Below are 72,089 nucleotides of genomic sequence, written 5' to 3'. Positions count from 1 at the left end.
GCACATGGCTCACGCAAACGGAACGCGCTTCGGCTTGGCTCTTCACTGACACATGGGACTGCACTTGGAGAAACCGACCATGAGCCAAACTCCCCCCGCCCACCACGCGAAAATCCTCCCCCCCCCCCACCCAAAAATTCCTCCCAAATCCTAGATTCAACCGCCCTTCGGCCAACTAGCCAATAATATTCCCCAAACCCCCCTCCCCCCGTCCCCCTCCACTCCATTCGATCCGCCAAAGCCGCCCTCCCAGCCGCGCTGATACGTCGGTGCCGCGGTTCGTCGAGGGGACGCACGGCGATCCTCTCGCTCCCACAGTACGCTCTCGTAGACTGCCGTCCTCTAGCCGCGCCGCCACCGCTGGCGATGTTCTTGTGGAGGCGCACGGCGGTCAGCGCCGCCACCGCTGGCATTGTTTGTGTGGAGACGCACGGTGGTCAGCTTCTCCCACAGTACGCGCATTCTAGACTGAGGCCCCATGCATGTCGGTGTAGCGCTGAATGTTAGCTGATAGACGCTGTTAATCTCACTATTTGCAGAAGTAGTTTACAGTCAATATGCTCTGCTTAAGAAGCTTCCTTGCCCTGTTCTGCACTCAATCTGCTTAGCTGAGATGGCATGCCAAGGCCGATTAGTTGCTAAAATATCCTGCCATATATTTATTGTGATGTAGATTGCCATGGTCTAGTGGCCAATCTGTTAGGTGAAATAGCTCTACACCATTTTGTACTCGATCTTTGTTGCTGCGATGGCCTTCGATAGTTCGTTGGCTGTGTGCTCGGCCTCATTGACTGCTGAAACAACCTGCCATAATTTAGCACTCAAATATGTTTGCTGAATTAGCTTTACATATATTTCGTTACTTAGATCTGCTCGTCAAAATATCTTGCCATAGCTTTAGACATCGACCTAGATATTTTTTCTGGACTTCATAAAAAAGCATATATGTTTTTCCTGTAATATCTAGTAGAAGAACTAATTTGTATGTCTAACAGATGGACAGGACTTGGATAACTTCTGCTCGAAGATTGTCCATTGCATATGTCGAGGGGTTGAAAACTTCATGAACTTTATCAGAGCAGAGTATGGTGGTCCAAAATCAGATGTGCTCTGCCCGTGTAGCAGTTGTATGAATTCAGTTACAAGACCCCAGTCAACTGTGCAAAATCAGCTACACTTGTATGGGATGTCGGTCACATATACTAGGCGGGTTCATCATTGTGAAGCTGTGAACGTCAATGTTATTGACTACGTGGAAGCAGCAGATCACCATCTTGATCTGCCTGATGCTCAGGTGGAAGAGGAGGAGGAGGAGGTGGTGGCGGAGCCAGTGAGTTTGACCAACATTGAAACAATGCTATGAAATGCTCGTGCATTCCGTGAACTTTCACCTGCAAAAGAAAAACGGTGGGCCCGCATGTTGGAACAATGCAACGTGGCTGTCACCCCAGGAAATAAGCTGTCAGTATTCTCAGCTATGGTCACCTTTCTTAAGGTGAAGACATCTGAGCGGATGACCAACAAATCATTCGATGCGATGTTGGCTGCTTTCCGCAATGCTTTCCCAGATGCGTCTGAGCTGCCACACACCTACAGTAAAATGAAGAATTTCCTTCGTGAAGTTGGAATTGGATATGATATGATCCATGTTTGTAAGAATAATTGTGTTCTGTTCCGGAAGGATTATGCCAACTTAAGTGAATGCCCGAAATGCAAATCATCAAGATGGAAAGATGGCGATGATGTGAAGAGGATTCCTCATAATGTTCTAAGACATTTTCCAGTTACACCAAGATTGCAGAGGTTGTTTCGTGATGCTGAAACAAGAGAGGATGTACTGTGGAATTCTAGGAACCAGGAGTACAGAGATCAGAATGTAATGAGCCATCCATCACATGGTAGTGAGTGGAAAAGCTTCAATCAGAAACACAAAAAGTTTGCTGCTGACCCGAGAAACATTAGATTTGTCTTAGCTTCAGATGGATTTAACCCATTTGGCCACCAGAGCGCCACATATAGCATGTGGCCAGTGCTTGTTATCCCTTACAACATGCCTCCAAATGTCTGCACCAAAGAATCAAACTACATGATGGCCTTGCTCATCCCAGTTCCAAAAAGTCCTGGAAAGGATTTTGATTTGTTCATGGAGCCTCTTGTGGAGCAACTTCAATAGCTATGGAGGGGTGTTCTCACTCGATACCTATATAGCAGCCCACCAGCTGATTTCTTTCTGCGTGCTGTTATAATTTGGTGCATCCATGATTATCCGGCTTTGGGCACTATGTTAGGGCGAACGACGCATGGTTACAATGCATGTGTTCGCTGTGACAGGAATCCGCTGTCATACGCAATACTTAGCAAGATCTGTTAAATTGGGCACCGACGTTTCCTTGCCAAGGACAAGCCGCATCCTAGAAAATACCGAAGACATGTGTTCAATGCAAAGCATGAAAACCGTGATGCGCCAAAGAGGCTCACCGCCGATGAGTTGCAAGTGGAATTAGAGAAGGTCAGGCATATTACACCAGGAAACCATCCTGGTAATGGTAGCGGGAAAAGGAAGCGTGGCAGGGTAGAAGAGAGATTATTGTTTACCCGCAGGTCCACTTTGTGGGACTTGGAGTATTGGAAAGATTTGGATCCGCGGCATAATCTTGATGTGATGCACATCGAGAAAAATATATGTGACAGCATTATCGGCACACTTCTTAATATTGAAGGCAAGACGAAAGATACCTTAAAATGTAGGATTGATTTGACACACCTGGGTAACAGACAGGATTTGCAGGTGCAAGATGAAGGTAAACCATGGGATATGGCATCAGCTGTGTACGTCTTGGACAAGGTAAAAAGAAAATAATTCTGCGAGGTCCTGTCACGTGTGAGATTCCCACATGGATTTGCTTCCAACCCTAAAAGGAGAGTCAGTGCAGATGGAAACAAGGTACAAGGGTTGAAAACTCATGACTGCCACGTCCTACTTCAAAGGGTTTTACCTGTTATCCTTAGAGGATTGGGCCGCCCTGACTTATACAGAGCAGTTGCAGAGTTGGGACAATTCTTCAGAGAACTCTGAAGTATAAATATTAGGATAGATGCTTTGGAGCATCTTAGAGACAAGATACCAACTATCCTATGCGACCTTGAGAAGATATATCCTCCAGCCTTCTTTGATGTGATGGTGCATTTGGCTGTTCATCTACCTGATGAGGCACTACTTAGAGGTCCAGTACAGTATGGCTGGATGTACCCTATTGAAAGGCGGCTGGGCACTTTCAAGGGCTATGTTAGGAACAGAGCTAGACCCGAGGGTTCCATTGAAGAGGCCTACATTGCTACAGAAGCGTTGACATTCTGCTCAAAATACATTGAAACAGCTGATCAGCTTAGCAAAGAGGTGGGTGAAGACAATCCTGGGCTCAATGTTTTCGATTATTCTGTTCGAGTTACAGGGAAGAGTCGACAAGAGGACAAACCTAAAGATTTGGACAAAATGGTTTGGTATGTGTTGAATAACTGTCCTGAGATACTACCTTATATCAAGTAAGTGCTAAGTACTGTAGCTTATACATCGTAATCTACTAAACTTGCAGCACATTCTTATATATTTAGATGTTTGACGTGATCACTATGTTGTGCATCATCTACAAAAAGGAGTTACTGCCGCAAAATCCAAGAAACATTGACAAACTGGTTATGGCAGGATTTGCGAAATGGTTCAAGAGCCATGTAAGCTTTTGAATTGCACTATCAGTTTTTTAATATATTGAGTACATAAGATGATCAGCTTGTCTATTTTCTAACCATAGGTTAAGAAGATAGGGGAGGATGGGCAGGCAGTTCATGATGCCCTTTACTCACTAGCAATGGGTCCTGATACTCGGGTAAGACATTATGAATCTTGCATTGTCGGAGATGTGCGCTACAACACCCTTGCACGAGACGAAGGCAGGAAGACACAAAATAGTGCCATCATGAGCACGGATACGTATGACAAAGAGACAACTGAAATGTATGCTAACGTAACAGACATTGTTCAGTTGCAGTATATCTCCAGTTTCGAGGATCATCGGTGGGTGGTCCTGTTGTGCTGTCGTTGGTATAACCTGTTTTCCAGGATCGCAAAACCCAGAGCTGATGATTATTTCAAATCCATCAATGTCAAGGCGGCGTACTAGACCAACGAGCCTTTTATTTTGGCAAATCAAGCATCACAGATATTTTTCTTGGAAGACACATTTGCACGTAGCGATGACCGGAGAGTATTGCAAAAGTTTGAGCAGAGGAATTCGTTTAATGAAGTTGCACAAGAAGATGATGCTTACACTTCTCCTGATGTACAAGATAACACAGATGTTCCTAATATCTTTGAGAACCATCACGTCAATGACGGTGGCAAAAAGATTGCCTGTCGTGCTGTGGACATACAAGAGTTGATCAAGAAGAAGCCAACGTTCGAGGACGTTGAGGACGAAGAAGATGATGACACCGTGGGGAATTATGATTCAGACTGATACACATGGCGAAGATGTTGACGCTGCTACTGCGGATGATGATTACATTGCTTTTGTCGTATTTGCCTGTCAGAAGACGTTTTTTTATCTACTATGTGAAATTGTGTTTGCTATGACAACTGAAACCTGATGAACATGTTGATTAGTATTTTCCTGTGAGAACATCACTTGTTATGTATGCAGATTTTTGTTTGGTGATTGTATGACGACTAAAACATGATGACGTTGTTGTTTAGTTGTACTCATATTTGGCTGTGAAACTTGAATTTGATGACATAGTTTGCTGTTGGACTGCAATTTGCTCGACGTCTTCGAATGAGAACAAAGCTGACCTGGCAGGGCCTCTGCTAATTTATTTATTTATTTATTACCAAAAGGGCCTCTGATATTTATTTATTTATGAGCAAAAGGGGATACCCCCTGATTTCCGTTAATAGAAATCATTAGATGTTCACAACGCTACGCCCAGCCTGCTACATAGGTTTCATTCATTACTAGTTTTAGCAAAGTGCTCATGTCATAGCCACTGAATACATCACGAGTGCTACATACACTGCAAATAAAGAGACAATCATCCTACAGAGCACATCGATTTTGCCCATTATCTTCACAAGCTCTTTCATATCCTCATTGCTGTCAAGGTCGTTCAGCAACTGTTGCTTGGCCATGATCAGAGGAACTACATCTTTAAGCTTCTACTCTGCATCTTCCTCTTCTACCGTTCCTTCAGTTACTTGTCAGACACCCCAACCTGCTGGTATTGGGATTCCTCAGCTAACCAAATAATCAGCGTAGTTGCACTCCCCCACATCAGCAACTTCCCAGAAATACAAATCACACGAATCTTCCGTTTTCTGCAAGAATCAAATTTGAAGATCATCAACCAAACTATTCAAAAATCAGCAACTGAAAGCAGCAGAACAACACTTAAACATATTATTACCCCAGGATTCGGGCATTTGTAGAAGACTCGGCCAGGGTTGAGGAGTGTGGTTGAGACGCGACGGATGACTCTGCGTGATTTGCAGCAGTGGCACCACACCAACAGCAGCGGGTTGCGATGAGCAACCGGCTGCGGTGCGCGTGTCGGCGGGGATGCGATGAGACCCACAGGCGATGGTATGGGTGGCGACTTGGCGCATATCTGGTTGTTTCCTGCTGAAGAGCAGGTGGACGAGCAGCCAGCGGACATGGTTGCTACGGCCAGAGCATCTGCTGCTAGGCAGAGTAAGTAGAGAAGAGGAGAAGCGAACGTTGGATATGTCAGTTGATAACCCACAAGTATAGGGGATCAATTGTAGCCTCTTTCGATAAGTAAGAGTGTTGAACCGAACGAGGAGCTAAAGGTAGAACAAATATTCCCTCAAGTTCTATCGACCACCGATACAACTCTACGCACGCCTAACGTTCGCTTTGCCTAGAACAAGTATGAAACTAGAAGTACTTTGTAGGTGTTTTTGGATAGGTTTGCAAGAATATAAAGAGCACGTAAATAAAATCTAGGGGCTGTTGTAAGTAAAGAAGCAATAAAGTAAATATAGCGAGTGTGGAAAAGTGGTGGTAGGAGTTGCGAATTTGTCCCTAAGCAATTGACTACTTTACTAGACCAATAGCAAGTATTATGTGGGAGAGGCCACTGCTAGCATGTCATCCCTGACTTGGAATTCTATGCACTAATGATTGGAACTATTAGAAAGCATCCGCAACTACTAACGTTCATTAAGGTAAAACCCAACCATAGCATTAAGATATATTGGTCCCCCTTCAATCCTGTACGCATCAATTTCTATGCTAGGTTGAAACTTCTGTCACTCTTGCCCTCCAATACATAGTCCTATCAACATACAACTACCCTATGGTGTGATCCACGCGCGCGCTCATATGATGGGCACCAAAGGACAGCAACATAACCACAAGCAAATTAAATCAATCATAGCAATTCATCAACCACCGATAGGACAACGAAAATCTACTCAGACATCATAGGATGGCAACACATCATTGAATAATAATAAGAAGCATAAAGCACCATGTTCAAGTAGAGGGTACAGCAGGTTGCGGGAGAGTGGACCGCTCTAGATAGAGGGGGGAAGGTGATGGAGATGTTGGTGAAGATGGCGGAGGTGTTGGTGAAGATCGCGGTGATGATGATGGGCCCCGGCGGCGTTCCGGCGCCACCGGAAGCGAGGGGGAGAGAGCCCCCCTCCTTCTTCTTCTTCTTCCTTGACCTTCTCCCTAGATGGGAGAAGGGTTTCCCCTCTGGTACATGGTCTCCATGGCGTGGGAGGGGCGAGAGCCCCTCCGAGATTGGATCTGTCTCTCCGTCTCTCTCTGTTTCTGCGTTCTCTTTTTGCTGCCGTTTCACCGTTTCGTATATATATGGAGATCCGTAACTCCGATTGGACTGAAACCTTCGCCGTGATTTTTTACCGAAAATTAGCTTTCTTGCGGCCGAAGAAGGGCACCAACGGCCTTACGGGTGGACCATAAGGGTCAGGGGCGCGCCCAGGGGGTGGGGCGTGCCCCCTACCTCGTGCCCACCTCGGACACCGTTTCACGTTGATCTTTCTGCCAGATTTTCCAAATATTCCAAAAATAAGCTCCGTCCGTTTTTATCCCGTTTGGACTCCGTTTGATATGGGGTTCTGTGAAACATAAAACATGCAACAAACAGGAACTGGCACTGGGCACTGGATCAATATGTTAGTCCCAAAAATAGTATAAAAAGTTGCCAAAAGTATATGAAAGTTGTAGAATATTGGCATGGAACAATCAAAAATTATAGATACGATGGAGACGTATCAGCATCCCCAAGCTTAATTCCTGCTCGTCCTCGAGTAGGTAAATGATAAAAAAGATAATTTTTGATGTGGAATGCTACCTAGCATAATCTTGATCATGTATCTAATCATGGCATGAATATTAAGACACGAGTGATTCAAAGCAATAGTCTATCATTTGACTAAAAAACAATAATACTTCAAGCATACCAACCAAGCAATTATGTCTTATTGAAATAACATAGCCAAAGAAAGCTCATCCCTACAAAATCATATAGTCTGGCTATGCTTCATCTTCACCACATAAAGCATTCAAATCATGCACAACCCCGATGACAAGCCGAGCAATTGGTTCATACTTTTTAACGCGCTTCAGCCTTTTCAACCCTCACGCAATACATGAGCGCAAGCCATGGATATAGAACTATAGGTGGAATAGCATATGATGATGGGGGTTATGTGGAGAAGACAAAAAAAGAGAAAGTCTCACATCGACGCGGCTAATCAACGGGCTATGGAGATGCCCATCAATTGATGTCAGTGTGAGGAGTAGGGATTGCCATGCAACGGATGCACTGAGAGCTATAAGTGTATGAAAGCTCAAACTGGAAACTAAGTGGGTGTGCATTCAACTTGCTTTCTCATGAAGACCTCGGGCATTTGAGGAAGCCCATCATCGGAATATACAAGCCAAGTTCTATAATGAAAATTCCCACTAGTATATGAAAGTGATAACTCAAGAGACTCTCTATATGAAGAACATGGTGCTACTTTGAAGCACAAGTGTGGTAAAAGGATAGTAACATTGCCCCTTCTCTCTTTTTCTCTCATTTTTTTTCTTTTTTTATTTTATTTTACTTTTTTTGGTGGGCTTCTTTGGCCTCTTTTTTATTTGGGCTTCTTTGGCCTCTTTTATTTTTTATAAAGTCCGGAGTCTCATCCCGACTTGTGGGGGAATCATAGTCTCCATCATCCTTTCCTCACTGGGGCAATTCTCTAAAAATGATGATCATCACACTTTTATTTACTTACAACTCAATATTACAACTCGATACTAGAACAAAGATATGACTATATGTGAACGCCTCCGGCGGTGTACCGGGATGTGCAATGATCTAGCGTAGCAATGACATCATGCTAGCTATCTTACGATCATGCAAAGCAATATGACAATAAATGCTCAAGACATGTATATGATGATGATGGAAGTTGCATGGCAATATATCTCGTAATGGCTATGGAAATGCCATGATAGGTAGGTATGGTGGTTGTTTTGAGGAAGATATAATGAGGCTTATGTGTGATAGAGCGTATCGTATCACGGGGTTTGGATGCATCGGCGAAGTTTGCACCAACTCTCGAGGTGAGAAAGGGCAATGCACGGTACCGAAGAGGCTAGCAATGATGGAAGGGTGAGAGTGCGTATAATCCATGGACTCACATTAGTCATAAAGAACTCATATACTTATTGCAAAAGTTTATTAGCCCTCGAAGCAAAGTACTACTACGCATGCCCCTAGGGGGATAGATTGCTAGGAAAAGACCATCGCTCGTCCCCGACCGCCACTCATAAGGAAAGCAATGAAAGAACACCTCATGCTCTGACTTCGTTACATAACGGTTCACCATACGTGCATGCTACGGGACTTGCAAACCCCAACACAAGTATTCCTCAATTTCACAATTACTCAAGTAGCACGACTCTAATATTACCACCTTTATATCGCAAAACTATTGCAAGGAATCAAACATATCATATTCAGTGATCTACAAGTTTTATGTAGGATTTTATGACTAACCATGTGAATGACCAGTTCCTGTCATCTCTCTAAATAGATATAAGTGAAGCAAGAGAGTTTAATTCTTTCTACAAAAGATATGCCCACGCTCTAACAAGTATAAGTGAAGCAAAAGAGCATTCTACAAATGGCGGTTGTCTATGTAAAGAGAAACAGGCAATCCAAACTTCAAATGATATAAGTGAAGCACATGAAGCATTCTATAAAGCCATACTCAAAAGATTTAAGTGAAGTGCAAAGAGCATTCTATAAATCAACCAAGGACCATCTCGTACCAGCATGGTGCATAAAATAAAAGTGAAAACTAAATGCAAAAGACGCTCCAAGATTGCACATATCGCCTGAACGAAACGAATCCGAAAACATACCGATACTTGTTGAAGAAAGAGGGGATGCCTTCCGAAGCATCCCCAAGCTTAGACGCTTGAGTCTCCTTGAATATTTTACTTGGGGTGCCTTGGGCATCCCCAAGCTTGAGCTCTTGCCTCTCTTCCTTCTTCTCAAATCGAGACCTTCTCGATCATCGAACACTTCATCCACACAAAACTTCAACAGAAAACTCGGTAAGATCCGTTAGTATAATAAAGCAAATCACTACTCTAAGTACTGTTGCAAACCAATTCATATTTTATATTTGCATTGTGTCTACTGTAGAATAACTTTTTCGTGGCTTAATCCACTGATATAAATCGATAGTTTCATCAATACAAGCAAACTATGCATCAAAAACAGAATTTGTCTAAAACAGAACAGTCTGTAACAATCTGAACATTCACCATACTTCTGATACTTGAAAACTTCTTCCAAAATTATGAAAAATAAAAAATTTGCATAGAAAGACAGTGCAAAAAGAATCAGAACCATTTGACTTTCCAGTAAAAAATGTGAAATCGCGCACTACAGCCAAAGTTTCTGTCCTGCACCGTACAAACCAACAAGCATTGTAAACATCCTAAAGGCAAACCTTGGCACATTATTTTTATTTCTAAACTTTATAAAAGCACATAATAGAAATAAATGACTCTCTAAAACTTCCGGGTTGTCTCCCTGGCAGCGCTTTCTTTAAAGCCATTAAGCTAGGCATATAGTGCTCAAGTAATGGATCCACCCGGATCCCAAGGTATATCAAAGCCAATTTTAATTAGCAATGATTTGTAATTTAGTACTGAGCACAAAGTAACATATATCATGCAATAACGAAGTCTAACTCTCTTCCTATGCATCGACATGTCATAAAAGAACAATTCATGCACACCTAGTAAAGGCCAATGCATAGTATAAGCAGTTTCATGCAATTTTATCATATTGGAAACATAGAGAGGTGGAGATATAGTTCCTCTCTCATAATAATTGCAAGTAGGAGCAGCAAGCACATACATATTATATTCATCAAAATCATCATGTGCAACGGTAAAAGGCAACCCATCAATATAATCCTTAATGAGTGCAAACTTCTCTGATATAGTGTAGTTGGGAGAATTCAAAAAGATAATAGGACTATCATGCGTGGGTGCAATAGCAACAATTTCATGTTTAACATAAGGAACTATAGCAAGTTCATCTCCATAAGCATAATTCGTATTGGCATCTTGGCCACAAGCATCATCAAAAAGGGATATTTCAAGAGAATCAACGGGATCATAACAATCATCATAGCAACCATCCTTCGGTAAGCACGAAGGGAAATTAAACGATGTATGGGTTGAAGATTTACTCTCATTAGAAGGTGGGAACGGGTGATCAATCTGCTCTTCCTCCTTTTGTTCTTCGCTCTCCTCCTCATCTTTTTCATCCAATGAGCTCACGGTTTCATCTATTTCTTCTTCCATAGACTCCTGCAAAATATTAGTATCTTCTTGGACAGCGGAGTAGTCCTCAATATATGGTTCAACATAGGCATTAGAAGCATAATTATCATAGCAATATTTAAGTATGGCAAAATTTTCAGATTTGTAAAGAGTAGCACCATACTTTTCAATCAAAGAAGCAATTTCGTAAGCACCCTTAAAAGCAACAAATTCTTCAATTTGTTGAACATCATAGTAACTATAAACACCTTTAGCATACGAAGATACGATTCCATTATCACTAAACTCACATTGATAGGGAAGGTGTTTCTTAGGGTTTTTAGAACAACAAGTAAAATCGTATATTTCACATAAATTCCAAGCATAGCATTGCAAACGATGAATTTGACCCAGTAAAAGTTTCCCTTTTTCGGATATACGGTATCGCACATAACAAGCATGCTCATCTAAAGATTTGCCCTCAACTAAGCTAGTTGGCGTTTCAGCACGAGCACATATCGATCAAAGATGATCCAAGTAATAGGCTTCAGCAGTGTGATAGATTTTGAGTGGTTCTTCAACCATTGGTTCAGTAGGTACAACTAATTTTTTTGGTATTTTGCGTTTCCTGCCCATAACTAAATATAGAAAACAACTAAGAACATCAAATAAAAATTACTTAGTGATAAAGCAAACAGGCACACACGAGAACATTCACCCCATGCTATTGCTCCCCGGCAACGGTGCCAGAAAAAGGTCTTGATAACCCACAAGTATAGGGGATCAATTGTAGCCTCTTTCGATAAGTAAGAGTGTCAAACCCAACGAGGAGCTAAAGGTAGAACAAATATTCCCTCAAGTTCCATCGACCACCGATACAACTCTACGCAGGCTTAACGTTCGCTTTGCCTAGAACGAGTATGAAACTAGAAGTACTTTGTAGGTGTTTTTGGATAGGTTTGCAAGAATATAAAGAGCACGTAAATAAAAGCTAGGGGCTGTTGTAAGTAAAGAAGCAATAAAGTAAATATAGCAAGTGTGGAAAAGTGGTGGTAGGAGTTGCGAAATTGTCCCTAAGCAATTGACTACTTTATTAGACCGATAGCAAGTATTATGTGGGAGAGGCCACTCCTAGCATGTCATCCCTGACATGGAATTCTATGCACTTATCATTGGAACTATTAGCAAGCATCCGCAACTACTACCGTTCATTAAGGTAAAACCCAACCATAGCATTAAGATATAATGGTCCCCCTTCAATCCCGTATGCATCAATTTCTATGCTAGGTTGAAGCTTCTGTCACTCTTGCCCTCCAATACATAGTCCTATCAACATACAACTAACCCTATGATGTGATCCACGCGCGCGCTCATATGATGGGCACCAAAGGACAGCAACATAACCACAAGCAAATTAAATCAATCATAGCAATTCATCAACCACCGATAGGACAACGAAAATCTACTCAGACATCATAGGATGGCAACACATCATTGAATAATAATATGAAGCATAAAGCACCATGTTCAAGTAGAGGGTACATCGGGTTGCGGGAGAGTAGACCGCTGTAGATAGAGGGGGGAAGGTGATGGAGATGTTGGTGAAGATGGCGGAGGTGTTGGTGAAGATCGCGGTGATGATGATGGCCCCCGGTGGCGATTTGGCGGCACCGGAAGCGAGGGGGAGAGAGCCCCCCTCCTTCTTCTTCTTCTTCTTCCTTGACCTTCTCCCTAGATGGGAGAAGGGTTTCCCCTCTGGTCCACGGTCTCCATGGCGAGGCAGGGGCGAGAGCCCCTCCGAGATTGGATCTGTCTCTCCGTCTCTCTCTGTTTCTGCGTTCTCTTTTTGCTGCCCTTTCACCGTTTCGTATATATATGGAGATCCGTAACTCCGATTGGACTGAAACCTTCGCCGTGATTTTTTACCGAAAATTAGCTTTCTTGCGGCCGAAGAAGGGCATCAACCGCCTTACGGGTGGACCACGAGGGTCAGGGGCGCGCCCAGGGGGGTGGGGCGCGCCCCCTGCCTCGTGCCCACCTCAGACACCATTTCGCGTTGATCTTTCTCCCAGATTTTCCAAATATTCCAAAAATAAGCTCCGTTCATTTTTATCCCGTTTGGACTCTGTTTGATATGGGGTTTCTGCGAAACATAAAACATGCAACAAACAGGAACTGGCACTGGACACTGGATCAATATGTTAGTCCCAAAAATAGTATAAAAAGTTGCCAAAAGTATATGAAAGTTGTCGAATATTGGCATGGAACAATCAAAATTATAGATACGACGGACACGTATCATCAGTTTCATTACTTGCAGAGTAGCATAGCACCATATATAGTCATAGTCTAGGTTTGGATTCGAACCAGCTACTGGAGCACGTCTCTCTTTTTTCTAAAACTCAGTAACGTCTCTTTACTGGTACACTAGCTTGTTTTGTACGCCTTCTCAAGTCTTTGATTCTCCAGCTGACATTTGGGACCCACCGGAAGGGCCTCTGTATTTCGCGAAAAAACGTGCCCCCCGCTGACAGGTCGGACCCACCAGCTATCTTCGCATGCAAGGAACTGCCTTCTTATTACGCACAAAAAAATGAATAATCCCCTTGCCAGCTGGAACCCAGCATAGTGGGAGGCTGACTTGTGGGCCTACCAAGTTGACGGGGACAGAGGGCTTTGTCAACTTAGTCAATATGAACGATTCTAGCTCCAGTTACCGTACGATGTTCATCCAATGGCTGTAGTGCTTCTTCAATCTCTGGTCTTCTTGCTCCAGCCGCCCAAACCAGCGTCGGTCATGCCTCGTGCTCCTGCCTCCCGTGGCCGGCTGCGATGCTGCGGAGGCCACACCACCCCCTACTACTCCCACCGCTGGCCAGGCCATCCCTCTACTCACCCACACCCCCTGTTATTCTGCGGCGACGGCAGCCTCACACCGCAGCCGAACCAGTGAACCCTCATACTCCTCTCCGCGTGGGCATCCACTGCCGTGTCTTCCCTGCTCCGCATCGTCCCCTTCCTAGGCCTCGCCGTCGTCCACCGCCTTGGTGCTCTCGGCGCGGCGTGGTCAATGTGGTCAACGACCGACTTCCATCGGAAGAGTACTGTACGTGGGGAGGCTGACAGCTGGGTCCACGGCCGCAACTGGGTCCACGGCCACAGCCCAGTTTTTTTGTGATTTGCCAAGTAAGTCGATTTATCAAGCCTGTTGGGCTGCAAATCTTTCAAGACGAGGAGAGCTTCATTCGGCTGGCCGAGAAAATGTCCTATCACTAATGAGAAATGGGCTGTACATTTGAAAACACATCAAACCGGCAATTAGTTTCAAATTTCTTTTTTTCATTTCGCGATTTTAAATTGCATTGATTTTTATGCGTGGACAATTTGTTGGATTTTATATTGATATACATTTATTTTTAAAATCGGTTTGAATGTGACTCGAAATTTCGGGATTAAAAACAGTTCGGACCGCACCAAAATATGCAAAATTTTGTATAATTTTTTAACTGTGCCCACAATATGGGCTGTAATGCTAACAAAAAGAATATGGGCTCCAAAAAAATCTTAAGAATTAGCAAATGGGCTGTAAATTATTAGAAATAATGGCAGATTGGCTGTATGCTGTTTTCCACAGATTTGAGGCCTTCCTAAAAAAGGTTGACGGACAAGCAGTCACTGTTGGATGTCCATCCAACGGTCGTCGTGCTTCTTCAATCTCTGGTCTTCCTGCTCCAGCCGCTCAAACAAGCGCCAGCGGGACTGCCTGCTCCCTCCTCCCCGCGGCCGGCTGTGCTGCCGTGCAGGCCTCGCCGCCCCACCGTACTCCCATCGCTGGCCTAGCCATCCCTCTACTCACTCACACCTGCTGTTATTCTCCGGCGACGGCACCAGTAAACCCTCGTACAATCGTACTCCCCTCCGCGTGGGAAACAACTGTCGAGTCTTACTGGCTCCGTGTCGTTCCCTTCCTAGGCCTCGTCGTCGTCCACCTCCCTGGTGCTCTCGGCGCAGCCTGGTCAACGTGGTCAACGACCGACATGCATCTGAAGTGGACTGTACGTGGAGAGGCTGACAACTGGGTCTACGGCCGCACGCAAGGAAATGCCTCCCTATTACGCGCAAAATAATGATTCCTCCACCTGACATCTGGGACCCACCGAAAGGGCCTCTGTATTTCGTGAAAAAACACGTTACCGCCACTGACAGCTCGGACCCACCAGCTATATCTTCGCACGCAAGGAGGTGCCTCCTTATTATGCACAAAAAATGTATACTCCCCCTGCTAGCTGGGACCCAGTATAGTGGGAGGCTGACTTGTGGGCCTACTAAGTTGACGGGGATGGAGGGCTTTGTCAACTTAGTCAATATGCACGATTCTAGCTCCAGTGACCGTACGATGTCCATCCAACGGCCGTAGTGCTTCTTCAACCTCTGGTCTTCTTGCTCCAGCCGCCCAAACCAGCGCCGGTCGTGCCTCGTGCTCCTGCCTCCCGTGACCGTTTGCGATGCCGTGGAGGCCTCACCGCCCCCTACTACTCCCACCGCTGGCCAGGCCATCCCTCTACTCACCCACACCCCCTGTTATTCTGCGGCGACGGCAGCCTCACACCGCAGCGAACCAGTGAACCCTCATACTCCTCTACGCGTGGGCATCCACTGTCGCGTCTTCCCCGGCTTCGCGTTGTCCCCCTCCTAGGCCTCGCCGTCGTCCACCGCCCTGGTGCTCTCGGCGCGGCGTGGTCAACGTGGTTAAGGAACGGCTTCTATCGGACATGGATTGTACGTGGAGAGGCTGACAACTGGGTCCATGGCCGCAGCAAGGAAGGGCCTCCTTATTACGCGAAAAATAATGATTCCTCCACCTGACAGCAGGGACCCACAGGACGGGCAACCGCATTTCGCAAAAAAAAACGTTTCCCCCTGATTGCTGGGACCTACCAGCTATATCTTCGCACACAAGAAAGTGTGTCCGAGCAAAGAAACGATTCGCCCCTGACTCCTGGGACCCACCAGCTACGTCTTCACATGCAAGGAAGTGCCTGACAGTCGGGGCCCACCTGGTCAAAGCGTACGTAGCATTGTCATTTAAGGTCGCGAACGTGTACGTACATATCGGTCGATGTAGAGGCGCGCACGTGTCGTAGTAGAGGCGCGCACGTAGCATGTACACGTACATACAGCGGCCAGGGTGCAAGAAAGTAAATACGGCCACGTATGTACATATGGGCGGGGTCTCGAACGCCTACTCGCGCGTACGTACGGCCAGTGCTCGTGTACATGGCTGGGTCGGAACAGAGAAACTACATCGTCGTCGTGTTCATGGGGAGGCAACGGAATGCGTCGTGTTCATCGGGAGGCAACGGAACGCGTGGGAGCCAACCGGCTTGGACGGAACAACCGATGGAAACGAGGCCTGGCGTACCGCACAACGGAGGAAACGGCCTTGTGTTCGACCGGCCACGTTCGAAACGGGATCCTGTTCATCGGGAGGGGTCTGGCATACCGCAAAACGGAGGAAACGGACCTCCTACGGTCGAAACAGGGTCCTGTTGATCGGGAGGGGTGTGGCGTACCGCAAAACGGAGGAAACGGACTTGTGTTGGAGCGCTACAATCGAAACAGGGGTCCTGTTCGTCGGGAGGGGTGTGGCGTACCGCAAAACGGGACTCCACGGGATACTGTTCATCTCCATCGTCGACCCCCTCCAGCCTCCACGGGCTACTGTTCATCCACCGTCGACCTCCTCCAGCCTCCACCTGCGATTGTTCATCCACGGGCTCCTGTTCACCAGCCTCCACCGCGCGCTACTCCACGGGCTACTGTTCAACCAGCCCTCTCCACGGGCTCCTGTTCAACCACCCCTCCATGGGATACTGTTCATCCAGCCCTCCACCGTGTAATGTTCATCCAGCCCTCCACGGGGTCGTCCTGTTCATCCAGCCCTCCACGGGGTCCTGTTCATCCAGCCCCAACTGGCTCGATCGATCGGGGTCCTGTTCATCCAGAGGCAACACCACGGGGTCCTGTTCATCCACCCCCACCGGGAACTGTCACTACAAGAAATCTGTTAATACGTGACAGTCCTTAGCTGTCACAGAACAGCCAAAAACTGTCACGCGTGCCCATCCATGATGGACCTGGAATCCATCATGTATATCGCGTCATAATTTGACATCATAGCTTCCATGACGGTTCTTGGCCGTCATGGAACTGCCTCAGGCCCGCCCAAGCCCAAACTAGGTTGTGACGGATCAGACCGTCATGGACCAATGCCACGTAGGATTTTCAATTGACTAACAAGAATGACGTGGCTACCTACGCGGACATTATTTTTCGTCACAGAAACCGTCATGAATTTAGGATCAATTTAATTTGGTCCCATTCATTTCTTTCAGCCCAAATTTGATGAAATACACGTTTAGAATAATGTGTTCCATAAACCATAATGCCAATTTTGGACCAGGACAATATTTCCAAAGTGTCGTACATTACACAAATCACTCAATATGCAACCATACATAGGTATCTACAATCTAGAGGTTTATAATATCCTCCATAAATGGTAATATACAACATATATTGACAAAATATATCACACATCAAGGATTAGGAATCGATACAATACAATTTACATCAACAAAACATATAAACTACTAAGGCTGCCACTCGTGTTCTTGTTGTCGACCCTCCTGATTGCAACTATGTCATGGCGTATTGTGATGGACAGCACCAAGTAACCTCCTACCATATTCACAACAACATTAGATATCTGTAGATATGAATAGATAGTAGAAGAAGAAACTTAAAAAACAAATTACATGCTTTCCAAAATTCTGAAATCTTATTGTGCCTACAAATGAGAATAACAAAGTATCTAGTACTCCCTCCGTCAAAAATAAGTGACTCGACTTTGTACTAACTTTAGTGTAAAGTTAGTACAAAGTTGAGTCACTTATTTTGAGACGGAGGAAGTATAAAACAACAATAAACATGAGGTTGCTACAAATTAATCCAAATAGAAATGTCTCAAACGAAAGTCTAATCAGGTTGACCTATAAGGGACAACATAATAGAACATACATTGCAGAACTCAAGTACTATGGCAGTAGCATTTGAGGCTATATAAATCCAACAAAAAATGGCATCACAAACAAACTATATCCATGGCGCGGAGCCACTGCTCGTCGACCTGGCTAGTGTAAGTTTCTAATGTTCATGTCTCAACAAGTTTACACATGAAACTAAATATTTATCAAGGCACTGATAGTAGTGAACAACACTTACATGCCAAGTTAACTACAAATGGCATGCAAAATAACTATGAGCCATGGCCACTAATAGATCTATAGAACTAAGTGGCAAATGGTTCTGTTAAGAGGTACTGAGATGGTGGTTAGAATGTGAGATAAGGGAAGGAGATAGGTTATTGTTCCTGGAGAACTACTTGCAAGAAAACTGCCATGGTTAAGAACTAATTATGTGCAATTTTTCTTATGTAAACATATACACCTATCTACGTGTGAGAATAGACCTAATAGGAATACTAGATTAACAAGAATAGCCAAGTGTACTCTATATTACGAAAATATATTTTACAATGAATCTAATGAAACTAATTCTGTGGTGCAGATGTTCATATAGCTTCCTATAAATTTCATCAAATTCAATTACTGTGAAATTGAGGAAGCAATTATAAATAATAGCATTCAATGGTAGAGAAAACAAGTTTTAAATGAAATTTTCAAGGTGGATACACTTTCAAAGTTACACTGCACTTAAATTATTTGACAAGGAACACTATTTCACAATACAGAAATATGTCAGACAAGGAACACTGTTTCCACACTACATAAAGACAGAAATGCTAGAACTTAAAGCGACATCCAGTAATACATAAAGTGGATAACTCCCTTTTCCCGATATATAAAAAAGCCTTCTGGAAGTGATTGAACCAGTACAAAATTCCCTTTTATTAGGCAGAAAGAAGAGGTACAATTCTACTTTACTCTTTTGGTTCTGGGAAGATACAAAAATGCACACCAGAATAGCAGATACGATTTTTTCCTAAGTTTATTAAGGTACAAGCATCATCAAGACACATGAACACCAGGCGATGGATGGTCGAATCAAAACACATTGGAAAATAGGTCTATTATATCCAACATAGCAATTGTTATGCAAAAACTTCAGAAACAAATTTGAGGTTAATATAGCAATATATCACCCAGAAGTGTTAGACCTTCGCCAAACATTTTCCTGTCCATCAGTTGCAGAACTAAAACCTGAGAAATGACAATGTTAAACAATGCATTATGTTTAGTACAGAATGAATAAGTTGGAGATGATGCGAACATGAGATGTGCTAAGATAAGTATGATACTTTTCATGTTTGAAGATCAACCTTTCGCACTGATTACTGTCAAACATAAAAGATGGCAGTACATATTCAGTGATTAGGAGAACCAGTTAATAATACAAGAAAAAAGGAACATACACATCATGCAGCATGAAAGAATTATGCATCGATCATCCATTAGGGGTCCAAGATCATGTTATAAGTTCTCAATATAATTCAGAATAGTTGCCACTTGAGAGTTATCAATACCAACAGCAGTCAACTAAAACTACAGCTACCTGATTGTCACTGTAATTTTAATCAAAACAAAAAAGGATCAGACAATTTACTGACTATAGCCTAATTTGGTACTGGATTATAAATCTCATACCAGAGGGATTAATATTGGGAAATATTATATCATGATTCCTGAGAGGAAAGATACAAAATCAATTAGAGGAGGGATGCAGAGGTCCTGTGCTCACCGGAGAGGATTGTAGGCAAGGCAGCAGTTGCAGTACAGGTCTAAAACTGTCGTCGCGCGAAAGAGGAGGTCGCCACAGGAAGCACCGTCGCGCTAGCGGCAAGGCAGAGGGGGTCGGGGTCGATGCCGCCCAGCCAAACGCGCGCGCACCATGCTAAGGGGATCCATCCAGGAGGAGGATAGGGCACGAAGGAGCGCTATGTACGACGGAGAGGAGCCACTGGAGATGTGTCGCCGACGAACGCGACCCTGTAGCCGAAACCTTATCCATGGGCTAGAGGTCGTGGAGAGGCGCCGGAGGTCGGGAGCGGCGGATCCAGCCGTACTGGAGGACGGATGGGTCGGAGACGAGCTCACAAGCGTGTTGTGTGGTGGTGGACGTCACCGGAATCGGCGGGCATTGGTGGCGGCACGACGGTTCGTAGGAGGGAGAGAGAGATGGGTCGCCAGAGGGATGGATGGGTGGGGGTTGTCGCGGAGCTAGCAGCCAACGGAGCTGCGAGGTGAGAGGAGGGGAGGGGAGGGCCGGCGGTGAACTGCGGGAGGAGGGAGGCGGCGAGTTGGGGGCGATGTGTTGGAGACGATGCGGGATTGGGAGGAGGCTGCAGCGGAGGGAGGGGGCCGAAGAGGAGGGTGTTAGGGTTAGGTTTTTATACGGGGAACAATTAGCCGGGCTTTAGTGGGCTTTGGTGGGCTTGCGGTGCTGTACCAACTCATCCATGACAGAATCTGAAAATGTCATGAGGAATCCGTCACGGATTAACAGGTTTCTTGTAGTGAGTTCATCCAAACCCCCCAGCAACGCTCACTGTTCATCCAGAGGCAGCATCGATCGGCTTCAGGTAGCAGCAGTAGCGAAGGAATCGCTCGATCGGGTTCAGTTAACAGCCATCGATCGATCGCTCGGGTTTAGTAACACGTAGCCTGCAGTGCAATCGCTCGGGTTCAGTTAGAGCCCAACGCCTCGCTCGGGTTCAGTTAGAGCCCAACGCCTCGCACCCACGCGCGTGCGTGTACGAGAGAAACGCGCATCGCTTGGCCCCGACCACCCACTGTAACTGGGAACACCCCGATATTTTCCTCGCCCTCGCTTCTACCACGGTTTTTTCTGTCATGGACGGCCCAAAGAATGTCATGCAGCTGCGTCTCCGGCCCGCCCAGGACGAAAAGCCCATTTTCTGTCATGATTTGTTGTCATAGAAGTAGGAGCCCACCACATCTATGATGATACCGGGTTTTATCACAATTATCGTCATAGAAGTGTCATAAGTATGACAGAAAAAAATTCGTTCGGCCCAAAATGTCACGGATGTGTCTTTTTTTTGTAGTATCACCGTTTGATGTGTGCACCATCATCAGCTTCCCATCTGCATCTAGTTGGGTTCTTTTGCCCGTTTTGTGCCATGTCATCTGTCTTCCGTCTCTTCGACCATGAAAAGACGTTGAAGTCTTGGTACGATTGGCATATACCGAAGAACATTAACGGGGATTTTGGTCTGCATCTTCTCACCCATACCGTTGTCTACCACAACATACTTGGATGACTTGCAAATGGGACAATAGTTCAAGTCCGCATACTGAAGCCTAAATAAGGCACATCCATTCTCACAGGCATGTATCTTCCCATAGTGCATCTTAAGAGCAGGGAGGATTTTGTCTGACTGGTACAGGTTTGCAGGTAGTACGTGGCCTTCGCGTAGAAAACGTCCAAATACTGTCATCATCGTGTTGTAGCATTCTCTGCCCAAGTTGAATTGAGCCTTCAGAGCCATTATTTGTGAGATGGCATCAAGCTGACAAACCTCAGTGTGCTCATGGAGAGGACGTTTTGAAGACTCCAGCATTTCATTGGAGGCCTTTGCAGATTCCTCCATCTCATTGTCCGAGTCCCGAGCATCATCAAAGTCTTGCACCATGTCTTGCATGCCGGTACCATGCTTGTCGGTGCGACGACGAAGCACCTCAGCTCTGGCACGTTGGGCAGACTCGCCATGAAATGTCCACACCGTATAATCTGGTGTAAAACCCCACTTCTGCAGGTGTATGCCCATTTCATCCTCTGTCCTCTTGTGCCGATTCTTGCACCCGGCACAAGGGCACCATGTTGTCCTCTGGCCATTTGCAAATGCGGCTCTCAGAAACCCCTTGGTTTTTGTTAACCATTCAGTGGTCATGTCTTTCTGACTAGTGTGACCGGTGTACATCCACGCACGATCAGTCATCTTGCCTAGCTACTGGACACATATATATCATTCATCAGTTAATGGAGTTTGTCACTTTTATTACGTCCATGCAACCTAGACGCTAATAGGTAAAGATAGGTCCTAATCCCACCCGAATATGTGTAGATTGGGTTCGTTTTCCCATGCTCTGCTCCGGACCCGATGCAAAATTTTGGCAGCACCTCCCCGTTGTTCTCCTGATACACGTCTCGGCAATAAGCAGAGAGGATGTGTACCCGGAGAACAACAGGGAGGCACTGACGAAAATCTGCATCGGATCCGGAGCAGAGCATATGGGAAAAGAACCCAATCTACAAATACTCGCGCTATCCATGGATAACGTTGGACAATTTGAAAGAATCACGGTTATAAATATGCAAATGCATGCATATTTATAGATGTAACCCTTTCGAACGGGAGACGCATAGTGGTCACGCATACTGATGATTGAAGACACCTATAGCTAGCAAGTTTCATCAGCACGAAGACCGGAACAGGGCAAATCAAGGGGGGAAGGAGATGTCATTTGTGCTAACCCACGAACGCAGGGGCGGAGCTCGTCGAACACTAGACCCTCGCAGCAACGAAAAAACTGCACATTTAAATCGAAAGATGTGTTTCATAGCAATATTGTTTTTTCCATCAACCTAACTAAATATTTACAACAGGACAAGCGGGTTAGGGGTTCCTCGGTGTCGATAGAACCCTAAATAGCAAGTATCATCGGTGCAAGATACATGAGGCGCTCGGCGTTGAACACTAGATCCACGTCCCACAAGTGACGCCGGCGCCCGGCGTCCCGCAACAATAGTTCTGGTGACCGATGACGGTCGAACACCTTGGCAAGTTTGTCTGGCAGCCTCTGCAATGAGGATTAAAGCCGAGTTTTGAAATTTCAAACAACCAAACCGACTTGAGTCAGTTTGGGTGTTTGAGGTTTCAACACTTAGCTTTCAATTCTTATCTCAGAGGCTGCCAGACAAATTTGCGATGGTGTTCGACCGCCATCGATGCCGAGAACTGTTGCTGCGGGACGCAGGACCCCTGTGTCACTTGTGGGACGTGGATGTTGTGTTGAACACCGACGGCCACATGTATCTCGCACTGACGATACTTGCTATTTAAGGTACCATCGACACCGAGAAACCCCCTAACCCGCTCGTCCTCGGATAAACTAAATTAGCATGCATTCAATAAGCAAAACTACATCATCTCTTGTGTCCGTACATCGTCGAATATTATCACTAACTAGATGACCCGTTGCGCCAATGGCGCAAAGGCCGGCAGCAAGCCAAGTATTGTAAGAGTGGTGATAGGAAAACTTAGTAACAGATCAAAATAATGAGTATACTTACAGCTCCTGGAACAGTCTATGCTAAACGATAGTGCTATATCCCTTGAGTGGAAGGTGGGCGCTGCCAGGTAGGGCATGCCTCTTCCTTGCTTAGCATATTTGTTGTTGCTGGTGAGTACTCAATGTTTGAAACAGAGAAAGTAGTAAAAACAAATAATTATAGATAAGCATGTCATTATGCATATTAATAGATCGATGAGGAACAACAGCAGAGATTATATAGGTAAAAGCATAAGTGGTAGTTGTTCGCTGCTTCCATGGCAAGACAGCCGCGCTCTGCTGGTCGTCAGTACGGCGTCTCCATATATTCCCTCGGCTCACAACGGGCTCAGGGCCGCAATAACCTTCAGCCGCCTGGATTGCCTGCGCCACACCGCAGCTCCACAGGCTCCAACCGCCGCCCTCCTCCACCGCAGGTATGTCTTTATCAGTCCTTCGTACAACAAATCCATGCCTTCCAAATTTATTAGTTTTACAGGAAAACTATAGATAGATCTGCTAATTTAGTAACCGATATTTCCAGGTTGGTCGTCAGCACGGCGTTTCCATGTATTCCATCGCCGCGCAACGGGCTCAGGGCCGCAGCAAGCTTCAGCCGCCTCGATTGCCTGCGGCACACAGCAGTTCCACAGGCACCAACCGCCGCCCTCCTCCACCGCAGGTATATCTTCATCTCTCCTTCGTAGCAAAGCGAGTCTGGGTATGAAAGAAAATCAGTAGTACTACAGATGACAGATGCAACAGTAAATAGTTTAGAACAATTAGCTTTCTTAAACTTAGAACAGACCTCATAAGCATTCACTGCCATCTCAAATTGTAGCAATTCTCTAGTCTTTATGTTGGAAAATCAACCAGCTGCATATCACCGATTCTTAAAAAGGAAAAAACAAAACAAATTTGTCAACATAAACTTTGTAGCAATTCATTCAACAAACATCTATAGAAGAGAAAATAATCTGCCAACATGCCCTTCATAGCAATTCATTTAACAAACAATGATAATCCAACAGAGCTCTCGGACTCACCGTTTGTTAGGCAGCATAGGTGTACATAAGAGACAATTAAATTTTTATAACAGACTATATAAGGACCACAAAATTATCACTTAATTATCCATGAAACAGATCACAATTATAAGCGACCATCTGTACTACAAAGAGCTTAGTATCATACATTCCATCTTGTTAACTTCCTCGATACTTCAGACTTAGAAAATGCTTTAGCATCATCAGAGTGTCTCCATTTAACTTTTTTTAGGACAAAATGTATATCTGACCATCTGTACTACATAGTGCTTAGCATCATACATTCCATCTTGTTAATTTCCTCGATACTTCAGACTTAGAAAATGCTTTAGCATCATCAGACTGTCTCCATTCAACTTTTTTTAGGACAAAACGTATATCTGTGCACACCCAGTTTACTAAATCAGAACACAAAATTTGGCATAACAACAAAAGCAAACACACAAGTATCAGTTCTCGAAGGGAAAAAATCATGGCGTCGAAGATCCAGAAGCAAGTGAGTACCAACTATTAGCAAAAGCAGCAACAATTTTATATCTGTTCTCATAATTAATCATCACTGAGAAGCAATACAGTAGGATATCATGCAGTGCAGCAATCATGTACATCGCTGTTCTTACAAGTGAATTAACACAGCAGAAAACTCTTCAAACAGGAGATTAATTTTAAGCTAGATATTCGATAAAATAATCAATGTATCACCCTCCAGTTCATGTGGTTTTATTTTTTGTGATTGAATATTGAATAGAACACAAATGAGAAAACACAGGCTATTACCTGTACTTATGTTCCAAAAGTTATGAATCCAGTAATGGAATTATCTTCCGATAGCTCCAGTGCACACTCCAAATAACCAAATTCTTCCTCCGCCATGCAACACAGAAGGAAACAACAGAGAAGGTAGGAAACGCCAAAATAGACAAATTGGAACACCAATCGCACCATAGTAGAGCAGTAATAATACAAATAAATTCATAAATAGACAACATGATTACATGGACACGGTATTTGGTCCACAAAATGATGTTTGTAATACCTATGTTTTTATTATGAACGATTAATGGGCAAGACAGACCATGTACTTAATCAAAGGGTGTCAAGATATGATGGAGAAGCAACACTAAACTGCTAAGAATACCCCTACACGAGGTCACCTACCACAATATGCAGGAGACAAGATTTTAGGCTAGGTATAAACATACATGCACACGAGCTGAATTCAGATTTCAGTGCAAGGTTAAAACAGAGAATAAATCATTGTGCAATGTTTAAATTCGATAGAGACAAGGGAAATGATTGAATTTAATGGTCGTGCCTATACCCAAAACTAAATATGTTAAAGAAAAATAGGGAAAAGAATATACCATATACTCACCACTACCATTCTTTGTAATCCCAACAAAAAATAACACACTTCTCTCCCCCTTAGAAATAGCCTGGTGCCAAAGGTATCATAGTTAAGCACCATAGTGTAATAACAGCGAAAATCTTTACTGAAGGATCAAAAGCACCATACCTAGGGCAGGGGAATCTGCAAATTTGACATAAGAGAGTGCAGACTTGTCTTAAATAAAACAATTACATGAGACGTGCCTTCTTCCTATTGCCATTCAGTCAACCATGGCACCATTGTCCTCACAAATTGGAACTCCCCAGTGCAGACTTGTCTTAAATAAAACAATTACATGAGATGTGCCTTCTTCCTATTGCCATTTAGTCAACCATGGCGCCATTGTCCTCACAAATTCGAACTCCCCTGCCTCCCTTTTCCACTCATACGCGACCAAAGAAAACCATGAACATAGCCAAACCAGATCAGATTCGGGCTCAATTCACGCAAATGCATATACAAAAATCGTAAGAATGCACAAAGAGCTTTTAGATATGCACCACCTGGGGGTATTCATAGAAGGTGTAGTTTTGAGATAAACTTGGAAACTAAACATCTGAGATCAGCAATAACATAAAGAAAATTCATAACTGGTCAGCAAGAGAATCACCTGCGATCTCTGTGAGCCACCTTTAAAGGATGAATTAGGGAGAGCTTCCACGTTTGCTTTTAGCAAGTTCAGAAAATGCTTTGATGTACTATTCGTCAATGCTCAGGATGGCAGCCTACAAATTAGAAGCAGACATATGTTTTGTTAGGCAAAAAGGAAAAAGACAATCAAAATCTTAATTGAAGGAACAACTCTTCCATCGAGATTTTACAAGAAATATGTGATACCTTGTTGTTGCGTTCAGATTTAAACTATTCAAAGACCTAGTGCGCACACTGAAAAACAAACTAAGTCTGTCAGCGCTGACGGAGAGCAACGCGGTTTGGGAGTGGGTCGCCACCGTCGGCTACGTTGTGAGCGTCCGCGGCCTAAGAGCATCATGGCCAGGCTGAGCTGTGCGGAGTACGACGGTGTGGGGCGATGAAGATCGGGAGCAGTGTAGCTTGGTAGACGGCCGCTGCCGTCGGCGGCTTGAGGGCGTCATGGCTGGGCCGCTGGAAGAAGCCGAAGCGGCTCATGTCTGACGCGTTCGCCCAGCACCGTTGCCTATTGCGGTTGCTGCTCCCTTCCTTCTGTCGATGATGAGGAGCAGGTGTCTTGACTGCAATCTATATCTGCAGTTGAACATTTTTACTTAAATGCAAACGAAAACAAAGAAAGGTATCCAAGTAGAACAATTATCTTTCTACAACCATCATTTCTATCTTCCAACAGAATGAGAAAATATCTTGAATTAAACTAACAATGATCTTGAAGCAAAATGCATGAAGTTGGTGTCAACCTGATGCATGTTACAGATACTGGATCCTCTCTTGTTTGGTATTCCCTCACAGCCTTACTGAACTTTCATCAAACACCTTACAGGCATAGATAAAAAAGAAATTGCACATGTAAATAAATGAGCTGAAGAGAAAGGGCAGGAGGCAAGGGGGAAAGCCAGGTGTGGCATCTTCTGCTTTTCCATGGCCGCCTGCACCTCGGGGTCGGCAGCTGCCCTCTGACAGAGAGAGGGAGAGATGTAGAGGGATAGAGAGAGGGACTCACCAACGCGCGGAGCTTGGCAGCCAAAACGGAAGGGAAGCCGGCCCCAATGACCTCCTCCGCCTTCTATGCTAGTCACCACCACTCGCTCCCGCGCGAGATGCAGGAGAGCGCACACGAGGCAGCCGCAGCTCGGCCTCTCCATCTTCTCCGGCCGCTGCAAACCATGGTGGAAGGTGGGCGGACGAGCTCCTCTCCATCTTCTCCGCCCGCTACGGGGAGAGAAGGGAACGGGCAGCTCGAGATGGAGCAACGCCGGTCGCCTCCGGGTGCGGCGGCTCTGGCGAGATAGGAAGAGCGGAGGGAGGCGGCAGCTGCGCTCGGAGTAGAGAGCGCCAAGCGGGAAAGGAGGGACGCGGGGGACCGCTCCGACCCGGCCGCCCTCCATGGGGTCGCCGCCGAGGCGCGCGGATGGAGGAGACGAGGACGCGGCGCGCGAACGGAGGAGGAGGCGAGGAGGCGGCGCGGATGGAGGAGGAGGCGAGGACGCGGCTAGGGTTCGTGGGGAAGACGCAGTCTGCGCGGTCTCGCTCCTGCCCGCGCTGCCTGCCTTTTTGGCCTGCTGAAAAGACTAAAATACCCTTGGCCCGTTGAAAAGACTAAAATGCCCTCGGCGGGGTGCAGAATTTACAAGCGGTGGCATAGCGATTACATGGGGCGACGTGGAGGGCACGGTCCTGACTACGAGTCTAGGAGGGTTTATATGTTCAATACATCTCAAATAGTATCATACATATAGCATCGCTAATACAGATAGAACCGTAGCGAACGACGGGTATCGGCGCGGGCGGTGGACACCCAAAGAGAAGGAACCATCCTAGGATCATAGCTCCAGTGAGATCCCTGAAGAACCTACCAGGTATTGTCGAACCTGCCCTCCAACGCAACCATGTAGCGACGGACGTGCTCGTCCTCCTCGCTGACATGGTGACGTACCACCTCTGCGGTGTCGGAAAGCCTCGACACCGTCACTGGCCCACGCAACCGCCACCAAACAAGGTTCGGGTCAACGACGGGCTGGCTCCTCACCAAGTTGCGCCCCCCGAAAGGTAGAACCTCCCAGTACCAACCCGGCGGAGCCCAGTCTCGGACATGGTCCCTCTGATCAAGCAGGCCTCCTCCGCCGAGTCGACGACGAGGATACGGGATAGGCATCGTCGACGTCGATGCGGGAATAAATGCTTGAACTAAAAAAATAACAACAAATTTCACATGTTCAAAATAAACCAGAAACTTAACCTAAAGTAAACTAAACTAAACCTAAACTAAACTAACTAAACTAAACCTTAACTAAACTAACTAAACTAAACCAGAAACTTAACCTAATTAAACTAAACTAAACCTAAAGTAATCTAACTAAACAAAACCTAAACTAAATTATACTAAACCTAATTAAACTAAATCTAAAAAATAGAAGAAAAAAATTTCTCACCTTGGAGCGGCCGGGGCGGCGAGGCGGGCCGGTGGGGCAGGCCGGCGCGGCGAGGCGGGCCGGTGGGGCAGGCCGACGCGGAGGGGCGGGGCGGCCGGCGCGGGGCCGGTGTGGCCTGTCGGGCCGGCCGGGGCAGCGAGGAGGCCCGGGATGGCACGGCTGGGGCGGCGAGGCGGCGTGGACGGGACGAGGGCCGGGGCGGCGAGGCGGGCCAGGGCAGCCGGAGCAGCCCGACGTGGCGGGGCAGGGCGGCGACGCGGCCCGGGGCTGCGCGGCGAGGGGGGCGGCCAGGGTGGGGCGGCGGCGCAGGGTTGGGATGAGGGGAGGGAGAGAGAGGGGCAGGGCGCAAGGGCGTTTTGCTACATATAGGGCACAGCTCTTTGCCGTCCGCTAGCTGACAGCAAAGAGCCTAGCTAACGGACGTTAGAACGGCCACATCTTTGCCGCCAGCTAGCGAACGGCAGCGTTTCTTTGCCATCAGCTAGCGGACGGCAAAGAAAGTGGTCGTTAGCTAGCCCTCGCTAGCGGCCCACCCTGCCTCTTTGTCGTCCGCTAGCGGACGGCAAAGGTTCTATGCCGTCAGCTAGCTGACGGCAAAGACGGGGCTGACGGCAAACAGTTTCTTTGCCGTCAGTTTTCTTCATGCTGATGGCAAAGACCCTCTTTGCCATCAGCTAGCTGACGGCAAAGAACTACGGCAAAGTTCCTGATTCCAGTAGTGGTTGCTCCTTGAGCTGTTCGGCTAGAGGAGGAAGAAGGGCAAGGCTAGCTCCTTTGCTTCTCCAGCTTGGGGTGTATGTATTTGCGTGGGTGTTGAACCCTTTGCATCGGTGAGCCTGGGGGGTTTATATAGGCCTACCCCCAGGGGTACTATGGTAATGTTGTCGGGTGTAGGTCCTGGGCGTCAGTGTCTTGGGGCGCCGGGTTCTCCGCCGGCTGCTGGGGCCCGCCGCCTGGTGGGTCCCGCCGGCTGCCAGGAATCCGGCCGACAGGTAGGGCCCGCCGCCTGCGGGCCATACTGATTGCCTTTTGTTGTAGCCTCACCATTGATGACGGGGGCCTTGTCGGGTGGCGCATGGATACAGTCCCGCCGTCTGGCGGGCGCTCACTGTAGTCATGCTCCGTTCTTCAGATTAATGGTGCGCAAACTTCGAGGGAAGGGGAAGTAGGTTGCTACAGGCCGGCCTGCTCACCAGGCCTCCTTCTGGGGGCACGCCGCCTTCTAGTCGCTCGCAGACAAGTGGGGCCCGCCGCCTGCGGGCCGTACCGACCGCCCGTCGTGGGAGCATGGACCAAGCTGACGAGGGCCGTGTCACGAGTCGCATGGCTACTGTGCCGCGCCAGACAGGCGGGTGTCCGCTTGGTACGTACGCACTGTAGCCATGCTCCTCCGGGATTCGAGGGGGAGCAGGTGGCCCTGTAGCCATGCCCCATCTTATCGTGATGAATGGGCGCAGACTCTGACGGGAGGAGGGGCCGTCTGGTAGCAGCCGGCCTCCCCCGGAAGCCGTCGGGTGAGAGCATGCTGCCACCTGAAAGCCGGCTGCTTGGGCCCAGCCGGCCCAAGGAACCAACCGGGCATCCGTGAGGCGTGAGGGGCTCTGCTAGCCCCGATGTCTTGAAATATTGAAGGATGTCAATGAGGCTACCCGTGGTCAATCCCTCCGACAGGTCTCTCTCTGATCTTGGCCCTTCTGTAGTTGATGCCCCGATGCTATTGTAGTTATCCTTATGCAATGCAATTCATTCACGAACACAAGTAGGATCTCCACTAGTTCTGATTCATGCACCAACTACTATTTTGTGCAATTAGTATTTGTTGTTAGATGTCAATGGACCATCAAAAGTTCAGAAAAAATGTTCTTATAAGCTCCTAACTCTTCAGTCCTTGCTAGATAGTCTGTCATGCTTTCAATTTTTGATGTGAATAAGCACTATTTCATAGATTACAGGCGCCATGTTTAATAGTCCGTTGCATGAATTAGTAATATTTAAGGTGTCCAGTCTCAATAGTGGTCTGTATTTCATAACCATAGGTTTATGCTACTTCTGATGAATTCCTAATAAAATGTTATTTTTCAGGAGTCTGATATGCTTGGTCAAGTTTAGTGCAGCCGCCCCCTATTGATTCCATTTTCTCTGATGCATGGTGGTCGGCCGGTAGTCACCTCCACCTTCTGTCGCAGCATATCCAGGTCAGCATTGCGGCTTCCTCGACACTAAACTTATGCAACCATCCACCACAATTTTTTCTTTGTGACCTATATATCCTCGCCTTCAATGACAGTCTTGCTGATCTTAGGCAATCAACATTCTCTCCGCTTACTTGCTAGATAGTGTTGCTTTGATGATTTAATCTGATAAAGATGATGCACTAGGATGTAGGCGTACATAGAAAATTTCTAGTTAGTTTGCACATGACTGGATCCTGTCTGTGCAAAAATTGATGATACATAGTTGGTAGGAAAATCTGTGAGGGGCTAAAACTGCAGTCTTCCCTTACCGCTCAATGCAAGTTCTCGGTTTAATTCTGGAATATTATTGTAGCCTTTAGGTTAAGTCTTTTGTTTGGTATAAGCATAGCACCTAATTTACGATGAAGTGCAACCATCAAGCAAATTGTTTGACTGTTAATACAGAGCAAACATATCAGAATAGGTGATTTTCGAGTCTATTGGAAATTGCTCCAATTTAGTTAAGATCAACTAAGTTACTAGGGACCTGGATGCCCTGCAAGATACACGAGGAGGAGGCTGCTACTCTTCTCCTCTTTAATTTCCTTCAACCCCGTCAAGGTCTGCTGCTTTGAATTGTCCCAGATCGGTCGATTTCATTTTTGCTTTCCCGATGATGAACTGAATTTAACGGTGTCCTGTTCTATCTAGCAGTGACGAGCAATTTTGAGTCATGGCTCTGGGGAACAATTTGAGCAAGTGCAGCAATCGTCGAGCTTGGTCACTTCACCAGCAACTCAGGTCCGTCCTCCTCCCTCTCTACTCATCTTGTGTTGTGGTACAAAAAAATCAAACTCAACATGTGTAGCAGTAGGTCTGACGGTGCATCTCATGTTTGTGCTGTGATAGTTCTCGATTTTAGAAGCATGTATTGATCTTGGTTTTGTTCTGTATGCAGGGTACTCGATGTTTCACGATTTGTACTATAGATTTCATGTTGGTTCGACGAACATAATGGAACAAGGCAGATGAGTGCTCCTCTTCTCTTTCCCCCTCTGCTAAAAATCAGTTCCAATTGTCGTACAATTTCCCCGGCCGGTATGGCTTTCTGGATTGGAACTTTCCACTCATTTGTTGTTGTTTGGCCTATATCTAGAGGTAAAATGTTTTCTTCAATTCAGTGACTACTTGAAGTCTTCAACTCGAGTTGGACAACATATGTAATGTTGAATTCAGTGAGATACCGCGATTTGATTTCACTTTCTATGTAGAGTTGAGATCATAATTTGGTTGAAATTTTACATCTTTTATAGATATAGACTACTATATAAGATTAGAAAACGAGAGACCGTGTGTTTTATGGATCAGATGATACTTGCTCATGCTCTCACGATGAGAAATGCATGGTTCATTTACTCAAGTGTCTTAATTTGTCTCATGTAGTAAACACAAGAGAGATTTAACCTGACAGCCAAAACATTGACCCAACTCTTCAAACAATTGTAATTCCTTGATGCAGTTACTTTGGTGGACCTGATGAACACTCATTCTTCTCATCTTTGTGTTTTGTGATTTCTTTTGACGCATGGTATTGATGTGTTGTGACATATGAAATATGTGCATTCATCTAATTGTTGTTCCTCTTCTAGCCTGCAGGATCGCGCCACTCAACCCCCGAGAGCGCCAAGGAGCCGCCTCTCAACACCTACAAGCCCAAGGGAGCTTACACGGCCACCATCGTCTCGGTAGAGTAGGCAGTAGGTCATAACACTCTGGGAGAGACGTGCCATGTCGTCATCGACCATGCTGGCAATGTGACATACTATGAGGGGCATAGCTATGAGATTATTCCTCAGGAAAATGTCTAGCCCTTACCACCATTCTCAGTTTTCCTCTGTTAGAATGCTAAACAGGGAACTCTTGGTGTTATTAAATAGGAGGATAACATATCAAGTTATCACTTACTGAAAGAAATTATGTTCAAAACTTTATACATTGATTTGAGTTCACTGAAACAGGGCTTGAGAGTGCTTCTGGCCTTGCACGCGAATGACGTCGGGTGTCGTGCGGTGCTCGAGAGACACCACCACGATGAAGGCATGAACAAGCTGGTCCACGCATGGTTCTGGCAGTACCACATGTAGGATTGCAAGGTATCCTTTCCACTTCCATCCTGTTTTAGTTGTGCCAATGCCTGCTTATGATACAAGATTGCAACAAATGATTACAATCAATAGTCATCGCTGTTATTACCTTTCTGTAGATGTATGTTCTGTAAGTTGATCTCAGTTCATCTGGGTGTTCTTTTAGGAATACACTAGTAGAAAAAGGGGCTTTCGTTCGGGCCTGGCCAGCCCATTAGTCCCGGTTCTGCCACGAACCGGGACCAATGGAGGCATTTGTCCCGGTTCGTGAGCCCAGGGAGCCGGCCGGGGCCTCGTGGGCATTGGTCCCGGTTCGTCTGGGCCCATTTGTCCCGGTTCTTGGCACGAACCGCGACCAATGGGCCTCGCTCCTGACCCACAACCATTGGTCCCGGTTCGTGGCAGGAACCGGGACAGAAGGATGCCCTTTAGTCCTGGTTCCAGCCACGAACCGGGACAAATGAGTTGCCTATATATACCCCATCGCCGGCGAGCAGAGCACTCCACAGTGCTCTGTCTAGGTTTAGCGGTCTGTCATGCCCCGTCCTCGTCTTCACCGCCGTCGATCGCCCGCGCCGATCTCGTCGCCGGCACCACCGTGGTGAGCCTCTTGTTCTTATCTTATTTCTGAAAGAAAAAAAAATTACTTTAGATAGATACTTGTCTAATTTTCTTACTTTTGACACACATAATTATATATAATTCACGTAGATAAACCGGCAATGGATGTACGGTGACAGACACACCTCTGAGTACATTAAGGGCCTGCATAATTTTCTCGAAGTGGCTGAGGCAAACAAGCATAATGGTTTTATGTGTTGTCCATGCCCTAATTGTGGGAATACGAGGTCTTACTCTGACAAGAAAATCCTTCACACCCACCTCCTTTATAAGGGTTTCATGCCACACTATAATGTTTGGACGAAGCACGGAGAAATAGGGGTTATGATGGAAGACAGCGAAGAAGAGGAGGACGATGACAATTATGTGCCCCCTGAATACGGTGATGCTGCAATAGGGGAAGCTGAAGATCAAGAGGAAGCTGAAGATCCAGAGGAACTAGACGATGTGCCCGATGATGATCTCCGTCGGGTCATTGTTGATGCAAGGGAAAAGTGTGAAAGTGAAAAGGAGAAGCTGAAGTTCGATCGCATGTTAGAGGATCACAAAAAAGGGTTGTACCCCAATTGCGAAGATGGCAACACAAAGCTCGGTACCGTACTGGAATTGCTGCAGTGGAAGGCAGAGAATGTTGTGCCTGACAAAGGATTTGAGAAGCTACTGAAAATATTGAAGAAGAAGCTTCTAAAGGATAACGAATTGCCCGATAGTACGTATGCAGCAAAGAAGGTCGTATGCCCTCTAGGATTGGAGGTGGAGAAGATACATGCATGCCCTAATGACTGCATCCTCTACCGCGGTGCGTACAAGGATTTGAACGCATGCCCGGTATGCGGTACATTGCGGTATAAGATCAGACGAGATGACCCTGGTGATGTTGAGGGCGAACCCCGCAGGAAGAGGGTTCCTGCGAAGGTGATGTGGTATGCTCCTATAATACCACGGTTGAAACGACTGTTCAGAAACAAAGAGCATGCCAAGTTGATGCGATGGCATAGTGAGGACCGTAAGAAAGACGGGAAGTTGAGAGCACCCGTTGACGGGTCGCAGTGGAGAAAAATTGAGAGAAAGTTCTGGGCTGAGTTTGCAAGTGACCCAAGAAACGTATGGTTTGCTTTAAGCGCGGATGGCATTAATCCTTTCGGGGAGCAGAGCAGCAATCACAGCACCTGGCCCATGACTCTATGTATGTATAACCTTCCTCCTTGGATGTGCATGAAGCGGAAGTTCATTATGATGCCAATTCTCATCCAAGGCCCTAAGCAACCCGGCAACGACATTGATGTGTACCTAAGGCCATTAGTTGAAGAACTCTTACAGCTGTGGAATGGAACAGGTGTACGTGCGTGGGATGAGCACATGGGGGAAGAATTTGACCTAAAGCCGTTGTTGTTCGTGACCATCAATGATTGGCCCGCTCTCAGTAACCTTTCAGGACAGACAAACAAGGGATACCACGCATGCACGCACTGTTTAGCTGACACCGAAAGTATATACCTGGCAGATGCAGGAAGAATGTGTACCTGGGCCATCGTCGATTTCTCCCGACCAACCATCAATGTCGAAAGAAAGGCAAGCATTTCAAAGGCGAGGCAGATCACCGGAAGAAGCCCGCCATGCGTACCGGTGATCACGTACTTGCTATGGTCTCTCATTTACACGTAATATTTGGAAAGGGTCCCGGCGGACTAGCTATTCCGAATGACACCGAGGGACGCGCATCCATGTGGAAGAAGAAATCTATATTTTGGGACCTATCCTACTGGAAAGAGCTAGAGGTACGCTCTTCAATCGACGTGATGCACGTGACGAAGAACCTTTCCGTGAACCTGTTAGGCTTCTTGGGTGTGTATGGGAAGACAAAAGATACACCTGAGGCAAGGGAGGACCTGCAACGTTTGCACAAAAAAAACGGCATGCCTCCAAAGCAGTACGAAGGTCCTGCCAGCTACGCTCTTACCAAAGAAGAGAAGGAAATCTTTTTTGAATGCCTGCTCAGTATGAAGGTCCCGACTGGCTTCTCGTCGAATATAAAGGGAATAATAAATATTCCAGAGAAAAAGTTCCAGAACCTAAAGTCTCATGACTGCCACGTGATTATGACGCAACTGCTTCCGGTTGCATTGAGGGGGGATTCTACCAGAAAACGTCTGATTAGCCATTGTGAAGCTATGTGCATTCCTCAATGCAATCTCTCAGAAGGTGATCGATCCAGAAATCATACCAAGGCTAAGGAGTGATGTGGCGCAATGTCTTGTCAGTTTCGAGCTGGTGTTCCCACCATCCTTCTTCAATATCTACGCACGTCCTAGTTCATCTAGTTGACGAGATTGTCATTCTGGGCCCCGTATTTCTACACAATATGTTCCCCTTTGAGAGGTTCATGGGAGTCCTAAATAAATATGTCTGTAACCGTGCTAGGCCAGAAGGAAGCATCTCCATGGGCCATCAAACAGAGGATGTCATTGGGTTTTGTGTTGACTTCATTCCTGGCCTTAAGAAGATAGGTCTCCCTAAATCGCGGTATGATGGGAGACTGAATGGAAAAGGCACGCTAGGAGCGGACTCAATAATATGCAGGGACGGGCATTCTTGGTCTCAAACACACTACACAGTTCTGTAGAACTCTACCTTGGTGACCCTGTATGTCGATGAACACAAGAACAGTCTGCGCTCCAAACACCCGGAGCAGTGTGACTACTGGATTACATGTGAACACATCAGGACTTTCAGCAGTTGGTTGGAAACACGTCTCAGAGGTGACACCACTGTTTGTGATGAGTTGTACTCGTTGTCCAGGGGACCATCTTCGACTGTATTGACTTACAAAGGATACGAGATAAATGGGAATACATTTTACACGATCGCCCAAGATCAAAAGAGCACCAACCAAAACAGCGGTGTCCGCTTTGATGCAGCAACCGAGAGAGGAAAGGACACATATTATGGTTACATAATGGACATATGGGAACTTGACTACGGACATGATTTTAAGGTCCCTTTGTTTAAGTGCAAATGGGTCAATATGTCAGGAGGCGGGGTACAGGTAGACCCACAGTACGGAATGAAAACAGTGGATCTGAACAATCTTGGGTACACTGACGAACCGTTCGTCCTAGCCAATGATGTGGCACAGGTTATCTATGTGAAGGACATGTCTACCAAACCGAGAAAAAGAAAAGATAAGGAAGCGAATACATCATACGATGAGCCAAAGCGCCACATAGTTCTTTCAGGAAAAAGGGACATTGTGGGAGTGGAGGGCAAGACAGACATGTCTGAAGATTATGAAAAGTTTCATGAAATTCCTCCCTTCAAAGTCAAGGCTGACCCAAGCATCCTGATAAACAATGAAGATTATCCATGGTTACGGCGCAATAAGCAAAGCACACAAGCGAAACAAAAGTGAAAACTTTCTCTCCACAACTATTATGATGATAACATGCCAACTTTCAACCTTTTCGTATGAAATGCATGTTGTAACAGACGAGTTTCCGTATGAAATCCTGATACTTCGAAACAGATTGTCCGTCTTGTACACGAAGTGCATCCAGTTTTTGTCGTATCCCTTTCTGCTTTCTTGCACATGCTATGTGGGAGAAATGATGATACCATGCCAACTTTCAACATTTTCAGAGTTCATTTGTAGTGCTTTTCAATTCCATGGTCTTATAGCTCAAAATAATCAGTAAATGCATGGAAAATAACAAATAAAGTCAGAAATGGTTGAAAATTGATGATGTGGCTTTGAATGGTGAATTTTGAACACAGAAAAACTATGGAGTTCAAATAAGTTCTAAAAATGAAATCCCTTTGTAACAGACGAGTTTCCGTATGAAACCCTGATACTTCGAAATAGATTGTCCGTTTTGTACACGAAGTGCATCCAGTTTTTGCCGTAACCCTCTCTACTTTCTTGCACATGCTATGTGGGTGAAATGATGATACCATGCCAACTTTCAACCTTTTCAGAGTTCATTTCTAGTGCTTTTCAATTTCAGGGTCTTATAGCTCAAAATAATCAGTAAATGCATGGAAAATAACAAATGAAGTCAGAAATGGTTGAAAATTGATGATGTGGCTTTGAATGGTGCATTTTGAACACAGAAAAACTATGGAGTTCAAATAAGTTCTAAAAAATGAAATCCCTTTGTAACAAACGAGTTTCCGTATGAAACCCTGATACTTCGAAAGAGATTGTCCGTTTTGTACACGAAGTGCATCCAGTTTTTGCCGTAACCCTCTCTAATTTCTTGCACATGCTATGTGGGTGAAATGATGATAACATGCCAACTTTCAACCTTTTCAGAGTTCATTTCTAGTGCTTTTCAATTTCAGGGTCTTATAGCTCAAAATAATCAGTAAAATGCATGGAAAATAACAAATATCATAAAAAATAAATAAGTAATTAGAAACAGAATAAAATAAACTTTAATAAAATATATAAGTAGAAACAAAATAAAATAAACTTTAATAACATAAATAAAATTTATGAAACTAAAATTATCAACGTATTTTCTGTTCAAAACATTATAAGCAACCTCTAGTATTACTGAAACTAAAATTATATAAAATTGATGCAACTAAAATTATCAAAGTTTTTTCTGTTCAAAATCATTAAAAGCAAAAAGAATTTTCATAAAGAACTTTTTTTGTTAGAAACTTTAATAGCAAAAAGAATTATCATAAAATAAAATAAATAAGTAATTAGAAACAAAATAAAATAAAATAAATAAGTATTTTGTTGTAAGTAGAAACAAAATAAAATAAATAAAGCAAAAAACAAAAGAAATAAACTGGGAAAAAATAAAAAAGCCACCTACTGGGCCACCACGGCCTGAATACGACTAGAAACCCAGACATGGGCCAAGATTCAGGCCCGTAGAAGGCCCAATAGGCCCACAGGCAGATACAGTGTGTTTAGGCCCGAAAGCCTGCATTTGAGAGGAGCTCGAGAGGGCAGCGGGAGTGGGGCTTATAAACCACTCTCGAGCTTCCTCAGCTAGCGAGGTGGGACTAAACTTTCGTGCCGCGATGCGGGCAGCACAAGGCCTTTAGTCCCGGTTGGTGCCACCAACCGGTACTAAAGGCATACATTGGTACCGGTTCATGCCAACAATCGGTACCAATGCCCACCCTTTAGTCCCGGTTTGTGCCACCAACCGGGACCAAAGGTCTCTGCTTCCCGCCCTTTGGGCTGCTGAAAAGCGACCTTTGGTCCCGGTTGGTGGCTCCAACCGGGACTAAAGGTGTGCTTTGGTCCCGGTTGGTGCCACGAACCGGGACCAAAGGTCTGTCTGTATAAGCCACACTTGTGAAATTTTTGGTTCAGTTCTTCTTCCCATTGCCCCGACGCCGTCGCCGCGTGCTCCCCTGCCCCGACGCCGTCGCCGCGCGCGCCCCTGCCCCGACGCCGTCGCCGCGCGCCGCCCCGCGTCGTCACCGCCGCGGTCCGCGCCGCCCCGCATCGTCACCGCCCCGGTCCGCGCCGCCCCTGCCCCGACGCCGTCACCCCCTGCCCAATGTCGTCGCCGCGCGCCGCCCCTGCCCCGACGCCGTCGCCGCGCCGCCCCGCGTCGTCACTACCCCGGTCCGCGCCGCCCCGCGTCGTCACCGCCCCGGTCCGCGCCGCCCCTGCCCCGACGCCGTCGCCGACACCGCCCCCCGTGAGCCCCGGCCCCCGCGCCCCTGCCCTGCACCCCGCCGCCGCCGCCGCCGTAAAAAATATATGATTAGATAATTTTTTTTGTTCATAGATGTGATTTTTTTGTTCATATATCATATGATGTTTTTATATTGTTCATAGATGATCGATCATATTTGTTCATATGTATGCAAGCGAAGTCGTTGTAGTTAGTTGTACTGTTTAGGGTTAGGGTCGTCGAGGAAAGAAATTAAGGAAAGAAGAAAAGAGGAAGAAGGAAGAAGAAGAAAAATAAGAAGAGGACGAAGAAGAAGAAGAAAAAAAGAGGAGAAGGAGAAGGAATAGAGGAGAAAAAAATAGATTAAAATCTATTTTTTTTCTTCTCCTCTATTCCTTCTCCTTCTCCTTTTTTTTTCCTTCTTCTCCTCTTTTTTTCTTCTTCTTCCTCTTATTATTTTTTATCGGGTATGTCGGTGTCGATATACCCCCTCCCCGATAACTTTGACATGAGGGGGGGCGGGGGTCGATAAATAATAGAACTAGTTAAACAAGTTTATTTTTAGTAAGTACTACTTTATTTTATTTATAGTAAGTGCTTAGTAGTTAAACTAGTTGATTTAATAAAACTACTTTATTTTACTATAGAACTAGTTTATTTTTAGTAAGTACTACTTTATTTTATTTATAGTAAGTGCTTAGTAGTTGAACTAGTTGATTTAATAAAACCACTTTATTTTACTATATATAGAAGTATTTTATTTTTAGTAAGTACTACTTTATTTTATTTATAGTAAGTGCTTAATTAGTAGTTGAACTAGTTGATTTAACAAAACTAGTTTATTTTACTATAGAAGTAGTTTATTTTTAGCAAGGAAATTAATGGAACTAGTTTGTTTTTTTAGTTAAAGCAATTATTCCCGCATCGACGTCGACGATGCCTATCCCGCATCCTCGTCGTCGACTCGACGGAGGAGGCCGGCTTGATCAGAGGGGCCATGTCCGGGACTGGGCTCCGCCGGGCTGGTTTTGGGAGGTGCTACCTTCCGGGGGGCGTAGGTTGGTTAGGAGCCAGCCCGTCGTTGACCCGATCCTTGTTTGGTGGCGGTCGCGTGGGCCAGTGACGGCGTCGAGGCTTCCGGACACCGCGGAGGTGGTACGTCACCGTGTCAGCGAGGAGGACCAGCACGTCCGTCGCTACATGGTTGCGTTGGAGGGCAGGTTCGACAATACCTGGCAGGTTCTTCAGGGATCTCACTGGTTCCTTCCCTTTGGGTGTCCACCGCCCGTGCCGATACCCGTCGGGCGCTACGGTTCTAGCTGTACTGGTGATGCTATATGTATGATAGTATTCGAGGTGTATTAGTGATAATATTCGACGATGTACGGACGCATGGAGATGATGTAGTTTTGCTTATAATTGAATGCATCCTAATTTGAATACTACTTTATTTTGCGATTTGATTTTGCTTATTGAATGCTCAAATTGGAAAACTACTCCTACTTTGAATGCTAAAATTGGAGAGCACTATGCAAGGCATATGCATATGATTAGTTGATAGCTTATAGGGTTTTTGTTTTCGCAGAAATCTAGGAGCCCCCGGCCCCTCCATCATCCCCGTCGTCGTCCCCGTCACCGACCCCCTTCGACATCGAGGTGAGACCAGCCAAATCCTCTTTTAGAAAGATAATTAAACGATATTTTGGGTTGACTTTAAGTCCGTCGAGTCTCCACCATATATGAGAGGACGAAGAATCCCGACTGTTGTCGTGGGGGTAGCTTCTCCTTCGTTCCCGTGTGCTAGACAATTTGGTGTAATGCACTCGGGAACGAAAGGAGGAGCTACCATCACCGACGGTCGTAAATGTCAGAGAGGAATCAGTGAGGGAGAGTTCCACCATATATATATGAGAGGACGAAGAATCCCGACTGTTGTCGTGGGGGTCGCTTCTCCTTCATTTCCGTGTGCTAGACATTTTGGTGTAATGCACTCGGGAATGAAAGGAGGAGCGACCATCACCAACGGTCGAATGTATACACCACGTGAGCTGAGAGTTTTCAACAAAAGACTCGACAGACCGATAGTCAACCTGTGATGAATAATAATGATCTAACTTAGGTTTTTAGTATATATATTTAATTGTAGATGTTTAATATTTGAATTATGAACATAGGAAATGTCATACTCGGACGACGAAAGTCTCCCGGGGGAGTGTGACTGGTGCCACGACGACCGAGGTCAGTGCGACAGGCCTCACCTGGACGAAGATCGGCGCTTCAGCATTAAGCTGGAGGAGACCTTCGATGTTGAAATGGTACGCAACGACGACAAGTGTTATTTTTTCGTAATTAAGCACGACTTCAAATATTTCAACGTGTACTTTTCATCTTTTACAATTCGACTAGCTTATCCCATGCCATGCAAGACACTATGTCTTGGAGAGGATGGGTTTTGAAGACCATGAAAGTTTTGAAACAAAGAAAATTCACCTAAGGACCCATCATGGTGTGGATTTTGAAATAAAGTTGTACAATTCTGAGAGCGTAACCCATTTTGGTTGCAAAAAAGTGGGAAGCACTTTGCAAGATGTATGGTTTTGATGAGGGTGTGCTTGTCACCATGGATCTTGGTGATCCTGAAATCGAGCAAGACAATACGGACATTTGGGTCCTTGTTGATACCCCTCCAATTCTACCGCTATGTGAGTTTCTCAAACATAGTTATTAGCTAATTTATATTGTTTATTTCAAATAGTTTACAACTTATTTTCATTGACAGCTTATTTTGATTGTTCAAACAATGTGAGGAACATGGTAGACAAAACCCACTACACCGATGGCTCTGAATTAACTTATCAGGAGAAAAATCATCTTCGGATTTTGTACTGATATTGAGAATTACAATATCTACAATCAAGCTCCTCAACATTATGGTCAATACGTGCCACTAGTGCACGTGTTGAACTACGGTAACTACCATGGAGATACCCTGGTAAGATTTTTTACTATTACGACATCCGTGCATCTTTTGCATACTTCTAAAACTAGTACATCATTGCTAACTATGAAGTTATTACTATGTTTTTCAACAGAGAATCCCAGAGGATTGTGTGCCTCATTTGATGTATCAGAATGACAGCCTTCGTGTTTTGAACATATATCCAGGTCATCCGACGAATCTCAACTGTCCATACCGGATTTCTCAAAGAAGTGGAGACATGTTAATCAAGCAAAAGGAAGCGAAGCGCAATAATTTGAGACAGGATGATCTCCATTCTCCATAATGGAGAGTCAGGGTCTATATTGTTTTATGCTATTTTTCCTTAAAGAGGGTATTTAGGTCCTACCTAATACTGATAATCATGTGCTAAGAACAAAGTAGGGTTGGTTCGATGACTATCAGGATGATGATCGTATGACTTGTTATTAATAACGAGTAGAAGTTGTATGATGATGATTAGTAGGACTTGTTATTATGATGATGCATGATGCGAGCATGAAGAGTTATTATATATTTGTGGGTGAAATGAACATGGATTGGATTGAAGTGAAGGCAACATGCATGTGGTGCATGTCGAAAGTAGTACAATCCAAACTTGATCAAGTTAGGATTAGTATTACTTTCGACATGCACCACATGTTGCCTCACTTCAATCTAAGTCATGTTTAGGCATAGCAGTAGCAGTAGCACGGAGATAAGAGAGGACACATCTCTCTATTAGCTACCTATACCAACCTAAATTAACCCCCAAAACCCCTAAACCGCCTCCTTTCAAAAAAAAACCAGCCCCTGAAATGCTGACGCGTGGAAGCTTATTGGTCCCGGTTGGTGCTACCAACCGGGACCAAAGGCCCTCCTGCCTGGGCTCGCCGGAGCAGCCACGTGGAGGCTCATCTGTCCCGGTTAGTATAAAAATCGGGACTAAAGGCCTAGGGCATTAGTAACAACCCTTTAGTCCCGGTTCCCCAACTGGGACAGATGGGCCTTATGAACTGGGATAAATGGGCCTTTTTCTACTAGTGATAGCTCACCGTTGTGTTTTTTTGGCACCAATAACTTATTATGGACCCTAAGTGATGAATAGGAACACTATTCATAAGGCCCATCTGTATTATATATATATATATATATATATATATATATATATATATATATATATATATATATAGCAGGAAAATATGCCTATAGCCCAAATGTGATGATTTGAAGATGAAAGGAAGAGTTGAGAAGCTCGAGAGAGCTAGAGGAATAAGGAGAAGCTAAAAGGACAGCAGAAGATGAAGCACCGGGGAGCTCTTAGACATACAATGTTCAACCTTGGTTGCTGAGGATAAATGCAAAAGAAAATCATCAAGGCTATTTTGCATACCATGTCTCTTTGAGGTTCATGTTGAGGTCAGTTTTAATCTCTTGTAATCCAGTGTATTCTGAAAACAATGAACCTTTTATATTTATTCCGAGTCACCTGTCTAATATTTGTCACGGAGACTCTCTTTGCGGGGATGTGATGCCACCGCTCCACTCCTTTGCGGGGGCGTCGTTGTGCATATTACCGCGAGGCACCACTATATCATGCTTGTCATCATCAGCCCGCACCAGTGATTACACCACACACAAATCGGGGGAATGCCAACACCGCCTCGGCTGAATATTTGTGGTATTTATGAGATGTTTATTTAATAAGGACCTTAGTTTGCATTTAGTGACTGACGGCTCTTGTGGCCGACAGTGAAAACCACCAGGACCTTGAAACTCGATGCCAAGGCATCTGACCCAGCACGTATTTGCTTGGTTTTTATAAGCATCCACTACTATTAGCAATTAGTGGCTTAATTAGTCTCCAAATGATTCTAACAATCACCCGATCTGTTATGCAGGTTTAACATATATCTTGAGATTAACTACCGAGAGGAGTTGCTGATGATGTAGCCAGCTGCAACTTAGCAGTATTTCATAGCTAGTTTAAATTTTAAAAATACCTTCAACTTAATCAGTTATGCTATATTCACTGGTAGGTGATAAATGGCGTATTTGAATAATTAGTTTGCTAAATAGGAAGCTGAGTAAGTGGAGACTTGTACCAAAGTATCATATTCCCACATTGCAACCTGATGTCTTTATTTATTGGGCCCCAAGATATTTAGTCCAACGCTCATTCTAATTTTTCTTTGTTTCCATGTATATAATCTTTTAGTGGAATACTCTTTGAGCTACATAACTTCGACCAATTATGTATATTATTATTATGCAATGGTACGATCCCTTAGCCCCTAGCTGGCTCATCCAGATCTACACTGGCTTAGGAAACTTCTTAAATGTAAGTGTTGAATCATCACTTGGATGTAGTAGTATGAGATTTAAAAAATCTGACAGTGTAGGAGATATCTAACTCCATGGCAATGTTCGATGGCTGTTCTGTGAATTGCTCGCAAGCCATGAAAAATTGGGGTTTAACACAGCCTATATTGTCTTACACACTCATGATCTGGTAATAGTTTTAATTGCCTTGATCTTTGTTTTTTAGTATAGACAAGAATAACTTCAATGACAACATCTCAAAATCATCAAGTTGTGTGACTTCCCTCTTGAGTGGGTGTTGTATTTTAGCAGGCCTATATTTTGAAATAGTTGAGAGCCACTTTTGTTGTTTCTATATGGGTGCACACCAAATTATACCTTACGAGAAGATTAATGTGCTCATGATTTACCTTCTGAAAATGGGAACTTGTGATCCTTCTGCGTGCGATGAGCTGGAGATGGGGGGCACAAAGGACACTAAGCCACCTCAGATTGTTACGGCACAGTGGTGCCACCGTGTGGGCATCAACATGAGGAGCTAATGCAACTGCACCACAGGGCGGCAGCGGTATCACGACATCAACACGAGTCCTGGTGAGAAGAACGGGGGAGCTAGGATATAGAGCCAGATGTTGTGTATGTGTAAGAATTTCATCTATGCTTATATTATTTTGCAGGGTCCTAATGCATTCACTACTCTAATTTCTCCCGGATGCATTGGAACGCACTGCTACCAAGTGTAATACTCTTGAAAACGAACACATATAGTTAGTATTCTGGGAAATAAAGGAAACTATGGAATAATGAGGACCCTAGTCTTCTATGTAAACAAGATACTGATCGTACATGGAATTTCTATGTAAAAATTACTGACATAATGGAGAAGCGCACCACTTGACGTCCCGAGCCTTCGCACAGCCAGCAAGTGCTTTGTCTAGGCTTGTGTTGGATGGTAGGAAGTTTTAACTCAGGTTGTTGTTTGTTAATTTGGCATGACTACTTGTAGGGAGTATGTTATTGTTCGTTCAACATTATTTCAACTTTGTTGTTCGGTCCGTGCTTATTAAAGTATTCCGGCTAGATAGTGTTCACATCGTAGTACCTAATACTTCACATGTACTCCCTCCGTCCCTTCATTTAGTACAACTTTAGTATAGTTACACCTGCCGACATGTGTTGTTAGTCATTCTTTCCTGTGTATGCAGTCTTCATTGGGCGGATCTGGTTGTAATTTCTATTATCTCCGATATTCTTCGTACTACCATGATTAAAGATGAATAGATTGAATGTTTCCCACGCAGAAAAGTAGTATTCAATTGTTACCATTGTTACTACTATTTTTCTATACATGTAAAATTTAACATGCATTATATTTATATGTAGAACTCCAAAATATTTTTAAATGCCCATGGCAACGCATGGGCATTCTACTAGTTAAGTAGTATAGATATAATAAGACAATGCCCGTGTATTGCAACAGAGTATAAATATTCTATTACGTTAGCTTGTGATTTACCTGTTCATGTTAATGTGCTTGTGTAAATAAATATTTATCAAATCCTGCCCATGATTTACCTTATGTTTTGATGAGAAGTTTGGTAAGTAAGTTAAAGTGGAATTGATTCAGAAGGTAAGTAAATTAATATGATTGATTATCATATGAGAAAGGTTGGGTGAAGAGGTGGTGAGAAGAAAGGTGAAGCGGAAACCTTACGTTCTTTTTAAGTAGTAGAGAATTTATATAATAAGACAATGCCCGTTTGTTGCAACGGGGTATAAATATTCTAGTACGTTAGCTTGTGATTTATTGTTCATGTTAATGTGATTGTGTAAATAAATGTTTATCAAACCCTGCCCGTGATTTACCATATGTTTTGATGAGAAGTTTGGTAAGTAAGTTAAAGTGGAATTTTTATATGCATGATTATTATAGCTTTGTATTTCTTTTCGATCTATTGATTTGGTTTGGCCAACTAGATTTATTTTTCTTGCAATGGGAGAGGTGTTTTGTGATGGGTTCGATATTGCCGTGCTCAATCCCAGTGACAGAAAGAGACATGACACGTATTTGTTCGTTGTCATTAATGATAAAACAATGGGGTTTATTTATATTGATTGAGTTTACTTTATCTACATCATGTCATCTTGCTTAAGGTGTTACTCCATTTTTATGAACTTAATACTCTAGATGCATGTTGGATAGCGATCGATGTGTGGAGTAATAATAGTAGATGCAGGCAAGGATCAGTCTACTTGTCTCAGACAGGATTCCTATATACATGATCATGGCCTTCAATATCATCATAACAATATATGCGTTAACAGTAATTTGTGTATCCACCATATGTTTTTGCTCAAGAGATGAGCCTCTAGTGAAAACTATGGCCCCCGATCTATCTTTAGCATATATCGAAATTCAAAAATAGTTTTCTACAATTTATTTACCGTTATTTCCATTTTGGTTTTTGTTTATCTATCTATCATTGTCAGATTTGATCCTTGCAATTAACGGCCAAGGGATTGACCACCCCTTGTTTGCGTTGGGTGCAAGTATCTGTTATTTTGTGTGTAGGTGTTGTTCATGAGGTCTTGTGTGGTTCTCCTATTGGATTGATAAGCTTAGTTTTTAACTGAGGAAAAAAATTATCTCTACTGTACTGCATCATCCTCTCCTCTTCGAGTCGGGCGATCCTCCTCCAACACGAACAAGGGTTGTTGCAGTGGCTCCAGCAGGTCGCGCCCGGACACTGGCGAGGATGCGGTTCACACCCCCCCCCCCACACACACACATACCCACCGTCCTGCCTCCGCCTCCTGGACTGCCATTCTCTTCCCGAACTGCGTCGCCAGATATTGGAAGAAGAACACCAGATGGTTCAACTTTGCCTCCAAAGGTGTGGTATGGGACGAACCGCTCGAGGCGGAGGAAGCCCATGTCTTTGTTCAGTCGCAGATACACATCCCACAGCGACGCACACCTCCATAGTAGTTGGCGTGGAGGTTGGCGAAGATCCGCTCCGCCTCGCGGCGGCGAATCCACTCTATCTCCACCCGGACATGGATCTCCATGTTCTCGCTCTCCACGCAAAGGGCGTCTTTGGCGGCGAGGTTGGCGTGCATCTGCTCCCACTCGTAGCGGTTGATCTCGTGCAACATGGCGAAAGGGGACGAAATCTGCGTTGAAGACAAAGAAGAAGAGCTCATGGGCCCACTGGGCTCGAAGGGCTACAAGATGGTGAAGGTGGGAGGAAGAAGAAGGATCAGAAGGAACCGAGCTTCAAGACGCCCTCCCCAATCGACGCCGAGCAATCAATGCACATGGCGGGCATTTGGGTTTCCCGATGTGAACTCGAACGCTGGCTGGACGCGTCGACTCACGAAGTGTGGTTTAATGGCGCAAGGGTATAATCGCTCCTGCGCCAACATGAACCTCGAGGCAAATTGAAGACATAAGACAATATGGGGAGCAACTAGTTAACAAGCGCTCCTTCGGGAGCCTCGCAACGATCAACGCCACTTGGCGCGCTCTCAGCCATTCGCCACGTGTCGCGCTCTGGACGCTCCCTCCAGATTTTGTTTTTTTTTCCGCACGCGTTTTCGGCATTTTAAACGGTTTTTTCCTGGTTTTTTTTGACGTTTTAGTTTTCCCCCGGTCTTCCCTAGCGTTTCGACCAAAAAAACTTTTGAAAAAAAAAAATTTTGCGCGAAAAAACGCGTATATATTTTTTTCTTTCGTGAAAAGTCACGTTTTTTTCACGAGAGGCACGGTTGTGCTTTAACGAGAGTCACGGCCGTGCCTTACGGAAACGAAAAAAAACCAGTTTTCTGTTTTTTTCTTTCGCGAGAGTCACGGTTTTACTTCCGCGAGAGGCACGGTTGTGCTTTCGTGAGAGTCACGGTCGTGCCTCTCGAAAAGGGAAAAAGAAAACATGTTTTCTGTTTTTATTTCTTTCGCGAGAGTCACGGTTTTGCTTCCGCGAGAGGCACGGTTGTGCTTTTGCGAGAGTCACGGCCGTGCCTCTCGGAAAGGAAAAACATACGCGTTTTCTGTTTTTTTTTCTTTCGCGAGAGTCACGGTTTTTCTTTTGCCAGAGGCACGGTTGAGCTTTCCCGAGAGTCACGGGCGTGCCTCTTTCGGAAAGGGAAAAAAACGCATTTTCTGTTTTTCTTTCTTTCCACGAGAGTCACGGTTTTGCTTCCACGAGAGGCACGGTTGTGATTTCGCGAGAGGCACGGGCGTGCCTCTTTCGAAAAGGGAAAAAATTGTGCTCCCGGTTTGGTTTTTTCGTCCGGTTTTTTTCATCCGGATTTTTCGTGAAAAAAAGTTCGTGAAAACCTATCAACATGGGATCTAGTTTTGAAGATCTCGACGCGATGAATCCAATGGTGAAAACGGTTTGAGATTTGGACGCACGGTTTAAGAGATAAAACGTTTTGAATAAACGAATCTACGAAAAAAAAAGGAAAAACTCCCAGGTTGCGACAAGTGGCGCGCTGCATGTGCGCCACTTGTCGTGACCTGAGAAGATGGAGTGTTCTTTGCAACGAGTACTCCTTAATTAGTGATTTCGAACAATACGTGGGTCGTTGGTGTCCCCTCCCCTGACAGCATTCTCACGGCCCATGTCAAGCCCATTGATTACTGACTTGATCGATCAGCCACTTGAACCCTGCCGTTCGCCTGACATCTCACGCATAATGGGGCTGACTCCTCACTTGTGCTAAAGCACACCCACTCACAACTGATTGGACTTGACAGGAAGAAGGAAAAAGTGTAAAATAAACCATGAAGTTGTCGAGGAAAGCTAAATCGAATCCTGAACTTATAATCCTAGAAATCAGCACACCGAACTCTTCGATCCTTGTCTATTTTGAACCTTGAGGGCGTTTCCAAACAGGGATCGCCCACATGGCACATGGAATCCCAGCAGTTACGACTGGGCCGGCCCAACAAACACAAAATGATTTTTTTTATTTTCATGAAACGCGACGTAAAAATACCAAAAAGGTGCAGGCGCGACTGGGCCAACCGAACAGACGTGAAGCAAGATTTTTTGTTTCATAAAACACGCAAAGAAAACTTGCAACCTGCTGCTGCTTAATTACTCCGACTAGCCACTAGAACCATTGGTTGTTGGTTGTTCCTATATTTAGAGGCCCGACTAATTAAACCAGATAGAGCAGTGTCAAGATTTGAGGCATTGAAGGGCAAACAAATATTAAGAATGTGCAGACCTGAACAATTTCTGAAATATCCTTTTTTAAGTGAAAATACTTTTGGAAAATTCTGAATAATTTTATAGAAAACAAACATTTTTTTAAAACACAATCAGTATTGAAAAAGCGAACACTATTTGAGACATCAACTTTTTTTAAACCTGAACATTTTTTTCTAAGAATTAAACAATGTAAAAAAATGTTTGTATAGTTTTATGGAATGTTTATTGTCATTATGAAAATGTAAAAGTGTATTTGGCAAAATGTTACGGTGTCACATTTTTTGATAAATGTTTTGGAATTATGTAAATTATTTTTGTTTAAAAAATATAATCCCTATTTCTAAACTGTTCATATATTATTTTAAGAAAATTTCCAGGAATGTTAAACGCTTCTGTGGAAATCCATTGTTCGTGTTTTTATATAGGACGCACCATAGAAAATCACTAGTAGCCCGCAGGGCGATTTGCTAGGTTCAGCCTCTGCTAGTTTGAGTCTCCTGGGCACTTTTTCATTTGCGGTTGCTGGTATTTTTGTTGCTTCTAATAGAAGACAAGTGGGTACGTTTAGTTTAACAAATGTGTATTATCATTACGAAAATGTAAAAGAATTTATTATCCTTTCTAAAATATTAAAAAACAAGTAGAGCGAGCGAGAGACTGCGCTAATGGGCCGGCCCAACTTGTCCTAATGTCTAGCCAGTCAACGATGTTTGCCATGTGAGCAAATCCCAGCTAAACCCCCTCAAGGTTTAAAATGGACAAGGATCGAAGAGTTCAGTGTGTTGATTTTTAAGATTACAAGTTCAGGGTTTGATTTAGCTTTCGCTTATAAATTCAAAGTTTGTTTTGGACTTTTTCCCAGGAAAAATGACTGGCACCCGTGGCCCTCACGCTTGTATAGGGCCTCGCCCTGACAACTACCGTGGACAGTAGATCCACGAGGTCCATTGCGTACGGGTCACGTGTGGCCCCCTCTTCGGCCTAAACCATCAAGAAGCCAAGAACCCCTAAACGCGACCTCCGACAACGACGGCGTTTCCTTACCCTGTACCACGACCAGCCTGTTGCGTGCGTGGCGTGACGGCTCTGCCTCGTCAGGACAGATACGTTGTACCGCGCTAGCTAACTGATTCGCGATAGTGTTATGCCGCCCACTGCCGGTTTTCGCAACGACCGCATTTTGTTTTTCTTCAGTTTCCGTCAGATATATGCGTCCGGTCGAGCGGAGTACTGTAACTTTTTTGTTTGAAAAACTCATATTTTATTCACTTATAATAACTAGTAGATAGTTTGTGAGGATCATTACAATTTCATTTAAAGACTCCTCAAACCAATCGAAAGTCAAAGAATATCTAGTTAATCTAGCAAGTTCATGAGGTACTTTATTTGCTTTTCTATTACAGTACTCAAATTTAGCAGTAACAAAATCACAAGCATAATGATCACAATCATCGAAGATTGCTGCCGCCGCACCCGTCGACTGTCCTCCATCATTCATAGTTTCAATCACCTTCATATTATCCGAATTTATAACAAGGCGATTGCATCCCACACTTTGCGCCCGCGTTAGACCGAATTTGAGAGCTAAATCTTCCGCCATCAACACATCCGTGCAAAAATAAAAATCTATTTTCTCATTCCCTCCAGCAATAAACCTGTCTTTGTTGTCTCGAAGGACCACTCCCATGGAACCCCTAAGAATATCGTGATCAAAAGAAGAATCAACATTAAGTTTAACGAAACCTCTTGGAGGACAAGACTAGACCACCTTCTTCATCGACGCCTTGGGGGGTAATGCATTAACAAAAAATTTGGTCAGAGCAAGAATCTCCATTGAGATCTGAGTTACATTTTGATTTTTCTCATTGTGTACCAACTTCCGTCTTTCCCGCCATTACCAATGCTGAAATAGCAATCATCTCACGTACATTTGTGGTAACTCAATATCCGCAAATCTTGATTTGGTAGGAGTAGTAGATACTCCAACAGCGGGCTGTAATTAGTCTGACTCTGACGACCCTGGGTTGTATTATATATTCGGACCTGTCAGCTATCACATGTATCAAGTTGTTGATTGTCATCATGTCTAATGCCTACGTTTGGACTTGATATAAATTTGAGACTGCACTGATCTAGAGCAGTTAAACGTCTCAATCTGCTGGCCCCTCGACCCTCTGGCCTGGCGTTGTTAACCCAGCCGGACCTGTCGGCCATGATGCGCATCACGTTAATCCAACATTGTCAACTCTGAAGTCTCGTCTCCTTTGGCCTTCTTAACTAGTATAAATTCAAATTTGAAGCCCCAACCAGCTCGATCCAGGCTCATCTTCTTGGCACTCTCTTCTATTTGACGTGTGCGATGCAACGTCTTGAGTTCAAAACCTAAACTGCTATTAACCTTCTGATTGTTGCACTTGGTTTCTACTCTTTTTTTTTTTTGCAGGAGCTCTCTACGCATTTTGTTTATCCATGTGGGTGAATTTTTTGTCCCGTATATGTTTGTAGTTATAGTTATAATAGCTGAATTTATTTATTTAAGTTTCCAACATACAGTAGAATAATTTTCTGGTGGAAAGTTACACGGAATAATACTTCCAGAGCAATTTGAAAGAAGGTCAAACACATTTACATCGGCAGGTCATTTTTACTACACAAGTTCAAAGATTAAGCATATTTCGGACATTGCGACAAGTTAAAAAAGATTAAACGGATCCCCCCCCCCCCCCCCCCCCCCCCTTGAATTTTCTGTTTTTCACAAAAAAAATCAAATTGAAAAAACAGAGATGTTTCAGGTTTGTAACAAAGACATATTCTTCACATTTCTAAAACCCCCAAAGAAGAGCAAATTAAAATATTGGAAATTGTTCAAAAGAAATAATAAGAAAATAGATTTTCATTGTTTTTTAAAAAAACTTAGAAGTTCAAATTTAAAAAGTGAAGCGGTTCAATGTTTATAAAAACTCAAATTTTCCAAGTTATTAAATAATAAATCCAAGAAAGTTCAAATTAAAAAGAGGGGGGAGCAGTTGGATGTTTATTTAAAAGAAAAAAATCATTTTCTCAAAATAAATTAAAATAACATACAAATTCGAAATTGGTAAAAACACAAGATTTACATGTTCAAAAAGAAAAGATGTCATTTTTTGCATTTTTAAAAACAATTCATAAACGGCGATGAATTTTGAAAAAACTCTCTACATGCAAAAGTTTCGCCTATTCAAACTCTTTCCAATAGGATATCAGATGATCTATGCTGTTACACGGTTTAAGATTTTCATCTATATCATTCGATTCGAAATATAAGTATTACCGGCTTAAAAAAATAACAACTAAAACCATGGTGAATTTGAAATATAATGCTCAACAAGAAAATGTTGTGTCTTTTGCACAGCCATCCGAAGGTACATCATTTGTGCAAATCCGATGAACGGTTGAAGAATTATGAACAAAAAACATGACCAAAATTCGAAGTGACATTAGCGAGTAGTTGAACTATTGCCGAGATTGCGTTTCAGATGTAAATAAAAGAATACAATACTAAAATCAAGAAGTTCGCATGCTCCTCCCAGCACAGTTCAAAAATTCTTATGCGAGAAGTCGACTGTTCATTTACATGTTCAAAAAAACAAAACAAAACGAAGTTGTTTCTGGCAATTTTAAAACTGCTCGCAAATGCCTAAATGAAAATTTAGCTCCTATTCATAAGCTTTCCGACGGTGTATCACACGTGCTATTCCAATAAACGGTTTAAAATTTTCATGCATACAATTTAAAACTAGTTTTTACGTATTCATCAAAATCTCCTAAGCTATCGTCAATTTGGAAAAATGCATAATGCGAAAAAGTTACGTGTTTTGAACAACTTTCTATCTGTATAACATTTGCTCAATTCCGCTGACTAGATCAATGATTATTACAAACTTAGGTGAAGAAGAGTATTAGTCTGAGGACCCCGGGTTGTATTATATATTCGGACCTGTCAGCTATCACATGCATCAAGTTGTTGATTGTCATCATGTCTAATGCCTACGTTTGGACTTGATATAAATTTGAGACTGCACTGATCTAGAGCAGTTAAACGCCTCGATCTGTTGGCCCCTCGACACTTTCGCTTGCCGTTGTTAACCCGGCTGGACCTGTCGGCCATGATGCGCATCACGTTAATCCAACGTTGTCAACTCTAAAGTCTCGTCTCCTTTGGTCTTCTTAACTAGTATAAATTCAAATTTGAAGCCCCAACCAGCTCGATGCAGGCTCAGCTTCTTGGCACTCTCTTCTATTTGACGTGTGTGATGCAACGTCTTGAGTTCAAAACCTAAAGTGCTATTAACCTTCTGATTCTTTCACTTGGTTTCTACTCTTTTTTATTTGTAGGAGCTCTCTACGCATTTTGTTTATCCATTTGGGCGAATATTTTTGTCCCGTATATGTTTGTAGGTATAGTTATAAAAGCTGAATTCATTTATTTAAGTTTCCAACATATAGTAGAATAATTTTCTGGTAGAAAGTTACACGGAATAATACTTACGGAGCAATTTGAAAGAAGGTCAAACACATTTACATCGGAAGGTCATTTTTACAACACAAGTTCAAAGATTAAGCATATTTTGGACATTGCGTCAAGTTAAAAAAGATTAAACAGATCCCCCCCCCCCCCCCCCCCCCCCTTGAATTTTCCTGTTTTTCACAAAAATATCAAATTGAAAAAACAGAGATGTTTGAGGTTTGTAACAAAAACACATTTTTCACATTTCTAAAACCCCCAAAGAAGAGCAAATTAAAATATTGAAAATTGTTCAAAAGAAATAATAAGAAAACCGATTTTCACCTTTTTTAAAAAAACTTAGACAAATTTAAAAAGTGGAGCGGTTTGATGTTTATAAAACTCAAATTTTCCAAGTTATTAAACAATAAATCCAAGAAAGTTCAAATTTAAAAGAGCGGGGAGCAGTTGGATGTTTATAAGTATTACCGGCTTAAAAAAATAACAACTAAAACCATGGTGAATTTGAAATATAATGCTCAACAAGAAAATGTTGTGTCTTTTGCACAGCCATCCGAAGGTACATCATTTGTGCAAATCCGATGAACGGTTGAAGAATTATGAACAAAAAACAAGACCGAAATTCGAAGTGGCAATAGCGAGTAGTTGAACTATTGTCGAGATTGCGTTTCATATGTAATTAAAAGAATATGATACTAAAAGCAAGAAGTTCGCTTGCTCCTCCCGGTACGGTTAAAAAATTCTTATGTGAGAAGTCCACTGTTCATTTACATGTTCAAAAAAACAAAAGAAAGAGAAGTTGTTTCTGGCAATTTTAAAACTGCTCGCAAACGGCGACGGATTTTAAAACAATGCCTACATAAAATTTTTGCTCCTATTCATAAGCTTTCCGAAGGTGTAGCACACGTGCTATTCCAATAAACGGTTTAAAATTTTCATGTATACAGTGTAAAACTAGTTTTTACGTATTCATCAAAATCTCCTAAGCCATCGTGAATTTGGAAAAATGCATAATGTGAAAAAGTTACGCGTATTGAACAACTTTCTATCTGTATATCATTTGCTCAATTCCGCTGACTAGATCAATGATTATTACAAACTTAGGTCAAGAAGACTATTAGTCTGACGACCCCGGGATGTATTATCTATTCGGACCTGTCAGCTATCACACGCATCAAGTTGTTGATTGTCATCATGTCTAATGCCTACGTTCGGACTTGATATAAATTTGAGACTGCACTGCTGGCCCCTCGACCCTCTCGCCTGGCGTTGTTAACACGGCTGGACCTGTCGGCCATGATGCGCATCACGTTAATCGAACGTTGTCAACTCTAAAGTCTCGTCTCCTTTGGTCTTCTTAACTAGTATAAATTCAAATTTGAAGCCGCAACCAGCTCGATCTAGGCTCATCTTCTTGGCACTCTTCTATTCAACGTGTGCGATGCAACGTCTTGAGTTCAAAAGCTAAAGTGCTATTAACCTTCTGATTGTTGCACTTCGTTTCTACTCTTTTTTTTGCAGGAGCTCTGTACGCATTTTGTTTATCCATTTGGGTGAATTTTTTGTCCCGTATATGTTTGTAGTTATAGTTATAATAGCTGAATTTATTTATTTAAGTTCCCAACATACAATAGAATAATTTTCTGGTAGAAAGTTACATGGAATAATACTTCCGGAGTAATTTGAAAGAAGGTCAAACACATTTACATCGGAAGGTCATTTTTACTACACAAGCTCAAAGATTAAGCATATTTTGGACATTGCGACAAGTTAAAAAAGATTAAATGGATTTCCCCCCTTGAATTTTCCTGTTTTTCACAAAAAAATCAAATTGAAAAAACAGAGATGTTTCAGGTTTGTAACAAAAACATATTCCTCACATTTCTAAAACCCCCAAAGAAGAGCAAATTAAAATATTGAAAATTGTTCAAAAGAAATAATAAGAAAACCGATTTTCACTTTTTTTAAGAAAAACTTAGAAGTTCAAATATAAAAAGTGGAGCGTTTCGATGTTTATAAAAACTCAAATTTTCCAAGTTACTAAATAATAAATCCAAGAAAGTTCAAATTAAAAAGAGGGGGGAGCAGTTGGATGTTTATCTAAAAGTAATAAAAATCATTTTCTCAAAATAAATTAAAATAACATAGAAATTCGAAATTGCTGAAAACACAAGATTTACATGTTCAAAAAGAAAAGATGTCATTTTTGGCATTTTAAAAAACAATTCATAAACGGCTATGAATTTTGAAAAGACTCGCTACATGCAAAAGTTTTGCCTATTCAAACTCTTTCCAATAGGATATCAGATGATCTATTCCGTTAAACGGTTTAAGATTTTCATCTATATCATTCGATTCAAAAGTAAGTATTACCGTTTTAAAAAAACAACAACTAAAACCATGGTGAATTTGAAATATAATGGTCAACAAGAAAATGTTGTGTCTTTTGCACAGCCATCCGTAGGTACATCATTTGTGCAATTCAGATGAACGGTTGAAGAATTATGAAAAAAAAACATGACCAAAATTCGAAATGACAATAGCAAGTAGTTGAACTATTGCCGAGATTGCGTTTGAGATGTAAATAAAAGAATACGATACGAAAATCAAGAAGTTCGCTTGCTCCTCCCGGCACAGTTCAAAAATTCTTATGCGAGAAGTCCACTGTTCATTTACATGTACAAAAAACCAAACGAAAGCGAAGTTGTTTCTGGCAATTTTAAAACTGCTCACAAACGGCAACGAATTTTAAAACAATGCCTACATGAAAATTTTGCTCCTATTCATAAGCTTTCCGACGGTGTATCACACGTGCTATTCCAATAAACGGTTTGAAAATTTCATGTATATAGTTTAAAACTAGTTTTTACGTATTCATCAAAATCTCCCAAGCCATCGTGAATTTGGAAAAATGCATAATGTGAAAAAGTTACGCGTTTTGAACAACTTTCTATCTGTATATCATTTGCTCAATTCCGCTGACTAGATCAACGATTATTACAAACTTAGGTCAAGAAGACTATTAGTCTGACGACCCCGCGCAGTTATCACATGCATCAAGTTGTTGATTGTCATCATGTCTAATGCCTACGTTTGGACTTGATATAAATTTGAGACTGCACTTATCTAGAGCAGTTAAATGTCTCGATCTGCTGGCCCCTCGACCATCTCGCCTGGCGTTGTTAACCCAGCTGGACCTGTCGGCCGTGATGCGCATCACGTTAATCCAACGTTGTCAACTCTAAAGTCTCGTCTCCTTTGGTCTTCTTAACTAGTATAATTCAAATTTTAAGCCCCAACCAGCTCGATCCAGGCTCATCTTCTTGGCACTCTCGTCTATTTTGACGCGTGCAATTCAACGTCTTGAGTTCAAAACCTAAAGTGCTATTAACCTCCTGATTGTTGCACTTGGTTTCTACTCTCTTTTTTTGCAGGAGCTCAATATGCATTTTGTTTATCCATTTGGGTGAATTTTTTGTCCCGTATATGTTTGTAGTTATAGTTATAATAGCTGAATTTATTTATTTAAGTTTCCAACATACAGTAGAATAATTTTCTGGTAGAAAGTTACACTGAATAATACTTCCAGAGCAATTTGAAAGAAGGTCAAACAAATTTACATCGGAAGGTCATTTTTACTACACAAGTTCAAAGATTAAGCATATTTTGGACATTGCAACAAGTTAAAAAAGATTAAACGGATTTCCCCCTTGAATTTTCCTGTTTTTCACAAAAAACTCAAATTGAAAGAACAGAGATGTTTGAGGTTTGTAACGAAAACACATTTTTCACATTTCTAAAACCCCAAAGAAGAGCAAATTAAAATATTTTAAATTGTTCAAAAGAAATAATAAGAAAACTGATTTTCACCGTTTAAAAAACTTAGAAGTTCGAATTTAAAAAGTGGAGCGGTTCGATGTTTATAAAAAACTCAAATTTTCCAAGTTATTAAATAATAAATCCAAGAAAGTTCAAATTAAAAATAGGGGGGAGCAGTTGGATGTTTATTAGAAGTAATAAAAATCATTTTCTCAAAATAAATTAAAATAACATACAAATTCGAAATTGGTAAAAACACAAGATTTACATGTTCAAAAAGAAAAGATGTCATTTTTGGCATTTTTAAAAAAAATTCATAAACGGCGATGAATTTTCAAAAAACTCTACATGCAAAAGTTTCGCCTATTCAAACTCTTTCCAATAGGATATCAGATGATATATTCCGTTAAACGGTTTAAGATTTTCATCTATATCATTCGATTCTAAAAATAAGTATTACCATGTTAAAAAAAGAACAACTAAAACGATGGTGAATTTGAAATAAAATGCTCAACAAGAAAATGTTGTGTCTTTTGCACAGCCATCCGAAGGTACATCATTTGTGAAAATCCGATGAACGGTTGAAGAATTATGAACAAAAAACATGACCGAAATTCGAAGTGACAATAGCGAGTAGTTGAACCATTGCCGAGATTGCGTTTCGATGTAAATAAAAGAATACGATACTAAAATCAAGAAGTTCGCTTGCTCCTCCCGGCACAGTTCAAAAATTCTTATGCGAGAAGTCCACTGTTCATTTACATGTTCAAAAAACCAAAAGAAAGCGAAGTTCTTTCTGGCAAATTTAAAACTGCTCGCAAACGGCAACGAATTTTAAAACAATGCCTATATGAAAATTTTGCTCCTATTCATAAGCTTTCCGACGGTGTATCACACGTGCTATTCGGATAAACGGTTTAAAATTTTCATGTATACAGTTTAAAACTAGTTTTTACGTATTCGTCAAAATCTCGTAAGCCATCGTGAATTTGGAGAAATGCATAATGTGAAAAAGTTAAGCATTTTGAACAACTTTCTATCTGTATATCATTTGCTCAATTCCGCTGACTAGATCAATGATTATTACGAACTTAGGTATAGAAGACTATAAGTCTGACGACCCCGGGCAGTATTATATATTCGGACCTGTCAGCTATCACATACATCAAGTTGTTGATTGTCATCATGTCTAATGCCTACGTTTGGACTTGATATAAATTTGAGACTGTACTGATCTAGAGCAGGTAAACGTCTCGATCTGCTGGCCCCTCGACCCTCTCGCTTGGCGCGGCCATGATGCGCATCACGTTAATCCAACATTGTCAACTCTAAAGTCTCGTCTCCTTTGGTCTTCTTAACTAGTATAAATTCAAATTTGAAGCCCCTACCAGCTGGATCCAGGCTCATCTTCTTGGCACTCTCTTCTACTTGATGCTTCCTATGAAAACTAGCTGCCTCGCCAACTCACGCCGACTAATTTTGACATGCTCCTTCTTATCTCCTCTTTTCACATGGGAGATAAGGGCAACTCCAAAGGCAACCGCAAATTACCTTCGTCCACGGACAGAGAGGGCCAATCCGTCAACACGGATGCGGGAGAACACCATCCAACGCTTCCCGCACATATCCGGCCTCCTTCATTTTTTTAAAAGCCCGCACGTTCAAGTAGCCGCATGCGTAGAGTTTAGAAGTTCAAATGGCTGCATACATAGAGTACATATGTTGAAACAACCGTATCAGCAGTAGTTCAAATTTAAACTAGTTCAAATATTGCATTCCAACATTGTTGTCCCCTTTAACCGCCATTGTTGCTCAATCGGATCTTTCTTCAGTTGTTCGTGAGTTTTTTGATGCCGAATTTGTTGATGCATTTGAATAAACTCTTCAAATGTGGCCGGATTCTGGTCTGGAAATTTGATAGGATCACCCATGCTCTCAAATTCTAGAGTTGAGGCAGCATCCTCACCCTCATCCTCGAGAATCATAGTGTGCATGATCACACAACATGTCATCACCTCCCACAGGGTCTTCGGATTCCATTGTTTAGCAGGTCCATGAACAACTGCAAGACGGGCTTGTAGAACTCCAAATGCCCTCTCCACATCCTTTCTATCTGCTTCTTGTCTTTGGGCATAGGGAGACGTTTTCTGCCAACTGGATTAGAGATGGTGCTGACAAAGGTAGCCCACGGTGGATAGATACAGTCAACCAGATAGTATCCCATAGTGTACTCATCTTCATTAATAGTATAGTGGCAAGGAGGAGCTTCTCCTTCAGTCAGCCTGGCAAACAACGGTGATCGCTGCAGCACATTGATGCATTGTGAGACCCGGGCATGCCAAAGAAAGCACGCTAAATCCAAAGATCATGTGATGCAACTGCTTCAAGAATGATGGTGTGCTTCTTAACATCACCCTGATATTGCCCTTGTAAACCTTCGGGTAGTTCTTCCATTTATAATGCATGCGGTCAAGGGATCCAAGCAAACCTGACCACCCTCTTACTTCTGAGATTGCGAAGAAGAGCCTCTCGTGTCTGCCACACTTGTTCTCTCAGGTGCCGAGGTCTAAACACCTCGACCACGGCAGTTGCAAACCTAACCATGACATCTCTACATGTGCTATCGGACATCCGTAGGTACTTGTCCCACGAATCAATGGTCATGCCATATGCAAGCATCTGGAGTGCGGCCGTGCACTTCTGGTAACCAGAGAACCCAATTGTTTCCACGGCGTCCTTCTTCAGGATGAAGTAGGCATCATACACTACTAGGGAAATGCTTATACACAGGAGTTCACCAGTAGCGCTTGTTCAAGGAAAGCGCTGCTGCTAAATAGCAGTAGCGCTTGGGAAGCATGGGCGCCGCTACTATGATCATAGCAGTAGCGCTGAATCCATAAAACGCGCTACTACTAAAATTGACAGACCGTTCCAGGTATGCTAGGGATAGTGGTAGCGCTCGCTTCTTGAAAGCGCTACTACTATTGATCTTAGCAACAACGCTTTTTCCCTGACCAGCGCTACTGATAAATTCAGTCCCCCTCCTAACAAGACCAACGTTTAGTCCCACCTCGCTCCGCGAACAGAATTTTTACCACCTTAAATATGGTGCTTCTCAAACCATCACAACCACTTGGTCTTCATTGAACTCTATGTGTAGGATCTGTGGCCGCAATAGGAATCTTCGCCAGTTCTTAAACCGGCGAAGATTCCTATTGACAATTCAGATTCTACACAAAAAGATCATTGATGACCAATGTATTTTTTTTACATTCTTAGCCTTAGCAGTAGCGCCTTTCTGCCTTTCTTTAGGAAGCGCTACTGCACTGCTACAGATTTTAGCAGTAGCGCTTTTTACGGACAAGCGCTACCACTAAGGGCCCTTATCCAAACCGGCCCGCGCACGTCCTCTCACTCTCCCCCTCACACTCTCTCGTCGCCTCCGTCGCCGCCGTCCTCCTCCATCGTCGCCATCCTCCACCCCCCAAGGGCCCTCCCTCCTCCTCACACTCTCTCATCGCCTTTGCCGCCGCCGTCGCCGTTGTCGTCCTCCATCCGTCCCTCCTCCTCCGTCGTCGTCATCGTCCTGCCCACCAAGGTCCCTCCCTCCTCCTCCACCTCCTCCTCCCTCTCCGTCAGCGGCCCCCTCCTCCTCCTCCCTCTCCGCCCCCCCTCCGCCTCCCTCCTCTCCCCCCTCCTCCTCTCTCCTCCTCCCCCTCAAATTTGAATAAGTAATGCGAATATAATAAAATATGAAATTGAAAAGAATAAGTAAATGTAGGTCTTTTGAATAGAATAGGAAATTTTTAGTAAATGTAGGTTTTTGTTTATATTTTGATTTAGGGTTTTCACTAAGTCCTAAGATGACGATAATAATGTTTTTGTTTATATTTTGTTTCCGCAGAAATCAAGGAACCCCTGCATCATCCCCGCCGTTGTCCCCGTCACCGACCACCTCTGACCTCGAGGTGAGACCAGCCAAATCCCCATGTGTAGCTGTGATAATTTTCATGGAATATGATGGAGATTTAGACATGTGATATGTAGTGTTCTGTGTAGTACTAGTGCTTGCCCAAGTGGCCTATGTTTGCAGGGTACACCTCACAGTGGCCTATGTTTTGCCGGAGTGTTGATTCATTTCCGTTCCGGCAAATTTCAGGCGCTCGATATGTCCTATTTTAGCAAAGGTCATGCCGGATTTTTCCGTGAATTTAAGCATGACTTGTGCTAGAATATGTAGGAAATATCGAGTGCCTCGGATTTGCTAGTAAGAGAATCAAATGATCGATTTTCAATTAATGTTTCAACTATGAACATAGGAAATGTCTGACGACGAAAAGGATTTCGGTATGTGCGAATACTGCGAAGATGAGCGCGGCCTGTGCGACAGAAATTTCCTAGTTGATGGTAGGCGCTTCAACATCAAGCTAGATGAGACCTTCGAAGTGGATACAGTAAGTCACAATGACAAGTCTTTTTTCGTAATTAAGCATGACTTCTTCTTCTTTTGCTTCAACTTATAATTTTAATTTTTTACTATTCTACTAGCGTATCCCATGCCATGCAAGAATTTTTGTCTTGGTAAGATTAGTTTCAGTCTATGAAAACTATGGAGGTAAAGAGAGTTAACTTGAAGACTGAGCATGGTTATACTTTCGACGCAAAATTATACAATGCAGACACCTACACCTATTTTGAATGCAAAACTTGGCAAGCACTATGCAAGGCTTATGCATTTGAGCCTGATATGGTTATCACCTTTGATATTCGTCCGGAAGATGATATTGAAGGTAATATCGACATCTGGGTCGATGTGCAGACGCCTCTAGTTCTACAATTATGTGAGTTTCTCAACCATATTTATGTCTTCGATATTGTTTATTCAAAAATAGTTGGCAACTAATTTCTATTGACAGCTTATTTCCATTCAAGCAAACATGTCCGGCGCTTGGTAGACAGGACCGTCCACTGTCCCGGGGCTGAACTAAACTGCGAGGAGATAAGTCATTATGTTTCATGGCTTGATGATCTGGATGCTGTCAAGAGAAAATATTTTCCTGGACTTAAAAATCTTAGTACTCAAAACGTGCGACCAATAGTGTTCGTATTGAACTATGGTCACATCTATTTAGGAAAGATGGTAAGATTTATACTATTTGTCCTCAGTGCATCTTTTGCATACATTATTTTTAAGCTAAATTTCATTGCTAAGTATGTTACTAGGATGTTCTTCAACAGGGACTCCCGATGATAGTTGTGCCTCACTGGATCGAGACTAAAGGTCGCATGTCCATGGTTAGCTTACGGCCAAGATGAAAGATCGTGGATGTCGCCTAGAGGGGGGAGGGGTGAATAGGCATTTTAAAATATTTACGGTTGAGGCTTGAACAAATGCGGAATAAACCTAGCGGTTAATTTGTCAAGCACAAAATCTACAACGACTAGGCTCAACTATGTGCACCAACAACTTATGCTAAGCAAGATAAACTACTAAGTGATAGCAAGATATATGACAAGAAACAATATGGCTATCACAAAGTAAAGTGCATAAGTAAAGGGCTCGGGTAAGAGATAACCGAGGCACGCGGAGACGATGATGTATCCCGAAGTTCACACCCTTGCGGATGCTAATCTCCGTTTGGAGCGGTGTGGAGGCACAATGCTCCCCAAGAAGCCACTAGGGCCACCGTAATATCCTCACGCCCTCGCACAATGCAAGATGCCGTGATTCCACTAAGGAACCTTGAGGGCGGTCACCGAACCCGTACAAATGGCAATCCTTGGGGGCGGTCACCGAACCCGTACACTTTGGCAACCCTTGGGGGCGGTCACCGGAACCCGTCAAATTGCTCGGGGCGATCTCCACAACCTAATTGGAGACCCCGGCGCTTGCCCGGAGCTTTACACCACAATGATTGAGCTCCGAAGACCAACAACTGTCTAGGGCGCCCAAGCACCCAAGAGGAACAAACTCAAGGGCACCAAACACCCAAGAGTAATAAGCTTCTCAACTTGTAACTTCCACGTATCACCGTGGAGAACTCAAACCGATGCACCAAATGCAATGGCAAGGGCACACAGAGTGCCCAAGTCCTTCTCTCTCAAATCCCACCGAAGCAACTAATGCTAGGGAGGAAAATGAGAGGAAGAACAAGAAGGAGAACACCAAGAACTCCAAGATCTAGATCCAAGGGGTTCCCCTCACATAGAGGAGGAAGTGATTGGTGGAAATGTGGATCTAGATCTCCTCTCTCTTTTCCCTCAAAAACTAGCAAGAATCCATGGAGGGATTGAGAGTTAGCAAGCTCGAAGAAGGTCAACAATGGGGGAAGAACACGAGCTCAAAGGATAAGGTTGAATGGGGAAGAACACCCCCTTTTATAGGGGCTCCCGAATCCAACCGTTATGTGCTCAGTTCGCGCACGAGCGGTACTACCGCTCAGGGATACCGCTGGAGCCAGCGGTACTACCGCTTGGACCACGCACAGCGCCTACCACGATCACAAGGAGAAGGAACAAGGAGGAGGGCCATTGAGCGGCACTAGGGGCGGTGGTAGCCGCGGTACTACCGCACACGAGCGGTACTGCCGCTACTACTGCCGCTAAACCCGACACGACAAAACCACGTCTCGAGTCGAGGCGGTACCAGCGCAGAACAGGAGTCGTACTACGGCTTATGGCCATGGCGGTACTACCGCTGTGGGATAGTGGTACTACCGCTTATGGTGATACGCGGTACTGCCGCTCCGGCCCAGCGGTACTACCGCTGGCGCCATCCTTATGCCACTACCACGAAAACAAGTATACTCCAAGGAAAATCAGAACTGCCAAAACTTCTGCAAATGAGCTACGAATTGAGCAAACTCAAGCTTGTTGGATATAGTAAGAAGAGGCAGGGGAGGTATGCCTAACCAAAGAGGAGAGAAACCTCCAACAGAGAAGAACCGGCAGAACCTCCAACATCGAAAACATCATAGACGATGCATGTGAACTCCGCTTTCGATGAACTCGAGCTTGTCAACAAGATGACCAAAAAGCTCCAAAACTCACAAAGGGAAGCAAACAAGAACCAAGAAAGATGATGCAATGATGCAATGGTTTGAGCTCTCTACGAATGATACGATCAAGCTACTCATCGAGAGCCCCCCTTGATAGTACGGCAATCGATCGTATAACCCGGTCTCCCAACTACCATCATGAGACCGGTAAAATAGAAAACCTATCAAGGGCAAACCTTTGCCTTGCACATGGTCCACTTGAGCTAGATGATGACGATCTTGACTCCCTCAAGTCGGACCACCTTTCTTGATTGCGTAGGCACGATGAAGACTAGTTGATTGCTCCCCCATACTCCACTATGGGTGAGCCACTCTTCCGCACATCTTCACAAGTCCATTGTCACCACAATGGGCGGCAAGCTTCAAGCATTTGATCTCTTCGTGGTGCTTCACTTGAACTTGCACACCGCAACCTAACCCCACAAAGAACTCTCACGAAGATCATGGGTTAGTACACAAAGCGTAATTGACAATGCTTACCATACCATGGGATCACTTGATCCCTCTCGGTGCATCTTCTATGCTTTGTGTGTTGATCAACTTGATTCACTCTTTTACTTAGTCTTGATCAACCTCTCACAAGACCAATCTTTTAGTAATTCCTTGAATAACACCTTGGTCAACACAAACTCTCCTTGAAACCAACACATGTATTCCAAGAAAAGACTATGGACAAAACCTTCAAATATAACTCAAGGCAACCATTAGTCCATAGAGATTGTCATCAATTACCAAAACCAAACATGGGGGCACCGCATGTTCTTTCACAAGACATCCTACATTGCACTTTAGTGCATTCATGATTTCACGAAGCGAGCAAGTCTTAATAGTCAAAGACTGGAGCAAAATTGTGAAGGATCGCAGAGAAGTGCTAGGGGGCAGCAATAAGAAGCGCAGCCCACAATTAGGAGACAAGTTCATCTGCATGCTCCAATATGATGAAGTAGGAGTGCTACACATGTTTTATGCTATTTTACCTGAGAGAGAGCAGCAGGAGTGATTAGCTGGCTAGAATGAGTTTGAAGATCATGATGTGCTACACTATGACTGTGATGATTAAATAGCTAGTGTTGGTGGTAATGACTATGATGATTATTATTAGCTAGTGTTGGTGGTGATTAGATAGCTACCGTAGCTAGTGTTGGTGGTGATTAGCTAGCTAGAATGAGTTTGAAGATGATGATGTGTGTGCTACACTATGACTATGATGATTAAATAGCTAGTGTTGGTCGTAATGACTATGATGATGATTAAATAGCTTGTGTAGGTGGATTAGATTCAAGTGGTGCACCACATGTTGCCTCCACTTGAACCTAATCCACCTTCATTTCACACACTGTTGTATATACTAACTAATCATGGTCATAAAATCATACGATGAAAGTACTGTATATAAAACATATACAAATACAGCGAAAATAAGCTGCAATTAAAAAACAGAAAAACTAAGCAGTAGCGCTTTTCAGAAGAAACGCTACTGCTACTTACCTCTATCAGCAGCGCTTTTCCAGCAAGAGCGCTACTGCTAACTAGGTGTATCAGTAGCGCTACTGCTACCAGTTAGCTGTAGCGCGTTAGTGGTAGCGCCGGTACAAGCGCTACTAGTAGCTCTAAAACCAGCGCTACTACTAGGGTTTTCCCTAGTAGTGATAGGACCCGACGCCATGGTACAAACGATTGAAGACAGTCCTGGGCATCCAAAAACACCGGCGAGAAGTTAGCCATGAGAGTCAAGTAGCCACGCGCTTTGTTGCCTTTGAGCACTCGATGAGCCTGGATCGATCCCTTCAAATTGAGAATATGCTCCAATGCACACTCCGTGTCTTCAAGGATTGCCTGCATCACCGCCGTCTCATCAAGGACTCAACATAGTGCTTGTATATGTACTCCAAATCGTAATCCATTGCTTGAAAGAAGAAGAAACAATTTTCTTTAGCTCCGGCAATTCAAGGAACAGTTGTCGGGCATGGTGAGTATAGCAGTAGCGGATGGTACCTGCCGGGACGGTCGGAGGAGATGGTTTGAACAGCGATAGACGAGAAGAGGGGTGGATCCCGTCTAGGACACTCGAGGTCATGGAGATGTAGAGTTCCGATAGGGGTATTGCGTGGCGGCCGGGGTGGTGGAGCGGCGGCGAAAGTAAGAGAGAAAGAAGGAAGAAGAGAAAATGCAAAGCATGGAGGCGCGGGGCCGAGAGGGGGGATTGGATGGGCCTGGGCTGTCAGAGGCCCACATGTCTACTGTCTGGACTCCGGCAAAACCCTCCACGTTTGCCTCAGATTTGCCGGAAAAAGTATGTCCAAACCACTCGGCGGATCGATACAGACCCGTGTTAGAAGGCTTCTGCCGGCCGGACGGCGCGGTCCAGACGTATGCGGGTTATTTAAGGGTCCTCCTTGGAGATGCCCTAAGAAGGTAAAAGTTAATCAGATCACTGCTTGATCAAATCAATGGCTCAAATCAATGGCTCAAATCAATAATGAGCTTTTACCTCTCATGTGAAAAAGGGAGGTAAGAAGGACATGCTTAAATTTGCCACACTTCAAACAGGGCCTAAACCCTACGTCCGGGAAATTCAAGGAAATTATCGTGAGAAATTGGAAGAATTAATTGTGGCCACTAGGATGATATATGAAGGCCAATCATCTTTCTTCTCGGAAGCTGATTAAGGAGCAGTCATTGAACATATAAACCCTGAAGAAGTGGTAGTCACAACGAAGGTGGCCACGTCGCCTTTAAATCGCCATGAACAGTACTCGTGCCACCGCCTGTAAATTCCGTGCCCCGCTAGGGGCATTTTAGTCATTTCACGCGCAGGCATATAAAAGGCAGCCTCCCCCATGGAGAAGACCTAGCCGCCACCTCCCATCCCACTCGCCTCCCCCTCCTCGTCGCCCTCCTCTCTCTCTCTCGCTAACCCCTCTCTCTCCCCATCGCGACGGCCAGTTCCAGCCAGCTCCGGCCCGCGCGTCCCCCCCCCCCCCCCCCCCGCGACCCCCGCCTCCTCTCCTGCCGCCGCCGGAGAAGCTGGCCTCCTCGCCCACAAGCCTCGGATTCGGCGGGATCCGGGACGAGGAGGGGTGGATGAGACGGGGGAGGAGGAGGAGGAGAGTGTGGGGCGTCTAGGGAGGAATATCCCAGCCGCCTCCTCCGCTCGTGACGCAGGGCCTCGGGCCATGGGGGCGTTCGTTGCAGGAGCCTCGCCTCTGGCCTCCCGTGCGCGGCGCCCGGCCCTGGCAGGGCTGACCTCGCCGATGGCCTCCTATGCGCTACCTTTTCTTCCCCAACAACACCTGCCCGCACATCTCGCCTGCCGCCTCCAGCTACTCGCTCCCCGAGTTCTATTGAAGCTGCTGGCCGCGATCTGGACGAGGAAAAGGAGACCCCGGAGGAAGTTACAGCGTCGTTGTGGTGGCTTGATCGATGCGGCCGACGGCGGGCACTGGTGAGCGCCGGGGAGGCCGCCACCTCTCCTCACCTCCTCCCAGGTTCCCGATCTGGAGCGAAGGGACGGATGCCGGCGAGGCCAACCTCCCCTTCACACACAGGTACTCCCCCTCTCTCCTCTTTGCCCTCTCTCTCTTTCTGTCTCACTCCCTTTCTTTTAATAATTCCTACAGCTTTTTGGTGATTGATATTGGGGATAAATAAACTGTTACTCGTGCCACCGCGTGTAAATTCCGTGCCCCGCTAGGGGCATTTTAGTCATTTCACGCGCAGGCATATAAAAGGCAGCCTCCCCCGTGGAGAAGACCTAGCAGCCGCCTCCCATCCCACTCGCCTCCCCCTCCTCGTCGCCCTCCTCTCTCTCTCGCTAACCCCTCTCTGTCTCCCCATCGCGCCGGCCGGTTCCGGCCAGCACCAGCCCGCGCGTCTCCCCCGCGACCCTCGCCTCCTCTCCTGCCGTCGCCACCGCCGGAGAAGCTCGCCTCCGCGCCCACAAGCCTCGGATTCGGCGGGATCCGGGACGAGGAGGGGTGGATGAGACGGGGGGGAGGAGGAGGAGAGTGTGGGGCGTCTGGGGAGGAATATCCCGGCCGCCTCCTCCGCTCGTGACGCAGGGCCTCGGGCCATGGGGGCGTTCGTTGCAGAAGCTCGCCTCTGGCCTCCCGTGCGCGGCGCCCGGCCCTGGCAGCGCTAACCTCGCCGATGGCCTCCTGTGCGCTACCTTTTCTTCCCCGACAACGCCTGCCCGCACATCTCGCCTACCGCCTCCAGCTACTCGCTCCCCGAGTTCTATTAAAGCTGCTGGCCGCGATCTGGACGAGGAAAAGGAGACCCCAGAGGAAGTTACAGCGTCGTTGTGGTGGCTCGATCGATGCGGCCGACGGCGGGCACTGGTGAGCACCGGGGAGGCCGCCACCTCTCCTCACCTACTCCCAGGTTCCCGATCTGGAGCGAAGGGACGGATGCCGGCGAGGCCAACCTCCCCTTCACACACAGGTACTCCCCCTCTCTCCTCTTTGCCCTCTCTCTTTCTGTCTCACTCCCTTTCTTTTAATAATTCCTACAGCTTTTTGGTGATTGATATTGGGGATAAATAAAATGTTACTCGTGCCACCGCCTGTAAATTCCGTGCCCCGCTAGGGGCATTTTAGTCATTTCACGCGCAGGCATATAAAAGGCAGCCTCCCCCGTGGAGAAGACCTAGCCGCCGCCTCCCATCCCACTCGCCTCCCCCTCCTCGTCGCCCTCCTCTCTCTCTCTCTCTCTCTCTCTCTCTCTCTCTCTCTCTCTCTCGCTAACCCCTCTCTCCCCATCGCGCCGGCCGGTTCCGGCCAGCACCGGCCCGCGCGTCTCCCCCGCGACCCCCGCCTCCTCTCCTGCCGTCGCCGCCGCAGGAGAAGCTCGCCTCCGCGCCCACAAGCCTCGGATTCGGCGGGATCCGGGACGAGGAGGGGTGGATGAGACGGGGGAGGAGGAGGAGGAGGAGAGTGTGGGGCGTCTGGGGAGGAATATCCCGGCCGCCTCCTCCGCTCGTGACACAGGGCCTCGGGCCATGGGGGCGTTCGTTGCAGGAGCCTCGCCTCTGGCCTCCCGTGCGCGGCGCCCGGCCCTGGCAGCACTGACCTCGCCGATGGCCTCCTGTGCGCTACCTTTTCTTCCCCGACAACGCCTGCCCGCACATCTCGCCTGCCGCCTCCAGCTACTCGCTCCCCGAGTTCTATTGAAGCTGCTGGCCGCGATCTGGACGAGGAAAAGGAGACCCTGGAGGAAGTTACAGCGTCGTTGTGGTGGCTCGATCGATGAGGCCGACGGCGGGCACTGGTGAGCGCCGGGGAGGCCGCCACCTCTCCTCACCTCCTCCCAGGTTCCCGATCTGGAGCGAAGGGACGGATGCCGGCGAGGCCAACCTCCCCTTCACACACAGGTACTCCCCCTCTCTCTCTTTCTGTCTCACTCCCTTTCTTTTAATAATTCCTACAACTTTTTGGTGATTGATATTGGGGATAAATAAACTGTTACTTGTGTTGCTGATTGTTTTGATCTGGACATGGATTGGATAGTGGAGAATTGATACTAGGATAGAGAAATTGTTATTTGTGTTGCTGTTATTTTTTTGATTTGGACATGGATTGTTCAGTGCTAGAACTTCATATCATTATTGTTGAGAAGGTATTGCTAAAAGACAGTTAACTCTCTGATATTTGTCCATTCGCTTTCTATATGGAGGGGAATTAATATGTACGGATGAGCCTTCCAAACTGAATATTTGAGTGCTCTTCTTGTTTGAAATTTTTTGTTCACAACAGTAGGTTGATGCCCGCAGTTGTTTGAAATCAAATTCAGAGGATACACAAGCTAAGATCGACACATCCCTACCTGAACCAAAGGGTCGTACGCCCATCATTATTATTATTTTCAATGCTATTTGTGTTCTTCATATCCCCAATTAATTTATTCAGTCTTACTTTTGACATAAAACGCAAGTTGACTTTGAACCCCTTCTCCACCACAGGCAAGGTCGAACCCCAACACCGAGAAGGTATCTTGGCACCAAATCATCGCGAGAAGAAGGGTATGTGTTGCTGTGCATGAGGTGTTAATACTTAATAAAGTTTTGCATTCTTTGTTCTGGTGGATTTGGTGTGTTTGGTTGACATCTATGCTGAATTTATTTTCCTGAGATTGTTCTGGTGTTTTTGGTGCAAACTGATTAAGGAGGGCTGGAGTTTGTCAAGTTTGCCATGTATGCCTAATATAATTTTCTTAGATTGCTACTGCAATTGTATGATTGTGATCCCAGTAGGTCAAGACTACATTTGTGTTGTTGAACCGAGATTCGCTAAGCTTGGCAAAGAGGATAAATTTTTCTTTTGCAGATAACTGGGCTCTAAAAGATTCAATAGTTACATGTGGTTTTGCATCTGCAGTTTCTTTGCATGTATTTTTTGAGGTTTTTGATGACCAGAATTATGAAATTTTCTTGGTTAAAATCTTTATATGTGGCATGATCTCTGAAAACAAAATAGAGTAATATAGTTTCCTTCAAGCTGTCATTGCAACAGAAGATGAAATGTATCTTCATGATCAGTAGATCCGTGCGTGATGCCGCCTGTTGTAGTTCTATCGCTATGCAGACATGTTGAAGAAATGCAAGTAATATAGTTTTGATGATGTCTGAGTGTATCTTGTGGATGTGTAGATAAAGCAGCCTTGTTCAGAAGTGCTTTGTCAAGTTCCTGTAAAAAAGCTTTCTAGATATACATTATGTTTACAGTTTCGCTCGGCTTCCCTAATCCCAAAGGTAATAATATGATTCCTTTATGTTGTTTGCCCAGATTCAGAAGTGAATTTTTGAGGTATATTTGCTTCTTGTGTGTACTGTAAATTCT

General features: G+C 44.5%; 2 long non-coding RNA genes across 3 annotated transcripts in view; one reads left to right on the top strand and one right to left on the bottom strand.

Moving 5' to 3' along the window:
• Positions 1-23,416: 23,416 nt before the first annotated feature.
• Positions 23,417-27,885, bottom strand: LOC109732090 (uncharacterized). Of its 2 annotated transcripts, XR_012189866.1 has the most exons (9): positions 27,345-27,885; positions 27,082-27,157; positions 26,528-26,914; positions 26,301-26,415; positions 25,817-26,064; positions 25,676-25,736; positions 25,078-25,160; positions 24,063-24,146; positions 23,417-23,971 (listed from the first exon to the last, which is right to left on the bottom strand). It is a non-coding gene; the product is annotated as an uncharacterized lncRNA (long non-coding RNA). The 2 variants fall into 2 exon arrangements; XR_012189867.1 differs by lacking the exon at positions 27,082-27,157 and having other exon boundaries at positions 27,345-27,880.
• Positions 27,886-69,901: 42,016 nt separating this feature from the next.
• LOC109732091 (uncharacterized) overlaps positions 69,902-72,089 on the top strand; it is a 3,362-nt gene continuing 1,174 nt past the window's right edge. Inside the window, exons 1-2 of the long non-coding RNA XR_002225260.4 lie at positions 69,902-70,624; positions 71,213-72,089. The exon at positions 71,213-72,089 is cut by the window's right edge and continues 755 nt beyond it. This is a non-coding gene — a long non-coding RNA (uncharacterized lncRNA). The remainder of the gene's footprint in view (positions 70,625-71,212) is intronic.

The sequence above is a fragment of the Aegilops tauschii genome, chromosome 7, assembly GCF_002575655.3.
Source record: "Aegilops tauschii subsp. strangulata cultivar AL8/78 chromosome 7, Aet v6.0, whole genome shotgun sequence".
Classification (NCBI taxonomy): Eukaryota; Viridiplantae; Streptophyta; class Magnoliopsida; order Poales; family Poaceae; genus Aegilops; species Aegilops tauschii.
The sequence above is the reverse complement of the archived record's forward strand: the minus strand, read 5'-3'. Positions and strand labels throughout refer to the sequence as shown.